Source organism: Pleurodeles waltl, chromosome 4_1 (genome assembly GCF_031143425.1).
Source record: "Pleurodeles waltl isolate 20211129_DDA chromosome 4_1, aPleWal1.hap1.20221129, whole genome shotgun sequence".
Lineage (NCBI taxonomy): Eukaryota > Metazoa > Chordata > Amphibia > Caudata > Salamandridae > Pleurodeles > Pleurodeles waltl.
The window spans coordinates 117,047,814-117,119,902 of record NC_090442.1 but is presented as its reverse complement, the minus strand read 5'-3'; the positions used below and the strand labels follow the sequence as shown (position 1 = coordinate 117,119,902).

Here is a 72,089-nt window from a genome sequence, read left to right as displayed (position 1 = left end):
TGGTTGTGCCATGCACCACAACACATACACAACCTGGACATACGTCAATCACCAGGGTTATATACCAACATGCACATATGCAGCACATAGGATGGAAGGCATGTCTAATTACTGTGCCTGTGGCTGTGTCATCATAACACCTCTTGAAGACAGTCAAACCTACCCTTCCCATATAACTGAGACATCAGAGACTGGGAATTCAGTCAATAGCATTCATGGGGTAACGTTATGGTGGTGTCTCTTGCATAAACACTTCGCAACTGCCATGTCCCATTGCCAAAACACATGTGCTGCATCTTACAGCATACATTAAAATGGCACCTTAGCTAACATTACTCAGACATGCACAGGATGCAACACCACCCCGCACATAAACAACACATCCTCATAAGTCAGCCACTTCTCCATCATGCAGCAAGAATGCCTGCCTGGGTGCAGGGAAAACTAATCTGTGCAGCTGCTGGGGGAATTGCAGGGTGGTCCCATATCACTAGAAACAGGGCACTACCCTGAGTAACTAACCTGGTGCAGTGTGGAGCCACACATATTAACGCTGATCTGAACTGTGCCACTAGAGAACATATGCACTACATATTGCAATCTGAAAAAAACAACACATACAGGCTGAGCCCACAACAACTCTGACATAACCATATGAGCAACATAGGAATGGGGAAACAATCACTCAAACACAACATATGGTGTATGTATGTGAATATCACGTTTCACAATATCACATTGACGGGTGGGGGAGGTGCATGGGCAAGTCTGGCGTTGGTAAGACTGCTAGTGCAGTTTACCCTCTGCGGTTGGCAGTATGTATTACACACTGGGATGGCGGGTGGAAATCTGTCTCCCTATGTTAGCTCTGTGGGGCAGTTACCACAACATTGTTGCTGGATCAAAAAGAGCCAGCGCCAATCTTGGGGTGCACTGGGTGTGACAGTGCATGTTGCACTTGTCACTACAAATCAGGCAGTGGAAAGCACAAAGGGTCTGGCAATAGGGCTCCCTGCACTGCCCATGGCAGGTGCATGGGATATGCAGGGGAACCCAGGGGCACACCATACCACATTACCACCAACCTTTGCATGTGGGATGGAACGCCATGCAAAGGCTGGCGGAAAAGCTGTAAAATACCTGGAGGGTAGCTGTCAGAGTCACCAGATCCTCAGGGTCTGTGCACGTTCCCAACACATCCACCACTGAACAGCTCCAAGACTCTGATAGATAAATCACAGAGACTGAGAGAGTTCAAGAGGGGAAGAGGGGATTAGGAAGGGAACAGCTGGGAAGGAGAACTGTAGTAAGAAAAAGGTTAGAACACACAACATGAAAATTATATCTTCTGAAATCAATACTAGACTAAGATTCTAAGCCTAGTCACTCTGAAAACATGAACAATCTAAGAGTTAAGTTTAAAATGACTAAGTTTCAAGATGGCCGGATACTTGTAGGGTAATCAAGATGAATTAAATGAAAACTTTTGTATTCAAGTACTTTTTTTTACATGAGAATCAGAAAAAAACATTCTGACTAAATTTTAAACCAGTCATATAAATCCTGTTTTGAGAATGTATACTAGGACCATACAATATTGCATCTAAAACTCTGGCCTTCTGTGTACTCTCAAAATGTTTCAACACAAATTGCGCATATTGCAGATATTTAAACACCTTTCTGCACCAAACCATCAGAGGTGCTAGTCTCGATACGCACGCCACCGCGTATTACATCAACTCATTTCTCCCGCACTTGCGAAGAAAGACAGCACTGCACGAACACAGCAAGTTAATTATTTAATCGCCAACAGGGACGCGTTTCGGCGCTGCCGCCTTCTTCAACTTGTCGATCGCCATATTGGCTCAGTTTAAATACTCTCATGATGATGTTTTCGACCAACCAACGTGCGTTTTGAATAAAAATACATATATATGGTAAACACCATAAAAGGATTGTGCACCATGAATAACAAAATATGGATTCAGGAAACAAATCACATAACTTGTCAACTCGAATATTGCATAATAAATATCTTAGAATAGTAGCATACAATAAACAACATGAATTAAACTCGAGGAGAGAATCGTGCGTCTTGCCAATTCGAGTGTTACCATGTAAAATACCAAGAAATGGTAGCACGCAATGAATATCTAAGTCAAATCATCATTATTAGAATCGAGCGTCTTGCCGATTTGTAAAACACAAGGTAAATGTCAAGGAATAACAGCTCACAATAAATACCAAGATCAAAGTACGATGAAACGAATTGCGCTTCTTTTGCCGATTCTTAAGCCACCATGTAAAATGTCAAGAAATGGTAGCGCACAATGAACAACAAAGTTAAATGCTCATGAAACGAGTTGTGCGTCTTGCCAATTCGTAGAACATCATGTAAATGTCAAGAAATAATAGCGCGCAATGGACAACAATGTTTAAACACCATAAAACGAATTGCGCGTCTTGACGATTCTTAATCCACCATGTCAAGAAATGGTAGCGCGCAATGAATAACAAAGTCAAACCTTTATGAAATAAATTGCGCATCTTGCCTATTTGTAAACTACCATATAAATGTCAAGAAATGGTAGCGCGTAAGTAATCTGTTACTCATTTAAGAATTTAAACCAAGAATATGAAAATTCTAAATAACGGTGTCGGGACAGTCCAACCACCGTCTTACCGCCTGGAACAATGATCACCAATGAAGGATTAGGGCAGAAGACTGGAAGATCCAAATAGGCCGCCGGGACCGGAGCTCAGGAAGAAGCTGCTGCTCTGCACCGGGACCTCTGAATAGTGAGCACTGGGAGTTGGGCTGGCTCTCTTTTATAGAGTCTTGGCCCAGCCCAGAAACACACCCAGGCATGTTGCAGGGAAAGTCTTTGGAAGGCCATGGAAAGGGGCCACACCCTAACACACTCTGAAAACCTGCAGTAATACATTGCAAAGGAACAGTATTTGTAAACATATTAAAAATACGTTTTCAGGATTGAACTCTGCAATGCATAAGGTTAAATCACAACATATCAGCACAATGCATAAATTACTTTGTTTTGAGAGTGCTGGGTTTTTGCATTTTTGTCGCCAATAGAGCGCGTACTGCTCTGGTGTTGACAGTAATCCCCTCTCCCAGACGCGCTCTAGGGCCTGGTTTGCTTGGATTAAGACGATGAAAGCGTCTCACAAGTACTGGAGCATGAACATCAGATGCGGAAACCCATGAATTACTTTCAGGGCCATAACCTTTCCATGAGATTAAGTACCATAGATTACACCCTCTCAGTTTAGAATCCAACACTTTCTTGACTTCGTATTCTTCTTCCCCTTGTACTAGAACAGGAGCGGGATGAGGGTGGACCTTTTGGACTGCCTTTTTCAAGAGGGAAGTGTGGAACACTGGATGAATCCATAAGGATCTGGGCAATTGTAGTTTATAGGTCACCGGATTGATTTGCTGAAGGACAGTATAAGGACCTATGAATTTAGGGTTAAACATGTGCTTCTTCTTGAAGTCTATATGTTTTGTGGAAAGCCACACTTTGTCACCTGGTTGATATTGCGGTCTCTCACAATGTTTCTTGTCATCATGCCTTTTATATTTTTGTTTGGCTTTTTCTAAATGCTGTTGAATCAGTTTCTGGGTTTGATGTAAATGCTGAATGGTTTCTGACACAGCTGGAGTAAGAGAACTTTCTTGAGGAATTGTGATGTGCAAGGTGTCAGGATGATAGCCAAATAAACCAAAAAAGGGTGTAACGCCAATAGAAGTGTGGAATGAGTTATTGTAAGCTAACTCAGCTAACCAGAGCTTAGATGTCCAAGAATGAAGTGCCTTTTCAGCGTAGGCACGTAGGTATTGTTTTAAAGTCTGATTTAGTCTCTCCGTTTGACCATCTGTTTGAGGATGGTGACTAGTAGATAGCGTAAATGTCACTTGGAGTGTTTTACACCATGTCTTCCAGAAATTGGAGGAAAATTGTGACCCCCGATCGGAGAGGATAACCTTTGGCAGTCCATGATAACGAACCACTCTGTTCAGTAAAATAGTTGCCAATTCACTAGAAGTGGGCAATTTTTTACAGGCGATGAAATGTCCATATTTCGTGAGACTATCCACTACCACCAGAATTACTGAATGATGTTGACCCACTGGCAGAACGGTAATAAAGTCTAAAGAAATGTGCTCCCATGGACGACTTGGGGTTGGAAGTGGATGTAACAACCCTTTTGGTTTTGAATTACTTTTTTTAATGCGAGCACAAGCTTCACAGTTGTTTAGCATTGCTTTTACATCTTTTTTTAGGGTAGGCCACCAAAAATAGCGTTGGATCAGTTCAAGAGTTTTAGGAGTACCTGGGTGACCTGCCGTAGGTATAACATGCAACCAATGAAACACTATCTTGCGAAGTTTGGTAGTGGGTATGAACAAACGAGCGTCATGAAAGGGTAAACCTTGCTTGATTGACCTTTTGGGATCTGGTGGGCCCATGTTTGCCATTTTTCAACAGTGAAAGAATTGCGAATTTCTTCAAAGAAATCTTCAGTTTTTATGATACATAGAACCTTGTCAGGAGCAATGATAGCTCTGGAGGCTTGAAATGCAGGCAATGTGGTAGACTCTTGATGGGACAAGGCATCAGCCTTGCGATTATCTTTACCAGGCCGGAAGGTTACTACAAAATCAAATTCGGCAAAAAAAAGCATCCAGCGTAATTGCTGAGGGGTCAAAAGTCGGGCGGAACTCATGAATTGAAGATTGCGATGATCAGTATATACTGAAACAGTGTATTTGGCACCCAACAAATAATGCCTCCGTTCTTTAAAGGCGTCACGAATCGCCAGAAGCTCTTTTTCAGCAATGACATAGTTCTGTTCGGCTTCGTTCAACTTCCGAGACATATAAGCTACAGGATGAATTTGACCAGTGTCTTTATTTCGTTGTGATAAGACGGCTCCTATTGCTACATCTGAAGCGTCAGCTTCCACTATGAAAGGTTGATTCGCATCAGTATGAGTCAAGACTGGGGCAGTGTAGAAAGCTTCCTTCAAAGTCGAGAAGGCTTGATCAGCTTCTGGGGACCATACAAACTTATCTTTTTTCCTTAGTAGCTTAGTGATTGGAGCCACTGTCTGGGAGAAATGATTTATGAACCTCAGATAAAAATTTGCAAACCCCAAGAAACATTGTACATCACGAACAGTCCTTGGGGTGGGCCAATCAGCTACGGCTTTTACTTTCTTTTCTGCCATCACCATACCTTGAGGGGTAAGAATAACCCCTAAAAACTCAACTGTGGTAACATGAAACTCACACTTGGTTAGTTTGCAATATAAATGGTGTTTTCAAAGGGCTGCAAGAATTTTCTTGACATGTTGGACATGTTCATTTTCATTGTCTGAGTAGATCAAAATGTCATCGATGTATACTATGGCAAATATGTCGAGGTACCCTCTAAGAACGTCATTCAAGAAAAATTGAAATGCTGCTGGAGCATTACACAGACCAAAAGGCATGACGGTGTATTCAAAAAGGCCATATCTTGTCTTGAACGCTGTTTTCCAATCGTCACCCTCTCTCATTCTGACCAAATGATAAGCACCTCGAAGGTCAAGCTTCGTGTAGATTTTTGCTTTCTTTATTTGTTCCAATAAGACCGGAATTAGGGGCAAAGGATATTTTTTCTTGATGGTAACTTTGTTCAAACCCCTAAAGTCAATGCAAGTTCGAAGTACTCCATTAGCTTTTGGAACAAAAAACAAAGGCGAAGCTGCAGGAGATTTAGAGGGGCGAATGAAGCCATTCTCCAAAAACTGATCTAGGTATTTTCGTAAATGTTGATTTTCATGTTCTGACAAGGCATATACACGACAGTTGGGAAGTATCGCACCTGGGGCTAGATCAATTTGACAGTCATAAGATCTATGAGGAGGTAGAGTCTCTGCTCCTTTCTCATCAAATCCATCTTTGTAAGGTGAATACTGTTTGGGCAGCTGAATTTCTTTCTCCGCAGCAGTAGCTATGTAAGAGTTGCAAACTTTTGGTACTTGAATCTTTTGGAGACATTGTTCGTTACATAGCACAGATGAGAACACGATTTTTCGTTCTGCCCAATTGATCTCCGGATTGTGATGAGTTAACCATGGCAAGCCGAGGATAATCCCATATTAGGGAGCATGGATCACGTCAAAGATGATTTTCTTTTTATGTTTCTTTCTTTGAATCTTATCTTCACAAATCATCGACAAGGGGATAGTCTGAAGAGTTACCGGACCTCCAGTCAAGAGTTTTCCATCGACTGCCTAGATGATTTCTGGGGTCTTCTTTTCAATACATGGGATCCCCCATGCACGAACCAATTGGACATCAACAAAATTCCCAGTAGCCCCAAAATCGACTAGAGCTTTTTTGAAATAGCTCTTTTTCTTGACATGAACTCTTATTTCCAGTTTAAGATGTCTAGATTGTGAAGGGTACACAGTGACACCCAAGAGCAACCCTTCTCTGCATCGCAGGTGTTTTAGTTTTCCAACTCGACTGGTGCATTGGCTGCGACCTTCTGAACTGGACCTTGCTTGTTCTTTGGTTTGATTGGACAATCTTTGGCAAAATTACCTTTTCGCCCACAATAAAGACACTGTCCATTTTTTCTGCGGAGGTCCTTTTCATCTTTGGTCAAAGTTCTTCTGATGGTTCCAATATCCATCGGTTCTGGCGTTCTTTCTTTCGGAGTTCTTGAGTCTCTGTTATCATGAATGCGCCATGAATATTTTTCAATCTTTTTGCGTGTTCCTTTACGTTCTGCTAAACAATGATCAAGTCTCAAGACAAGATTTATTAATTCTTGACAGTCTGTAGGTTGTGGATAAATTTGCGCTAAGATATCTTTTAATTCCTCTTTGAGTCCCTTGTAAAACAAGAACGCTTGTTTTTCTTCAGGCCAGGATGTCTCGGCAACCAGCCAGTTAAAGTTGGCTAAATACGACACTAGGGGGGTCATTACGACCTCGGCGGTCTATTTGCAAGACCGCCGAGGGACCGCCGTGCGGAAGACCTGTTGGCTGTTCTCCATCGTTATTCCGACGGAGAGCCGCCAACAGCCATACTTGCGGGCGGCGGGGAAGTGGAGGTTGCTCCACCTCCACCGCCACGCCAGCAGAACACCGCCCAGTGAATCACGTCCTGTGATTCGCCGTGGCGGTGTTCTGTTGGCGTGGCGGTGTCGGCGGAGCTGCCCCCATGGCTCCCGTCCCCTCCCGGAGGATCGACGGAACAGGTAAGTCGGTCGTCCGTTAGGGGAGGGGGTTGTTGTGTGTTGTGTGCGTGCATGGGGGCGTGCGTGCGTGTGTGTATGTAGAGGGGGTGTGTGAGTGCGTGTATGCTTGCGAGGGTGTTGTTTGTATGGGAACTAGTGCGTGTATGGCTGTGGGTATGTCTGTATGGATGTGTTCGTGTATGTTTGAATGTGGGTGTGTGTGGCTGTGGGCATGTATGTCGGGGTGTGTGTGTGTGTGTGTTGGTGGTGCCTGCATGCGTGTCGGGTGTGTGTGAGTAATGTTATGTTAGAGGTCAGGGTGGGGAGGGTGGCCCTGCCACCTTCGGGGGCTGGCAGGGGTGGTGGGTGTAGGGGAGGGAGTCGGGTGGGAGCAGGGGGTGGGGGAGACCCCTATCAGTGCCAGGGAAGGAATTCACTGGCACTGATAGTGCTTACCGCCATGGATTTCATGGCGGTTCAAACCGCTGGAAATCCACAGCGGTAAGCCGGATCCAAATACCGCCAGCGGTATACTGACGGCCGCAGGGCTGGAGACCCAGGTCTCCATCCCAGCGGTCGTTTCATGGCGGGTGGGACAGAGAACCGGCGGAGAACTTGCGGATGACCATGGCGGTAGCCTCCAATAGCAAATCAATGATGTCAACTGCCACAACATAGAAAGACTGATTTTACACCATCTCATTTCAGAGGATGATGGCTGTCCTGCTGATCTACCTGTCCTGGAGTTCTCCGATAACCTGGATGACCAGATGACAACCATCAGCCAACAGACTCTCCAGGATGTCCTGGTATCCCTCCAGACACTACCTCCAGTTGTAAGGAGGACAACAAATGTAGCAGCCATCCCAGATGACCCACACAACACCCAAAGTTTACAACCTGCCAGAACAGACACAGCTCAGGACTCCAAGGACCCAGGGACAATCTTCCAGAGGACAGTGGTAGGAGTCCAGTGGTAGCTGGCCAAGCAGGTGCGGGTAGGGATGGAGACCGTGGCAGCCAGCCTATGGGGAATGAGCACCTGCCTCATGACAGCTAATAAACACACAGCTGCCTACAAGGCACACACCTCCCACTGTGTGGAGTCCACCAGTGTCTGAAGGACATAGCTGCTTTCATGAGGGAGATGCTACAATAACTGCCCTCCCAAACTGACAGCAGCATGATAGAGAACAAGATGGAATCCATTTAGTGTGAAGTGGCCTTCCTCAGGGAAGACACAGCTGCCTACCACCAGGATGTTGCTGCTATCCTGAAAAAAACTGCAGTTTCTCCTTGCTGCAGTGATGCCATATGTTATACCACAAATGGCAGCTGCCGGGAATTGGGACTCCACATCTTCAACTACTGAAGTGTTTGTGGCCCCCACTACCTCCCCACCACCACCACCAATGGCACAGGAGACACCACACACATCGGAGGATGAAGATGTGGAACAGATCACCTTTACTCGGAAGAGTACCCGTTAGCACCAGTCTATGCCACATGGGCAGTGTTCTCCTTAGTTCTGTGCTAAAGATCATGCCAGTGTTGAAACAGTAGGATATATGCACTCTTCACCCACCTACTGTTGATATGTCTGCTATGGACAGTCACTGGCTCCATTTATCAATTGGCAAATTTTGTTCCTCCACACTTATCAACAGTACTCTGAAGCATATCTCAAGACATATCCCTCATCCCTTGACTCTGATTGTGTCACAAAACTGTTATTCACCAATGGTGTTTCACATCAGGACATTGTTGAAATATAATGTAAACATTTTCACCTGTCTGTAAACACTTTGTACATATTTCCGATGTCAACAATTTCTGTGACCCATCTACTCAGCAAAATAAGAGTATTGTGTTGAATCCATGTCATTGGCTTCAGAAGATCAGTACATGAGTGCTAAACTGTGGGGCCACAAAGCTACACACAGGGATCCAAACATGACAATTGTGTATGAAGTAGGCTTCTCATGAACTGATGGATACATATTGACTTTGGTCAAGATATACAGCAGGTCAGGCAGAAAACCAAGTAAAAGGCAATGTAGCCAGCTGGGAGTACCAGAATAACTCCTTGGTGTGGTATAGAGGTAGCTTACCTCATTAGTGATGGCCACCGGTCAGTCTTGCAGGATAAAGTGCCAATTGTGGCTGTTGTCAGATGTGTCATAATTCCCTACATTCCTACTACAGGACCCCAGCACTGACAGCTGAAGTACACATAGGGCCTCATTATGACCCTGGCGGAGGCCGCCCGCCAGGATCCCGCCCTCCAAATTACCGCGCCGCGGTCAAAAGACCGCGGCGGGTATTACGAGTTTTCCCCTGGGCTGGCGGGCGGTTCCAGTTAAACCGCCCGCCAGCCCAGGGGAAAACGACCTTCCCACGAGGATGCCGGCTCGTAATCGAGCCGGCGGAGTGGGAAGGTGCGACGGGTGCTACTGCAACGCAGACAGTGAAATACATTTTGGGGCCCTCTTACGGGGGCCCCTGCCGTGCCCATGCCATTGGCATGGGCACGGCAGGGGCCCCCAGGGGCCCCGCGACCCCCCCTACCGCCATCCTGTTCATGGCGGCTTTCCCGCCATGAACTGGATGGCGGTAGGGGGGGTCAGAATCCCCATGGCTGCGGAGCGCGCTCCGCAGCCATGGAGGATTCCAATGAGCAGCGGAAAGTCAGCGGGAGACCGCTGACTTTCCGCTTCTGACCGCGGCTGAACCGCCGCGGTCAGAATGCTCATTGGAGCACCGCCAGCCTGTCGGCGGTGCTCCCGTGGTCGGTGGCCCTGGCGGCCACCGGCCGCCAGGGTCAGAATGACCCTCATAGTGTACATAGTCATCATGAGTGGTAGGTACCATGGATGGCAGATGCATGGACTAGTAGATGTGATGTTGCAGTCAATGTGACTTTTGTAGGCAGGACGGATTCCCTATGCCATTTCCCTAACTTGGAGGTAGCCCATCATAGTCCAGGTTCATTTCCATGACTTTCCATTTTGTTCTTTATAGGCTTGAGGAGTTTGCGGTCCTCTGCCAGAGCCTTCTCCAACTTGTCCAGTCACTAGAGTATTAGGTTGATTTCCCCAATTTGGCCAGTACCCTCATGGGGAGAATCCTGAGACTCACACTAATTATACAAACTGTTTGCAATGATAAACAGATAGTTATTATTAAAATGATCTACTCAAAAACAACTAAAACCTAAACTAACCTATACTAATTATACTTATCATACAACTAAATCTATCTAACCTATGCTAAACTTCACCTACACATAAAACACCACACTCTAAACATTGCCCCCAACCCCCCTTAAGAAACAAGAAACAAGTAGGACAACAATTACTATAATTACATATATACTAACTAATCCTATGGCCTAAACAAATATGTATTGTTTTGTATTTGTATTTTTGTATTTTTTTATGTTTCAGAAAAACACTTATAAACCCCAACATGACCCCCCCACCCAACAACCCACCAATAAAAACCTAAGAATAGAAACCCACCCCCCAACTACAGTTATCCTAACTAATGGCTACACTACGCTAATCTACCACTAACTACATAAACCCAAACTAAAATATGGCACAACTTTAACAGGGGGGGGGAACTTGGAGGTAGTCCATCACAGTCCCAGTTCATTTCTATGACTTTGCACTTTCTTCTTTATAGGCTTGAGGAGTTTGCAGTCCTCTGCCAGAGCCTCCTCCAACTTGTCCAGTCACTAGAGTATTAGGTTGATGCCCCAACGGGTCCTGTTAAAATTGTGATTGCCCAGCGACTGGTGGTGTCAACACTGGTGCAGGGATGGAGAGTGGTGCTGTAGATGTGGATGGGGTGGGTGCAGCTGGAAGCCCCTGCATCGTTGATGTTCCTGCTCCATCCTTTGGCTTGGGTAGGGGAGTGGGTTCCCCGATGTGGGAATGCATGCCATACCCCAGATGCTTTTTCGGAACAGAAACGGTGTGCTATGTGGCGGTAATCAGTGTGCATCCCCAGGATGTGGTGGTAGTGCTCGGACCCCGGTTGAACTGGCACCTTTCATCATTGGTCATGTTGGCAGCTGCAAAATGAGGACAAGCAACCATCAGTTTCAGCATTGGGTGGAGTATGTACAGATTTCTATCTTGCACTGCTACAGCAGATTACACATACAGGCCCATATTTATACTTTTTTTGCACCGCATTTGCAAAAGCGGTGCAAACGTACAAAACATAATTGTATTTTTTAAGTTAGCCCCGCATTTGCATTAAAAAACTACGCAAATTCAGAGCAAAAAAAGTATAAATATGGGTCACAGTCCTACACACATGCCTCAAAAAATGTAATTGCACCTCATCTGCTTCTATATCCAACCATACATCACCAGTATCCTGTGCATGTCAGTGAGATGACATCAATCCATTGTAAACCAAGATAGGCCACAGCTGATAGGAACTAACAATGGACCACTCAACATCACTCACATCTACAATTTGAGCATCATGTGTCTCAACTAGTTTTCATTTCCTGTCTTCCTGAGGAAAATGGGGGGTTGGGCATGCAATCCATCAGCTCAACACCCCTCAGCACTCATCATGGAGTGTAGGAGTAGGCCCATTGTTAGGGGGCTGACAACTAGAAAGCTGGTATTCTATCCTGTAGCATATATATATATATATATATATATATATATATATATATATATATATATATATATATATATATATTCATGTGTCCCGGTGTAAAATCTGGCCCGGAGCCTACATTACTGGGGTCTAGCTGCATTTCCCCTGCTTTGGCCACATGCACAACTGATGCTACCTTGAAATGAGAAAGGTTGGGCAAAACCTGACACTCACGCCACTGTTGTCAAGACATATCAACACTGGAGTATGGATGCCCTGAAGGCCACAGCAATTGTGTCACAGCGTTGTGCACTGCAACTGTATCCGGCATCATCAGCAGATGCATGTCAGATATCCTCACAGCATGAGCAACACACACAACATTGCCTTCTTATGCATCTGTCATGTGACCTACATCAGTCACGATGAACATACTGGCTGCACCACATTGGTCACACTGCTGACATCTGGTGTTAGGAGATCAATAGACTTTGACCTGAAACATCTTGAGTGGAGTTGTCCACACATTGTGTACACTGATTACTGTAGTTCAGGACATTATGGCTCCTTGATGTACCACTATCTCATCATCTCTGGAGGGTACTGTGGCACCTGGGGTGTGTGTATGTCTCCTACAAAATCCCCCTAGAGAGTAATGCAGTTGGAACCCTACATCCGTGCCATCTTGTCATTAAGTGTGCTCTATGTGTGGCACACATTGCTGATTATGGTGCTGTGACAAGGTTGATTACAACAGGCATGCGATGTACACATACAGCTGGCCTGTGACCTATGATGGCAGAAATCCATAAATAAGTGGTCATTACTATTCCTTACACACAATTCCATGCCAGCACATGTTGCCCCTAGACCAAACATGCAAGCCAATCCCATTGAACAACCCTACCACATACATGATGAGAATGTGATGGAGCACCATGCTGATGGGCAATTGGTAGCGCAGCACTCCGCCAAATTCAAAATGGAGGGATGTGCTGTGTTGAATAGGAGAGGGCACGTCACTGTGTGGTGTCATCTACGCCGACACTAATCTTGTTTCCAGTACTTGACCCAGCCACCCTTACCCCATGGTACTTAGTTGGTTGCATTGAAGGGAAGATAGTCATTGTGCATGGAGGAACACCTTCCTACTCAAACCAAATCTCCAAAGGGTCTTTGCACTTTCGACATGTGCTGCCAAAGGCAGCACCCATTGAAAGAGCAAAGTATGGAAGGCACAACAACATTTATGTTAGCTCGTTGTGGCGTGCTAAAGCCACACCTTGGTGTGTTTTCAGGATTTGCTACAGCCTCTAACGTAAGAAAATGTGTAGATCTCGGACACCTTCTAATTGCTATGAGTGTTGCTATGGCACAGCTACTGCAAGACCCATTGCACGCTCCTTCCACGCAAAGTACTGCTTGTATACAAGGTACAGGGCATGTTATCCCCGGAGCCTCTCAAATATAGAAGCTCCGGTGGTGATTGGCCCTCTTACATATGCCCCATGATGTCACCATCCATCGTCCTATGATTTCTGATCACTCTTCTGACTGACGCACACCAAACCTGGAGTAGCTAACAGGATCCCCAATTTGACACTTACTGGATGCATTCGGGTCTTCAAATCTCGCCACCTCTCCGATGGTGTAAGGGTCATGTCCACCTGTAAGACATGAATGTAGAACATTGCTTAGTGTAAATACTAGTTCATGGAAATGGACAACATATTTCAGTATTTAGTTGTTAGGCTGTGTGAGGAAGTCATCTTGATGGAAGATCAGTGAATCGACAGACAACTATGTTCACTCAACCACACATACTCTCTGATGATGTAGATCCACACAACTACAAACCATCGCTGTCCATGAAACTCCGGTGGTGCATTTCACAGCACTATGTCTACATGGCATTGTCAGGAGGCTGTTTGTTAGCACAACACCTCCATTACCTTTTGGGACAGCTCAGATATGTATATCCCACCTGAGGGCCATGCTATGTTTGGTGCAGTGGATGCCCCATTATCACACACATAGCATGTCAGCCTGCATCAGATGTAGTACAGCTCTATGTCAGGATGATTGCAAACTGATGAACTGCTACCCTGGGGTTGTGTGGGTTTTCCAAGGTGTTGAGGATTGAGTGACATCACAAGGCAGTTACACAATGAAAATTGAAATGTGAGTGGACTCATGTGAAAACAGTTGTAACTACCTGCACATTGACTCATCCGAAATATGAATGTATTGCCAATGGTGTGTGCCCTGCCATTGTTGCCTTGGTATACCATTGTTGAACCAGTGAGAGAGGAGTACATTAGCATAGGAATATGGCTCAACACAGACACACTTGCTCAGTGGTCAGAGGATGCATCTGGTGTTGCAGGTTAGTGAGTGATGTGCCAATGATGGACCTGAAGTAGTGCAGCCCCATACCGTCAGTGAGAAGCATTCATACTTTGGAACATTTGTTGTCACACTGAAGTCTGGATTTTGGCCTCCCTAACTCATTTTACACACCCTTTCATGCCTGTTTTATGGCACAGGTGTCATTCCTAACTGTATAATTAGAAAGTTAAACTGTGCATGCATCACTACACTGGGGGCCATATATATGGAAGTGATGCAGCACCTGGTGCTGGGGCTGTTGAAGTACAAGCCCTAGTCCACTCCTGATACCACCATGGTGCGCCATCTCCAATAGACTGCTCACCATGGTGGTAGTTAGGGGGAGTAGGGTCAAAATTGTTTGGCAGCGGTCTGGCGCTTTGCAGGATTAGCATCAACATTTTGCTAAGCACCCAGGGGCCCATTGATCATGATGGGAGCTTATTTTTAACACCTGCAAAGAGCATAAATAAGGTGCAGCAGTCTCATTGGCTTCTTTTTTGCTAATGTGGAGGACCCCTTTGTGCCACAACGGCCCCCTTGCATATATTGTGGCTGGCACAGCCATGATGTGTGTCAAGCCTTGCCAAACTGGTGCAATGGATGCATTGCGCCACTTTGTAAAGACTATGGTCCTCATAATGACATTGGCGGTAAGTGCCGCTTACCGCCACGCTGACTGCCGCCAAAATACCATGACCGCAGCGGAATACCGCTACGCCTATTATGACACACATAGAAATCTGCCACTATACAGACACACACACACACAAGTCCGCCACACCAAAGGTCAGTGACAAAATGGCGGTACCAAAACCCACACTGTTACGCCAACGGAAATATATCCACAGTATTATGACCCACGAATCACTGTGGCGGACATTCAACCGCGGTAAACCATTGGCGGTACATAACGCCGCACTCAAAATAAACACAACCTAACAAAACACCACTACATTGATCAATTTAAATAACACACACCTGACACCCATACACACACCAAACCCAACACCCACACCACTATAAAAAACACTCCCACATTACCCACAACCCTTTACCACTACAAACAATTTACAACAGAGAGAGAGAGACACGCCAGGAGCAGCCACACAACCAGAGCCACAGAACACCATCACCCATATACCATCCACACACCTCACAGTGCACAAACCAACACATCCCCCACACACATTCACACACACCACACACACTACACCCATGGCACCACAAAGACACCCCGGATTCTCAGAGGAGGAGCTAAGGGTCATGGTGGAGGAAATCATCTGGGTAGAGCCACAACTATTCAGATCACAGATGCCACAGACACCCATTGCAAGGAAGCTAGAGCTATGGGGGAGAGTCGTGGACAATTTAACGCCGTGTGACGGCACCCCAGAACAAGGGATGACATCAGGAAGTGGTGGAACGACCTACGGGGGATGGTGCGTTCCGTGTTTAAAAGACACCAGATAGCAGCACAGAGGACTGGCGGTGGACCCCCACCTCCTCTCCCACAACTAACAACATGGGAGGAGCAAGTCTTGGCAATCATGCATCCATAGGGCCTGGCAGGAGTAGCAGGAGGACTGGTTTTGGTAAGTCAAATCTTTACTACTTTCACCCCCCCTATCTGCATGCCATCACATACCCCCACCTGACCCTCTCCCCCATCACCCCAACACCTCACACACACCCCACCATCACATCCCACCAATCCCAGTACCCAGCACTGCATGCAACACCAATACATGGACACCATTCACAGCCCTGCATGGACACCCATCACCACAGCATGCACAGTAGTGACAATCACTTAACCAAACAAATTAAACTTCACACAAGCCAAAGCGGCCTTGGTAATAACAACCATAGAGGGAAACATACCCATACACAAGATGTCACACGCAGTAACAATAACACTGCATTTACATCCCCACAGAACCCCCACACAACGTCACCAGAGAGGAGGTGCCAGCAACATCCAGTCCCCTCCCCGGGAGTGGCCCACAGTGATGACAGCACCTCTGCACGCCTGGATCAGGATGTCCAACCTGGCCCATCAGGACCTCTGGACAGTCGGTTACCCAGGCACAGTCCCATACCACCACAGAGCCTCCTCACTCAGGAAACACCACCACAGCACCCACTCAGCAGGCCCATACCACTGTCCCCAGGACACGTCAATCAGCAGTATGTCCACCACTACAGGGACCCCAGGCAACCGCAGAAGCTCAGGACGCTCAGGGACCTGGGGTCAGTGGGCACACAGTTCAGGGGACAGAGGCACAGGACAACAGGGAAGCTGGGAGGACTGCTGTGCAACTGGTGGAGGACAGGCCCAGGGAACCGACTCTCCATTAGGCACCCACCAACATCCTGGGAGCATACCACCATTCCCAGGAGACCATGGGCCAGATACTGGCCAAGTTGCAGGAGAACCAGCGGCTGCAAGAGGGACAGTACCTGGGGAGCATGGAGGAACTGAAGGACATCCACACCACCCTGGTCACCATTGCAGGGGTGCTAACATACATGGCCAACAACATGAGAGAGGCAGTGGCACACCAACGGGCCCCTGACACTAGCCACACCGATGAACAGCCTTCCACCTTCGCTGACGCTAGTGGACAGGAGGTCCCGCCACAGAAACAACAGGCTACCAGCACCCCACCCCCTGCAGAAGGAGAACCACCCTGCAAACAGTCCCTGCGATCCAGGCAGAAGCCAGGTAACATTGCCAAGACCCCTGCCAGGAAATGAAACTTACCTGATTGTCACCCTTGTGTCCCACTCTGTCACCCTGTCCACCTTGAACTGACGTTGATCCCCTTCCTATACCCCCTTGAACAATGCACCTGTGATACCAATAGACTGGACCCTATCCTGGACTTTCCCCCACCATAACCCCAGCCCATTGCACATCACCATTTACTTCTCAGCACTGAAATAAACACCCTTGGAAAAAACAAGTATAGAGTATGTCAAATGATTTAAGGATGTAGTTGTTTAACAATCTGCAAATAGACTGTATAGAGATGGCCTCCCAACGAGGAAGGGGTGCCCGTCGTACTCTGACCCCACTGATGTTCCGCATCCTGGCGATGGCCTATCCAGAGTTGGATGGGCCCTTGAAGGCATCACAGCAGCCACAAGGGAGTGAGTACAGTTTCTAAATCAGAAAATTGCACTTGTTGAGGTGTAATCTGGGCGGTGGATGTGGGTCTGTGGGTGCTCCTAGGCCAGGGCGAACATGGCTGGGTAGGTTCCATGGTGGGCAACGTCTGATGCACTCCAACCCCAAAAATGCTAGTGGGCATCTACTACTGGGCAGGGTCTTGTGGGTTTCAGGTGTGCTGCTATTGGCATTAGGCATTGTACTCCATGTCCTGGTGACTAGCATTGTAACTCATAGTGCATCGCCTAGTGCATAGGGTTATTCCCTGTGTGTTGTGTACGCCAACGGTAGTGTTGTTGCTGGCATTGACCAAGTATATCCTCTGTCTCTTCCGCCCCTTTTTGTTTTCTCACCCTGTCCTTGGGTGCATTGGCCTCATCTGGTGGAGGAGCAGAGGCACCGGCGATGGAGGGAGCTGCATCCCACATGGCCTATGAGGCCGAATCCACCGACGGTGAGGGCACCAGTGGGATGGAGGACAAGGGGAGCAACACGGCAGAGACTGGAGTAGACAGTTCTGACAGCGACACCTGCTCCAATGGAAGCTCTTTGGTGGTGGTGGACAGCTCTGTGGCCACCCCAAGTACAGGCACAGCAACCACCACCCCGTACCAGCACCACCCTCCCAGCAGCCCCTCAGCTTGCTTCCCATGCCCGCTCACCCAGGAGGGTGGGCATCTCCTTCGCTCCAGGCCCTGCCCCAGTCAGTTCTGCTGCCCTCAGTGAGGAGTCTATTGACTTCCTGTGATCCATCTCTGTTGAGCAGTCAACCATAGTGAATGCCATCCAAGCTCTGGCAGGGCATTTGCAACAAACAAATGCATTCCTGGAGGGCATTCATTCTGGTGTGGTGGCCCAACAGAGATCACTCCAGGCTCTGGCCAACTCCCTGATGACAGCCTTTGTCCCTGCCTCTAGCCTCCCCCCTCCAACTTCCTTGACCCAGACCCATTCCCCTTAACCCCAGCCTATCCCAAGCACACCTTCAGACCAGCATGCACCCAAATCAACACACAGAAGTGGTTCAGGCAAACACAAGCACCACACTTCATCCCACAGGCACTCACACAAGCACCATCCAGATGCAGATAGACCAACATCCACTGCCTCCATTGTGTTCCCTTCCTTCTTCTCGTCTATCTCCCTCCCCGTAGTGTCTCCACTCACACCTGCATGCACTACATCCTCATCCACTACCTCCATCACCATCACCCCTATCACTACATGCCCCGCACTGGCAGTCACACCCCCACATCCATGTACACGTCCTATATGTCCTCTCCCACTGTGTCTGTGACCCCTCGTCCCAAAGTACACAAAAGCAAGCACTCAGATACCCAACAGTCATCCACCTCACGACAGCATCCAGCCCATGCACCTGCACCCAAACAAAGCAGACAGACATCTCCTACCACCACTCCCCCTTCCTCTACTCCCCTTCATCCACTCCCAAACCTTCACCCTCTTCCAGCCCCAGTGTCCCTAAAAAGCTTTTCACCTCCACCCTTGACCTATTCACTGCCCATCACCCCTGACCTTCACTGTGGGCCAGGGTGGTCAGGACCCAGGCTAGCACCTCAGCCACCCAGTCCACGGCCAGCCACCCAGTCCACAGCCATTGTCGTTTCTGCAGCCACTGCAGTTGTGAGAGGCTCCATGAAGACACCCGTCCACACAGCCAGTGTGCCTGCACCAGCTGCCAATGGTAAAAAGGGAGCACCAGCTGGCAAATCCAAAAAGGGAGCGCCAGCTGGCAGAAGCAAGGAGGCACCACCAGCTGGCAGAAGCAAGGAGGCACCACCAGCTGCCAAATGCAAGGAGGCACCACCAGCTGGCAGAATCAAGGAGGCACCACTAGCTGGCAGAAGCAAGGAGGCACCATCAGCTGCCAAGGGCAGGAAGGGAACACCAGCTGCCAAGGGCAATGACAGACGCAAAGATGCCGCAGGCAGGATGGATATGGGGCCTGGTGCTGGAGCAGCATCTGAGCAAACAACACCAGCCATGGCACTTCAGCCGTCCGAGGCTGCAAGGGATGGGCTGGAGACTTCCCCCACCACTGGCAGCACTGTCACCTGCATAGCCACCTGCACCACTGCCAGCACCACTGTCAGCAGCAGCAGCCCCAGTGGGCAGCCATTTGAGGCTGCAGGGGAAGGGCTGGAGCCTACCCCCACCACGGGTACCACAGCCGCCAGCACTGCCACTGCCACCAATGAGCAGCCGTCACTGCCGGCGGGCAGTGTGTAGTCGTGCCTCCATGGGCTGCAGTGCATCCTGGCCCCTACAAAAACTGTAGGTGTGACACCCAGGTGAGAGACTGTGACCTTGCACCCTCCAAGAACTGTATCACTGGGCATAAGGCCCCCTCCAGAAGCAGTGGAAGAAGGCTTCCACTCACCCCCTCCTTGCCAGGAGGAAGCACACTGGGCACAATGCCCCTTCCAGAACCAGTGGAAGAAGGCATCAACTCACCCCCTTCTTGCCAGGATGAAGCACACTGGGCGCAAGGCCCCCTCAAGAACAAGTGGAGAAGCCATCCACTAGAGAGACTGTGGCTTTGCACTTCCCAGGACCAAGCAGTGGGCAGACCACACACTGGAGAGACGGAGGCTTTGCACTCCCCAGGACCAAGCAGTGGGCAGACCACCCAATAGAGAGACTGTGGCTTTGCACTCCTCAGGACCAAGCAGTGGGCAGATCACCCACTTGAGAGACTGTGGCTTTGCACTCCCCAGGAAAGAGTGCTGGGCATGTGGCCCCCTCCAGGGGAAGTGGCATTGTACAATCTTCCGGCTGAAGTGCTCCACCTTCCCCCTGAGGTACCTGTGTATTTCCGACCTGATGCCCTAGCAGTGTTCTCTCCGTATTGAGGCAGAAGTAAGATGTGGCCTTGGCCTATGTGATATGGCCCTGTGGGCCACGGACATTTTGGACTGGGCAGTTTCCCTCAATTTGTATATATTGTAGATACTGTTTTGTGCTTTGAGGATGTATTTATTGAAATGTATATTATTACACTGACTTCACTCACTTCCTTTTGTCCTAGCATTATTCCCTAGGGGTACAGGTGTATATGTAATGTTGTTGCATCTGTTTGTGTGTATGGTGTTGAGGGTGGGAGTGGGGGTGTTGCGTGTTGTGTGTGTGTGTCACTCTCTTTTCCCCCCCTCCCTTGTGTGCTTGGTGCGGAGGTCACCGTGGTCGTCTTCACCACCATTTGTGTTCCTGGTGTAGGAGGAGGTAAACCAGCATAGGTAACACCTGTAGTTTAGGCTCCATGGCGTTGTGGTTCTTCCTTCAGTGTCTAGGGTTGAGTCGTTTCCCTTTAGTGTACTGTTTCCGCCATGCTTTTGATGGCCTTGGTACACCCCGGAAAAGCTGGCGGATTTGCTTGTTGTAATAGGGTGGGCGGTACATTGTCTTCCACCTGGCTGATGGCGGTTGGAACCACTGTGCTTGTTGCTACCGCCTTGGTGGTCGGTGTGTTAAGTTGGCTGTCTGTGTGAGCGGTTTCTGGGGGGATCTCGGTGGCAGCAGTGGCACGAGGTTGTAAGTCCGAGTTCTTACTTATTGACAATTAGTAATATAGTCACTATAAGGGTGTACTAGTGTTGTTGACTTGCTCATCAACACCATGCTTTAGCAGAGGTAGTGGAAGTTAAGTAAGTAATAATGGCCTCTTCTATCTGCAACTCAGCAGACTAAGGTTCATAAAATGAACTACGATGTATTTTGGAAAATTGAAAGAAAACTGTAAGGAAAATGGATGGGTGAATTATAATATGAGAGAAAGGATGTGTGAATGAAAGGGTGCATAATGATCATATAGGTGGGTGATGAGGAGGATGATAGGATGCATGGGTGGGTGAAGGATGGATGAAAGGGTATACGGGTGAAAGGATGCCAGCCTGGTTGGGTGAAAGGGTATGGGTGAAAGGATTTCATGCCTGGATGGATAAAGTGACCTCTTGGGTGGGTTAGATCTTTTGAATTGGTGAATGGGTGAAAGGATGCATGGGTGGTTATTGGGTAAATGGATGTTGGTGAAAGGTTAGTGGAGAGCCATGTTTGGAATTTGAATGGTTTTAAATGGCAAAGGAATGGATGAGAGAATGTAAAGCTTAACTTAACTAGCATGTATCAAAGCCAAGGGTGAAGAAAAAGAGTAATAGAAGAACACAATTGCAAAGATGAATAGATGAATGCTTAAAATAAAGAAGCAAGGGAAATCTTTTAGATGGGGACATTCTTCTCACCTACTTTAGTTGCTTGGAATGGTTTGATTCAAAGGGTTGGGTGGTATTTCAGAATATTCCCTTGACTTACAGCGTTTTTCAGTGAGGCAGTTAATATGTATCCCAGCATCCATTTACCATCGCTATGGCCTTTCACCCGTGCACCCATGACAACCTAACTGCTGCATGGTTCAATTCGGCAGGATCAGCACTGCAATGTTAGCTGTGCAATCTGCGTCTGTTAGTTAATGTGTCAAACACTTTTCATTGTATGGCAATGCAAAAACAAGGTGTGTTTCCCTTTCCTCCCAGTGCCCACTGGGTCAGTCACTTCCGAGTAATTCACTCCTTTAATCTGTCTTACGTTCTGTACCAGACTTCTGAATAATTTGAAAAAGCCCATCTTTGCTTGTGCCACATTTTTCAAGACAAGTGATAAATATAATTCATTATGGCTTCCATAACAAATTTACTTCTGTTCAAATTTTTCCCTTTCATCATTTGCCAACCACAGGGAGTCACATTACTGGCCAGACCTTAAGCGAATGGTGATGAGGAATTGATTGATCAGTAAAGTCTGATATCTACCTACCCATCCTAATCCCTTCTACCTTACCCTGCAGTTGATTACATTAAGACGATTCCTTTCCTTACTGCAAAGCAATTTGTTTTGTGGAATAAAGTAGTTCTTACAAAGTGTGATGGAGGAGGGGCCTGAGGACAGTGAGTAAAGTGGTCCTTAATGAAGTCCTTGATTTTCCTGAATGGGATGGTCTGTGATAATGCAAAGGCACCAAATACAACCTCTATATATATCCTATTCCTTAATCCTTTCCCTGTGCTACAGTGGATCACTTTTCCCACTGCCTACTTATGGCAGGCAGGCAGTCTGTGTGATTGATTATATTGTACTACATGCAGTGTTTCATTCTTAGTATTCATTGTCCTTGTAGTCCAGGTATAAAGAAGAGCAGGGCCATTGGAATAAGATAGTTTCTAGTACAGCTGACCCAGCTGCGGACAGTAATGAGTACAACAAGGGCACCAGCTGAGCTAGCAATGCCACCATTAATTTAGTACAACAGTAGAGAGAAGAATACTAGTATTCCATAGTGCATATTATGGCTATGACAGTTATCACCTTAAAACTGAATGGTTTGAGGTGACCACCAAATCTATTGCTACTGTGCCTCTACACTACATGATTTTAAGTAAGCGTTTTGCTCAGAGCATTGTTTGCAATTTTTCTTTTTTCTTTCTTGAAATAGCTATTCCTGCTAGTCCACTGCGGGAAATAGCAGCCCGGCTATGGCGGCAGATGCTGGGGCCATACAGGCCAAGTACCAGTGACTATTTATTATCGAGGAAGAGGAGGATGAGACGGCAGGAGGAGCTCCTCAGAAGAATCCTAACCTGCCTTTAGTGCCATCCTCTGCCCCTTTTTCAACCTTTTCTTTTGGTGGGTGTGACTTGTTTTGGGTGGAGAGGGTGGTAATGGGTTCTTCCATGAATCTTCTATTTATCTGATGATGAATCTTTATTATCACACTGGACGCATAGACAGATTTTTTGGAATATTGGTTGGGGAAAGGGACATTTGTTTGGGGATAGCTGTGAGCCAGTTGTGGGTGGAAGAGGTGCATATTTATTCTGTTTCTTAGGGACGAGGGAAAAAACTAGTTATTTACAGTTCTTTATGCCTAAAATCTTTTTGGGGTGTTTTACTTCGCACTGCTGCCTTTACACAGCATGTTTTTCAAATCTGCTGATAGTGTATTTCTTTTCATGCTGCATGTTTTAAAGTCTGCTGATAGTGTATAACAATTATGTATGTGGTTAGGTAACTGCTAGAAACTGAGTCTCTAGTTGGCAGAGGTATACACCCTGTCCAAGTAGGGACCACACTCCTAGTCAAGGTAAGTCACACACAATCCAAATTATCCTGTGCCCACCCTCTGGTAGCATGGCACTGAGCAGTCAGGCTTAGCTTATAAGGCAATGTGTAAAGTATTTGTGCATTAAATCATACAATAACGCCGTGAAAACACCACAAAAATATACCTCACAGGTTTGGAAAAATATATTATATTTATCTGTTTCAAATAAGGTAAAAACAATAAAGATTAAATAATCACAAGTTGAGAATAAAAAGAGTCTTACATCTTAGAAATCAACTGTTGTCTCTTGTTTATACAAAGTAGTTGGTTTGCACCAAAAATAACATGCACGGAAACCGCAGATGAGGAGATGTGTGGAAAAATAGGGTGGTTGTTGGATTTTCTGATGCGGCCCAGATGACGCGTTGTTTCTTTCCATGCTGCAAGGGGCTTTGCGTTGTTTTACGGCACAAAGTCTTGGTTCCTAACTGCTATGCAGGGATCTTTTGACACCCAGGGATGATGCAGGAAAATCCTGGGCATGCGGAAAGATACCACAGGCATTGTGTCTGACTGGTGTGGGGATGCGTTGAATTTTCTGTTGCACAGCAGACGCTGCATCAATTTTCCACTCAGGGAATCAGCTAATTTGTTCTGGTTCAGCTATGCGTCAATCCAGTAGGGCTATGTGTCAAATTTCCGGTCACAGGGCAGGCATTGTATCGAACCTTCACCTCGGTAGTCAGGCTGCGTCATTCCGTCTCAGCTATGTGTCAATTTTCCAGTCACAAAACATCTGTGTGTCAGTTCCGGCAGGCTGTGCATTGATTTTTGGCGCACAACGAGTTTCCAGAAGGGATGAAGTCTTTTTGGCCCTGAGACTTCACAAAACACAAGGCAAGCTCAATCCAAGCTCTTGGAGAGTACTTCTCAGCAAAGTCAGAGGGCAGCAGTACAACAGCAGGGCAGCAGTCTTTCTCAGCAAAGCAGTACAGATGCGTCCTTTAGGCAGCCATGCAGTTCGTCTTCACAAGTTGCAGGTTCAGGTCCAGAAGTGTCTAAGTTGGTGGGGTCAGAGACCCAGTTTCCATACCCAAGAATGCCTTTGAATTGAGGGAGACTTCAAGGAGTGGTTTTGAAGTGCACAAGTTCCCCTTTCAGTACAGGTCTGTCTGCCAGGGTCCCAGTAGGGGTGTTGACAATCCATTGTGTGAGATCAGGCCACTAGCCTTTGAAGTGTAAGTGTCAGACCCTCCTCCCTTCCAGCCCAGAAAGACCCATCAGTATGCAGATGAGTGGAGGTGTGCCTGAGTGTCCTGTGTTTGTGGTTGTCTGGGTGAAATGCACAAGGAAGCTGTCAACCAGCTCCAGCCCAGACGTTGATTTGAGACAGGCTGTAAGGCACAGATGGATTTTAAGTGCACACAAATGCTCACTTTTTAAGTGGCTTTTTGAAAATAGTAATATCAAATCCAACCTCACCAATGAGCACGATTTTCTATTTCCAATCTGGCCATACAAAATATGACCTGGCTTCCCCTTTCTGATCAGAACCTACCACTCAAACAGTATATGGGGGTAGTCCTAATGCTGTTCTGTGAAAGGAGAAGGCCTCACAGTAGTGGAAAACGACTTTAGGGGTTTTCCACTACCAGGACATATAAAACACACATGTGCCTTTTACCTACATAGCACCCTGCCCTATGGGTCACCTAGGGCCTACCGTAGGGGTGACTTAATTGTGGAGAAAGTGGCGTTTAAGGCTAGTCAAGTAGTTTTGAATGCCAAGTCAAAGAGACAGTGAAACTGCACATACAGGCCTTGCAATGACAGGCCTGAAACGTGGTTAAGGGGCTACTTATGCATGTGGCTCAACCAATGCTGCAGGCCCAGTAGTAGCATTCAACTTATAGGCCCTGTGCACATGTAGTGCACTTTTCTAGGGACTTGCAAGTAAATCAAATATGCCAATTGGGAATGAACCAATGTTACCATGTTTAGGGGCAAGAGCATATGCACTTTAGCACCGGTTAGCAGTTGCAAAGTGCACAGAGTCCAAAAACCAGCAAAAACAGTGTCGGAAAAGTGGAGGGAGGCAGACAAAAAGTTGGGGGATGACTACCGTCAGGCTTTCAGGTCTAACAGTAACCTTGTCCTAATACTCTCCTAGTCGCTGCAGTGCATTCTGCAAAATCTGACCCATAGGAGTAAGGCAGAGAGATTTGCCATTGCCAATTATATTTCCAAAACTAAAAGTACAGCAATGCTCCGAAATACTCTTACCTGAATGGATGAAGTGAGGGATGCATGGTTTCTCAAGGTACCTTGGTATTGTAGTAGTAGCATGCTAGCGTATTAACACTGAAGGCATTGGAAGCGAGGCCCCACTCCACCTAGGTGAACTCCAATGAAGATCCTGCACATTGAGTTGAGGTTGCTTCTACCACATCCGCCCCACTAAGTCTGTGATTTATCACCTCAATAAATCACACCGCCCAGGGGAAGATGGTTAGGGATTACATGAATGGATGGGAAAGGGATTTTGGGAAAGGTTTGACAAAAAGGCAAACACTACACAAACACAATATTCATCTGGGAGATGATCAACAGTCTGTTGTGGGAAGAATAAAAAAACATGAATATGTATGGCCCAGATAACTGTACATTCTGTCAGCCCCAGTGAGACCCACGTTGTTATAATATATATCTAAAATTGCTTGGTCGCCTACATTTGCAAAATATTGCAGATAATTAATCTTGGGGTAAAGCTAACACACACAATTCTAAAAAAAGATTATTGAAAGAAAAATGATACTAGTCTGAATTGCCAAATTGGGTGGTGCATCTGAAACCTTTTTGGATTGCCCCATCAATCTTCTTATGTGCCTGCCTGAAGTGGTCCGATAAGGTAAGTATGAGTGTTATGATGCAGAAGAAGAGAAGGCCTGCAGCTTGTAAAACAGAAATTATATTGTAGAATAAAGAAGGATGGAATGGAAGGTAAGCTGTGTGAGGAGTAGTGTACCAAGAAGACTCAGAGGTAGAAGAGCAAGAGCAAAGACCTTTGCGATCATTCATTTTATGACTGATCAATTAAGTGAGAGCAATTACAACAACCAACAATCACAGACAACTGTCAGCATGTATCGGGATGATCAAACTTGTAACTGTCATGATCATCATAACACTTAGCCTAGAGCACATGCATTATATGACATCCACCACGTCTGTCTCTTACAGTTTCGAACAAAAGGCCCCCCCACCCAACCACATAGTTTCAAGTTTGAGCCAGCAAGTACACACAGCAGCAGCATTGCATTTCCCAAATCAAGTAATCAATGCACCTCTCACCACCAGTCCACAGATTGGAGTAGGCCTCATAGACTCATACTCATATCATCCATGTTGATTTCCATGAAGTTGATAAGTTCCTTCTTCTGGCAGTTGTTTAAGTTGTGAAATCACGCTCTGGTTCCTTACATCATCCTCCAGACTACAGATTGTTACCCAACTCCATACTAACTGCTCCCGATAGTCACAGTCTTCCGACCCAATTAAGATAGAGCGACCTCTAGCGCATAGCTGTGTTTACCAACAAGCGAAACATTGAATTATTTTTTTCTGGACTAGAATTTCGTTTATCTAAATGGACTTGTCGAGTCATCTTTTACATATGTGAACCAGAAAACAAAGCACTAGAAAACAAAGCAGCGTGAAAACATTGGCAAACAAATTTTGCTATGTTCCAAAGGGGAAGGAATAAAATTATCTTCAGGAAAAAATATCTCACATTATTATTATGCCACCGACATTGTAAATCAATCATGAGAAAAACACAAGCCAGCATAATAATATAGTTAAGCAATATAAACACCCACTCTCACTCTGCCACCACTAGATATGAGTCACACGAACTATCTCAACATTGAAACAAGTATTCCTCATATCAATCGTTGAGGCATATAGCACTGCTTACCTGTTCCAATCAAGCACAGTGACACATTGTTGATCCTCTTTGATTCGGGAAATGAAACACACATTGTACAGTAAGTTATAAATCAAATATCTGGGGCAGTCCGTCTTGGGTACAGATTGGAAGGATAGGCACATAATGGAGGCATGCATTGTCTCTCAAATCTCCTTGAAGTCTTGAAGTGATTTTGGTGGGTGTGGGGGCTTCTTCAATGCACCCTGGTCCAACTCCAATTCGGCATTCATGTTCCTAAAACTGCTGCAGTTCATTAGTCATTAGATAGAAACAAACATTATAAAAAAAGACAGTTCCTCCAACTAGATATTTTTTTTTGTCAAAGAAATTCTTCAATAAATGAAAAGTAGAAAGTTCTATGGTGCCCCAGGTCTAGTCAGGGAAGCAGAGTTTGTCCTCCAACTCTGCTGGTTTGCCCAGAAGTTGGCCAGCTAACACACTACTATGACCTGAGTCTGACCAATCACCCTCATCCACCTCCTGTTGTACTTCAGGTATGGTGTAATTTGGTGGTATGAAGTTCTGATTCATTTTGATCATGGTCAATCTCTCGTTTTGGGGCAAGAGACTGGTCCTCCTCACTGTGACAACCACACCAGCGACACTGAACACACACTCCGCAGACACACTGGCTACAGGGTAAGCCAATACTTTATTGCCAGCCTGCTAAGTACTGGCCATTAGCGCCTCTTCCCATACCAAGCCACCAATGAGTTTTGATCCAGATAGACCTCCATTGAGTCATCCAGGTAGGCCTGGACCATACGTTCCATCGTCTTTGGTGCTCCACCTTGATCAAGCTATTTTGCCTTCATCTTGGCAGTGGATTTAAGCCCTGCCTTTAGAAAACAATCAAATGCAGATTATGGGGCTGCTGCTCCTGTTCCTGTTGTTGTTACTGGTGTTGATTTTGGCTGCTGTGAACCAACAGCACTGTCGACAGGCTCTATGGAATTTGTAGGCTGCACCCCAAAACGTCTGCCTCTAATTTCCAGCCATTCCTTTTCTGGATTTCTGGCTTGCTCAGAAATCCATCTCTTGTAGGTTGTAACATCCCTGTCTGAACATTAGAATGAAAGTGCCAGTAATTGTTTGTACCATGAGTCAGGAATTGTTGCACAGATGTAATGTTTGGATGACACAATGTCTCTTTGCAGTCTTGTACTAACAGATAAGCAAAGGATTAAGCTCTCCGCCAATCTGTTTTTTCATCCATACCTGAGTATGTTTCAGATACCTCATTTAGCTGTATATGTAGCATATCCACCAATGGGATATCTTGGGCCATGGTACAGTTCTCCTAGCTGACTTCCCGTGTGAAAATTTCAAAGGGAAGCAGCATCTCTGTCAGGCATTTGACCAGTCCTCATTAGTCCATCTCAATGACCATGACTTTTACAGTTGCATCTCCTCTTTGCATGTCTTATTCATTGATCCATCTTTACTGCTCAGTCAGACATTGAAACTTGTAATAAGTAGAATTCCATTGTGTTGGCACCTCCTGTATGAGGGCTTTAACTGGCATTCTATAATCAAGCTGGGTATTTTTCAACAGCTTGAAGTCTTTAAAATAATGGCTAAATGAGTGCAGATTCTTCTGCATGTGGACTGTAAATTGCTGACTTTGGGTTCTTTTTTGAAGAAGTCTTGTACAATGATGTTTATGCTGTGTGCCAAACACAGGTGCCTGAAATTGCCAGCAACTAACATGGCCTTAACTATATGAACCTCAGATCTGTGACTGGGGTGAATGTTTGATGGGTTCCACATTCCATCCATCATTTGTATTTGTTTGCTTTTTTTTCCCCAAGTGCACCGGGTATGCCCATATGTTGGTCCCAGGCTCACTCTGCCAGTGAATTCAAGCTAGCCTGGCTGATCAAGGGTGATACCCTGAGAATAGTCCCAGGCAGTCGAAATAATGTGGCGGTAGTAACCACCACATTATGACATTAGCAGGTTGGTACCACACCGACCGCCATGGCGGCAGCAGCCGCCGGGCTGGAGATAACTATCTCCAGCCCAGTGGGGGCTATTGTGCTGCCAGCGATATCATGACCCTGCCTACCACCATGGTTTCTGTGGCATTCGTAAAACCACAAAAACCATGGCGGTAGGCCCTATCAGTGACAGAGAATTCCTTCCCTATCACTAATAGGAGACCCTCTCCCCCCAACACTCCCCAGACAGCCCTCACCCCCCTTCATCTACAGTCCCCTTCACTTCCAACCTCCCCTAGACACACACACACAGACATACACTCATTCACACAGACATACACGCATTCATACACGTATGCATTCATTCATTCATGCACACATCCACACTCACACGCAGACACACATTCTCATTTCCATTCATACATGCACTCACACACATGCATACACACACACCAGCAACACTAAACACACACTTGCATTCACACACACTTTCACACATACATGCACACACCCCCACACACATACACAACACCCCACAACCCCTTACCCTGTTGGACACCTGACTTACCTGTATCGATGGGGTCTTCCGGCAGGAGACGTGATGGGGTGCTGCTACTGCCAGCAGCGCCCGCTAGCAGAACACCAGCAGGCCGTATTATTTTTCATAACACTGCTGGCAGCGGTCTACTGTCATGGCACTGCTGGTGGTAGCACCTCCATTATGGCCACAGCCGGATTTCCACCCTTCTGTGGCAGAAATCCAGCTGTGGTCATAATTTGGCGAACGGATGGTAGCTGCGGCGGCGTTCTTTTGGCAGCGGTCGCTGCGGCGGTAGGTAGCATTTACCACCAATTTTAAAATGAGGGCCTAAGTTACATAAGGCTGGGTCCAATGTGGGGTGGCATGGGGAGCAAAAGAGTTGATGTTTTAAACCCAGATCTATGACTGGGGGTGAATGTTTGATTGGTTTGGCATTCCATCCATCATTTGTGTTTGTTTGCTTTTTTCACCTTAAGTGCCCAGACGTGGGTCCCAGGCTCACTATGCCACTGGATTCAAGCTAGCTTAGCTGATGAAGGGTGATACACTGAAACTGGTCCCAGGATGCTTGCTTCCTGTCCAGAGAGGCCCTGGCCTGGCAGTTCAGGCAGGACTGTTCCCATGCCTATGGGGAACAGGGTCAAGACTGATTTACATCTGGCTGGGTGCAAACTTGGGTGGCATGGTGGGAAAAATAATTGATGGGTTAAACCCAAATCTGCGACAATGGGTGAATGTTTGATTGGTTCTTCATTCCTTCCATCATTTGTGTTTATTTGCTCAACTATATTACTGCAATTGAATTTGGCAACAAATCCAATGCTAAGCCCTCTGGGGCACAGCCATTCAAAGCCCTTGTTATTAAAGTCTTCCATGATGTTTGCAGCTATATGGGATTTCTTCATGGCGAACATAGCTACTGTTGCATGCTTCAGAGCACCGTTATAAATTATAAATATTCTTCCTCTAACCACCACAAAAGAGATCCAGTGTGCAGTGATGCACATGTAACCGTGGATTGGCAACTGGCCCATATGTATGTTTTTAGGTAGATTGTGTAGACAGCACTCTGCTGCAAAGCTTGTCCAACCAATTCCAGCACATCGTGATGTATCGCTGGAACAGCAACTCTGACGGGAAAGGTCAGTCTGGGAGCCTTCCATTTTGGGCAAATAGACACCACAAATTCTAAGAAACACACACCTTCCACAAAAGAAAAAGCCAGCTTCCTGTTGTACAAACATGCTGTTGGGTGGTTGCGTTCGTATTGGCACCTCCTGCCTAAAAATGGCAGTAATAGTAGCCTAAACTTTTTCTTTGCTGATGCCTCTAATGCAGGTGACTTAGAAAGTGGTGGTAGGCTCAATGTGCTTCTCAGGGGTGCAGCCACTGTATGTTCTTGTGTTGGTGCTTCAACCTGACTCTTAGTCTTCCTGTGCCATTGCGATGTTGCTGATGAGTTCAACAATACTACTGAAATTCTGGGGACAGGGCTGATTTGTGTAAGGAAAATGTCACCCTCTTTTTCACCTTCACCTTCCACCATGACGGGTCAGATTACCTGCTTTCAACACCTTCTCTAACACCACCAGGTTTTTGGCTGTTAAGGTGCGCCTCCCAGCGGATTGCATGATGTTTTCTCAAATGGGTTGTTTGGCCTCCATTGCATAGTTTGGATCAAGCTTATACCAACTAAAACTTGCTTGGCAAATGGAACATATGGCAATGTTTGACTCCTTTTCACTAACTATAAAGAAGTCCCAAACCGGGAAGTCAACTTTCTAATACTGGGGCTACTGCTAAAGTCTGAAGAAGTGGTGGTAGGTGGACATTGAGATGCTTGCCTCTCTGCAGTGCCATTTACTGCTGCTGAGGTGGCTGTGGATGTAGGTCGCACCCGAGGCTTTGTAAATATGGAAGCTGGTAGACGTGGGGGTGCCACATCCCTCGGAGCAGGTTGAGAAGATGGGGTAATGTTTGACTCTACTGGGGCTGGGCTAACATCCACAATGGCTGGCTTGTCATCAGACTAGCTATACTCCTCTTCTTCATCAATAATTCCAAGACTTTCAGAAACCTTCTTTTCGTTTCCAGCAACAATTAAGGGCTACTTTGAGAAAGAGATAAGTCCAATTCAACATCACTGTTTGTCGGCATTCCTGTGATTAGGGAGGCTGCCTCTGTGCCAGACATGGTCTTGGGCCTAGTTTGGAATGGGGCAGCTGATGCAGGGGTACTCCTCCCAGATTGCTCCCCAGAGGCTGTTGCGGCAGGCACACGTTTCTGCCAAAAAAGGTCTGGGGCGACATACCAGTGGTGGGAAGCTTCCTCTTATCACTGGCACCTTTCTTGGTAGCAGCTTTCTCTGGAACCATCTTGAAGCTGTCAATTGGCAGGAGCACTTAGCTTCACAAGCTGAAGAGATGTCTGTGTGGTCGAGAGTGTAGTCACTTGTCACGTCATGCGCATGCCTTCTGTCTGGCAGTATTGTAGGTGATGCCTCTTTATCTTTGTGGACCTAAAATCAAACAAGCAAGAAGGATCAGTGAAACGTGGCATTGTTGCAGTTGCATTAGTAGGAGAAACAATGTAATTTAATGTTTACTTAACTAAACTTATAATTATGAAATACAGAGCATCCATTCATAAAACCACACCAACATTAACTTTCTTTTTCATGTACACTTATGAAGGATAAGAAAGAGCAACAACTACAACATATAGAATGTAACTGTTAGCTTTACCTGTCTGTATCAAGTTGCCATGTGGCACTCAGGGAGGTGCTGGTGACAAATGGAATAATAATCCTTGAATAATGTAGTGCACACCTATGGCAGACATGGGACTAATGGGGAAAATGGGAAAAAATGCAAAAAAAAATCTAAGAAAAAAAATAAAACATCTTAAAACATTATTATTATACTGTTAGTATAAAACTAAATAACATTTGTGAAACAAATAAAAAAAGGGAATATAATCTTTTAAAAATAAATTTCAATTGCTTCAATTACTAGGGGACGGGGACTACCATGAAAACCCACAGGGTTTTGGGAGGTGAAAAATGCAAATAAAAGTATATAATAAAATATAAAAAAACTGCTCATACAATATCTTAGGTAATAAGCATTGAACTACTAGGCCTGAATAACACACAAAATGGCTGCCAGCCACATGGTCAAACAAAAACCAGCAAGGAGGCATTGACACCACAACAAAGAAGAATGCATGCAGGCCTAAAATTACACTGGCTGCCTACACAAAATGGCAACCAGCCACATGGTCAAATAACAACCAGCAAGGAGCCATGGCCACCACAGCAAAGAAGACTACATCCAGGACTACTGGCTGCCTACACAAAATGGCCACCAGCCATATGGTCAAACAACAAGCAGGATGAATAAAAAACAAAAAACACATATAGGTATAGCATTATAATTGACTATACAAAAGGGCCTCTGGCCACATGGCATAAGGAAGAAAGACAAATGGTGGACTATGACAAACACTCTCACGCACTGGCCAGACAAAGACAGCATTGGTACAGGAGAAAAAAAAACAGCATTAAGTCAGTATTTCCAAAAACTAAAATTAAAGGGCTAAACATTTTACTACAATACACATCACACAAAGACATCAAGTACTATAACCCTACCATACAGTGTTTGCTGAAAACATATGTCAAATACCGCCAAACAACAATTTGTTATCTTTAATCCAATGCTATCCATGGTTTTTCAGTTCCACAGACACCACAAACAATTGTTTCATCATGCACCCATAACTAGTACTGGGCCTACACCTGGAAGGCCTATCCCAGTAGCAGGCTAGGCCACTTTACATTAACATAGTGAATTAAATGAATATTGCAAATTAAAAAAAAAAAAAGATGGAGAAAATGTAGTGAACCGTAAAACATTTTTCCTTTACAGAACAAAAATAACAAGTAAAACTGTAACCCAAATGTAGGCCACCAACCACAATACATTGAAAAAATTGACTAAAAGTATGGATACATCCTGGTGCATGCCCTCTAACAAACAAGTTGTACAGTACCCTTCTACAAGTGTTTTTTAATATAGTTGCGAAATCTCAAATTTTAAATCCAATGATATATCCAGGAGACAAAAAAGTGCTACTTCCAGCTCAAAATCCAAGTGTAAAGTGACCAGGAGATGGGCAAAGCAGTGGGAGAAGCCTGCTGGACAGGAAGTAGGAGTCTCTGGGGTACTTCATGTTGTTGGAAAAAAAATTGAAAAGTACTCCTCACACAACAATATCAACATGAATGAATTCAATTAGATAAGATTTTTCACTCGAAGTTGTAGGTTTGAGCTGCTTCATCTTCTCCAGGTTGCAGCAGCAGTCGATCACACTCATTCATGCTTGCATATGACACAAAAGATGTGCAGGAAGTCGCTGGTGCAGCGCTAACTCTCACAAGCGTGCAAAAAATCTTGTTTGTGCTCACAAGAGACCAGTAGTCTCTCGTCTTATTTCTTGCGTGGGCGAAACGACTGTAAGCATGCGTTAAAGGGGAAAAAATGTAAAACAAACTCTGCTACATTGTGCAGTATGTAGTCTATTGGTAACTCTGCCTTCTCCGCCTTGCTTGACTGCCCTTAAGTGCTCCATTATTCTTTCACTTAGGGGACTAATGGTACTGTCCACGTATATTTGCAAATCAATACATATACAACAAATTTGGTGGCACAATTTATATTGTTGTTAATCCTATATGTGCAACTCCCATTTTAACTGAACATCAAGGTTTTGTCTATTATTATTCTACATATCCCGCATTGGCCACTTTTGTAGAAACCATTAGTCCTGCTCGACCATCATGCTTCTTTTGTCTGGACAACTGGAGTAACTGGGACTCTCTAAATTCCTAATGGTCTGACCCCTGCAGACAGTCAAATAGGGCCTAGTGTGTACAAATGGCCTAAGAGTTTCATCATCGTATAATAAGTTCCAGTGTCTCTTAATTACTTTACACAATCTGTCCACGTCGTTACCATAAGCAATAACTGGTCTTATTTCTGTGACAAAGGTAGATGTTCTAGTCTTTCCCTCCTTGAGAGTGTACCTTCTTTCCAAATTCAAGGTTCTTCTACTAGCATTCAATACTGACCCTCTGTTATAGCCTCTTATTAAAAACTGTTGTGTTATGTCAGGCATCAAGAGGAGAAGGGGACCACTTGGAAACATACCTAACAGGTAGACTTAAAGGTAGGTCCTGGGGGTTCCCTTGGAAGGTGGAGGTTGCAAGGGGTAAGGACCCCTGGAGCACAGCTGGTTGGTCGATGAAGGAACCAGAGAGGCTGGTTGCAGCGCAGATAGGTCATCCAAGGTAATGGGTCATGAAGTCCTTGGAGTCAGGAGCAGGCATCTTTGAGGGTAATTTGCAGGTTAGCAGGGCCACTCTGGGGGGTAGTTCTTGGCAGTCTGAAGTATCAGGTCTGGTACTTGCGATAGGAGTTTTGCGAGTCCTGAGTGGACTTTGCTTCTGGGTGTCCGATGTTTGGGGTCTTGTATCATAGGCATTAGTCCACCACAGCCCTGGAGAGTCGCAATTCCACCAAATGTGCCATGGTGAAAAGTCTTGTCCGTAGGTCTGGATGTGGAGTTTGGTTAGTCTGCTAGGTCCGGTTCATTGGTCAGCAGCTGGTCACTTTACTAGATTTGTGAGGTTCCTTGCCTGCGGGTTGTAGGGAGTGGTACCTTCACTTAGAGGGAGGTTCCTGGCAATGTTTAGAAAGCTGGAGGTCTCCTGTGGGGTTTGAAGAGTCGCTCCGGTTTCCAGTGGCATTGGTCGAGTCCTTGGAGCAGCAGGCAGGGTTTGCAGCCTTTTTCTTTGTGCAGCAGGACTTCAGTTATCTTGCCTTGGGTCTTCTTTGTTCCTGGTCTTCTTGTATCCATTGCATCTGAGGTTGTGGTCTAAGCATGCCACCTGAATCTGTATTTAAGGGGCATTAGGGGGAGTAACTGGTAGTGGCCAATGGATCACTTACCTTAGGGTGGCTATACCCCCTAAGTGACCACTTCCTGTGGGAAGGGGTCACATCCGTAACACTGATTGGCTATTTTCCTAACATCCACGATGGAGGACAATAAAATGAAGTGGTCAACTCACCTGCCACACCTGGGGGGTGGTGCAGGCAGAAGATGGCCACTCCTCCTATGCTTGCTAGGTTTTCCTGCCGGTTTTCCTCCTTAAAGTGGGAAAAAATCATTGGGTGGCCATCTGCTGCTAGCAGCAGAGGCGAGGGTCACATTTTAAAGGTGGCAAAGCCTTTGAAGCTAACCGCTGGTGCCTGCCTGTATGAGGAGGTGTGAGACCTCTGCCCAGGAAAGGCTTTGTGTTCTGGCTCCTGAGAGCACAGGCTCTCACCCCAGGAGTCCAGAATCATGTTTGGTGGTGGCAGGCTGGTTAGGACCAGTCAGCAACCATGCCAGGGCTGTTAGGTTTTTCAGGAGGCACATCTAGGGTGCCCTTTGGGAACATTATATAATAGACCCAACACTGGCGTCAGTGTGGGTTTTGTTTTCTTGAGTTGTTTGATACCAAACAATTTAGGGTTAAGAGAGATCATCGTGTAGCTGGGTAACTCGTAAGGACAGGTGTCCAGCACATGCATTTGCTATGGCTTCCCTGTACACTTAGGGGCATATTTATACTCTGTTTGCGCCGATTGTGCATCAAAAATTTTGACGCACAATCAGCGCAAACGTTGCCCCGTATTTAAACTGGCGCCCGAGCCCGCGGATGACAAAATTCCGCAGTGTGCGTCATTTTTTGGATGCGGCAACCCGCCCTGCGTTAATGATATGCAAGGTAGGGGCAAACACACCTCTATTTAATCAGAACAGACAGAACAAACAGCAGAGCAGCAACAGGGAGCCATGGAGGTCATTCTAATCCAGCGTGCACGCAGACGCAGAGCCCAGCAGCAACAACAGCAGCTACAACAACACCAGCAGGGGCCCCCAAGGCTGTGCAGAAGGCAGGAGAGGATATTCCACCCAAGAACAACACTTCAGGGCCTCAGGGAACACGACATCATACAGACGTACCGGTTGAACTGGCAGGCCATTCAGCAGCTTCTGCGAAATATCGAGCAGCAGTTGGCCCCCACTTAGGTGACACCCCACACCATACCAACAGAAACAAAGCTGCTTGCCGTACTTCACATGCTGGCAAGTGGCTCATTTCAAACAACTGGTGCCCTGGTAGGCGAAATATCACAACCATCATTCTCCGCATTTCTGCCCAAAGTACTGGATGCCATCATTCGCCTGACACCCCGCCACATCTGCTTCCCTAACACACTGCAGAAGCAGCAGGAAACTAAACAGGGTTTCTACACAATCAGTGGCTTCCCACACGTCCTTGGTGCAATCGACTGCACACATGTACGCCTTGTGCCACTTGCTGAACACCTCTGCCGCAACAGGAAGCACACACATTCAATCAACGTGCAGGCCATAGTCGATCACTAAGGAATGTTCACCAACATCGTGGCTAAATATCCTGGGAGTGTACATGACTCATTCATCTTCCGTCACTGCACCATCAACCAACACTTCCAGGATGGGCGGTATGGCAATGGACTACTTGTTGGTAAGTACAAAAACCTACTTATAGATACACTGCACAGCAACACTCTAGGACACACAACACATACACCACAACAGCAACATCTAGACAGGAACACACTGAGGTCCTTACATCACTAGCCATGTTTCTTAAGTCACCATTGAACCTGTCACACATCGAAATTTACTGTACAGCCTAATGTGAAGACATTAATGAGTGTGGTTGCCGAAATGTCACCTTGCAAATTGTAAGTGTCCCAATGACCTTTACATTAATACATTGCATAAGTCTAAATGTGTGGGATGTCCAGGGTACGTTGATATGAATGTGTTAACAACACTTTCAATTTAAACTCAACATGGAATTATCATCTCACCCCAAGTGAAGACACAAGGACACCTGTATCACAATGCTAGGGAGGGCACACTGTACTGAAAATCCCAAAACATACTGATGACAAACGGTTAGCAGACAAACACTTGCTCAGCCAAGGAAACAACACAATGCAGATGGTATAGCCTACAAGTATAGGATGTCACATCAGTACACAAAAGAGTCACAGACAACACAAGACAACAACTGCCATTAAAGGTCTTTTCAATAGTGCCAGCTACATCAACATGATCCCATTCTTTTTCTCTTTCAGCTGATCAGGGGTATGGCATCCAGCCCTGGATAATGACACCATTTGGCAACCCAAGTACTGCTGCAGAGCGTGCATACAACGAGGCCCATAAGAGGACACGCAGCATTGTCGAGTGGACCTTCGGCATCCTCAAGTCAAGGTTCCGCTGCCTCGACATCACAGGTGGTAGCCTACTATATTCCCCGAGATGGTCTGTTAGATCATACTAACATGTTCCATCCTGCACAACATTTGCATCAAAAGGAACATTCCCCTCCTGGAACCAGACCCATACATGTTTGAAGACGAGGAACAGGAGAATGCTGCCCTGCAACATGAGGGGGAACAACCAAACACATCTGCTGGAGTGTGTAGGCGCCAACACATTGTGAACAATTTTTTTAAATATTATCACCATCACGACTTAATGAACTATTGTAAATAAACACTGATAAGATACACCACATCATGGTCTGGCTTTTCATTTCTGCACACCTTTAGGTCTAAATATCAGAAGAAGAGTGTCGCCTCGTGGAGCATTGATGATATAACAATCAGGACACAGAAAATACCACTAAAAATGTGATGTCACACCCCACCTGTCTGAAGAGGTCCCTGGAATACTAATATGTGTACCCTGATATTCCCTCATCTACACACACACACTCACAAGAGTCATCCAGTGTGCCACACCCTTTCCTATGGTATACCATTGTCATAGTACTATCTCACTGCATGGAAGTCAGCTCAAATAATACACTGGCTTGGAGTTTTTAAGGCCTGGTATCACCTGCAGATTGCTTCCCGTGTCAAAGGTACTGTAGGCCATTTGAAAGCAAATCTCATCCAACAGGACTTGTGAGACACTGATGGAGGCCACAACAGTGATCACCTCCATGCACACCACCCAAATTTACATGCACCGTCCCTGCTGATGCCTCCTACAGCATAGATGTTGTCATTTTGGCAATTACACCGTTAAGCATTGCTACTAATGTTGCCGTGTAACACTGTATCTGGGTTCATGTGTCACCTTCAAAACAACACAGGACATACACAGTGTGACATGTCAACTGTCTACTGCTCCCTCTGACCAGTCTTAGTCAGACCACTGATCATGTCAATTGTTAAAGAGCTGGATCCTGATTGACCCAGCATCCTGTCAACCTGACTGGCACATGTCCGTGGGTCACCCTAAAGATACCCGGTGGCCACATATGGACCACACTTGCTGTTCAAAACCTCTCTTTCCTCAGAGGCTAATTTGTCAGTTGCCTCATCAATGTATACTCAAATACATTGTATTGCATCATCTGACTTTTATTTGTATCATATTTGTTACAGTGCCCTTGAATGGCAAAATCATGGCCCATCCGTTGTCTGGGCCTCATTAATGTCTAAACTACAAAGTGTGACAGTGTACCTGGGCCATAGCCTTTGATGGTGGTCGTGGCCTCCAGCAGAAACAGCAACCTCAGATAATGTCCATGAAAAGTCGACACATATGAGGACCCTGACAGTTCAAACGCTGCGTAACATTGTTCAAATAATAGAGATGGCTCGTGTGTGGTGAATACCAGCCATATTATTCTGCACAGAGGCTATGATTTTCCCAGATGCATTTCCATCCACAGAGGCCAACTTGAGTACAAATCTTGCAATGACACATGCCGGATCCAGACACCTGAGACATTCTCTCACTCAGCACACCAAGGTTTCCCATTTGAAAGTATCATTACACGTCTTCAGTGACAGGGTGGGACCATCCACGTGTAGGTTACCATGTCCTCAATGACTTTACTCACATTTAGCTCCAAAGGATACTCATTACATTAGATACACGATTAGCTGCCACTAACTCATGATGAGACCTGGACGTAACAGTGACAACAAACACCTTAACAGTTGATACAGGATCAACATTGGACCACACACATGTACATGTACCATCCAATCAACAAAGTGGTTGCAAGCAGCCTATCACAGTAGTGTCCCAATTATAACCCAGCATGAAGATTGAAACATGCCACTGAACCAGGAAATGCATAAAGGGCCACATACATCAAAACCTATTTGCAATTATGACATAAGGAACTTTGAGAATTTGCTATTAAATCAATGCCAAATGGTATGTCAGAATCCTCTAAAGAAGTAATAGTGCAAACTTCAAATGGGCAAATGGTATTACAGATTTGCAAAAAGAGAATCATACTCAATTTGCATCTATGGGCCTGCTGCCAATGGTTTAGCATAACTGAAATTGGGAAAACCGTTGATTAATTTGCAAGTCAGGAACAGCAAATCCCAGGGTGCTGGGGGCCTAAGTCTCCCTCTGCTGCACCCCAATTAAACACTTTTTACGGACACATGAAGCACACACATGCTTAAGGGGCATGTGTGCCCTACATGTCTATAGTGAAACATATTTTAGCTACATTAACTTGTAATTAGCACATGGTTACCCCCAAAAATTGTTTAGGCGACAATTGCATTACCTAAATGGTCATTTTGCTATTTGGAATAGCTTGATACATGTGCTCACAAATTAGCTAATAAAGACATCCTGTTAGCTCTTTCATATTTGGAAAGTCGCAATCAGCAATTACCTACATGTGAGCGCAATTATGAGTAATATCCATGTTGGCCAATCATTACTATTGCACTGTGAATACCTTCCATACATCCTGTAAGGCACATTTGCTTTCGCTAACCCCAGTATTTATCATTTAGCACCGTTTGGTAATGGAAAATTCCATGACTCATTTGGACATATGAAATACATATTTGTCATTATGCGTCATATTTTCACGCATACAGCTTGTGCGTCTTATTTTCTGATGCACAGGAGTACAAATAATGCTGAGGTAAATTATTTTTAATAATTGGTAAATAATATTTGGATGCAGCTTAATTTTCACCTCTGGAAGTGTAAATTATGCCGCAAACAAATATTATTTACCAATTATTAAAAATATTTTGATTCAGCATTATTTGCATGCCTGTGCGTCAAAAAATATGACGCACAAGCTGTATGCGTGAAAATATGACATATAATGAAAAAAAACGGCGGCCATGTTATGCAGGATGTGATGTAATAGGATATCCTGTGTACAGATTCTGTACAGTGGGTGTACTTTCACTTTTACTTTGCAGTCTCTGATTATTCTAGACTGTGTGGCTGTGTGCAAAGTGTTGTCCTGTGAATTTGTTCTTTTGTGTCCAGAGTGCCATCTTACTTGCTGTTTTGTCATTAATATATTGTTGTAGAATACTGTCTGAGTGTGTGTTGTTTAAATTTGTCCAGTCCAGTGTTGTATTTATTGTCTGTGGGAGTCTGTTGTGGGTACTGTTATATAGGGGATAGTTGGGCTCTTCTATTTGTTAAGTTTACTTTGTATTTCCTCACTCCAACTTTCCCCATTTTCCCCTTTCTTCTTTTTTTACCACTACATTTTCCCCTTTTCTGTGCATAAACGTCTGGTAGGCCACGTCTTTCCAGGATGGGTGAGGAGGAATTGGGCGCGTTCATTTGGCTGGTGTGTCATTTCCTCTGATGCTGGAGGCTGGGGGTAGGGTGATACAGGAATATCACACTGAGACCCGAAAAGTCCGGTGGGGGAAGGTGCGCCATCACTTGGCGCGCCTGTATGGGAGACAATGCAATGAGCATTAACTGAAGCACCGCTGGGCTGACCTGATCTCCAGGGAGCAAGATCTGCTGGACCACCTGGGAATCATGACTGGTGGCCATGTTGGTGAGTACAGATCATGTAAATGTGCACAATTAAAAGCTGTGTAGTGACATGAGATGATTGGTACACAATCTGCCAGATAAGTAGCTGACTGTGTGTAATGCTGAGGAAACATACAGGGTAATTGATGCACTATGTGAAGGATGACAAATGCTAGCAGTCATGCAGTCATGCAGCTCATGTTTTGCACACTTACAGGTTGCTTGTTGCTGAATGTAATTTAGTGCCACCTTTGTGTCAGACAAGCGAAACATTAATGAGGCAATCAGGACAGGTCACAATTGCCAGTGAAGTATGGATGTACTAACATCATACCTACATATGTTGACGCTATAGCTAGACTGACATTGGAAACCCTACATGATGCAGAAAATGAGTGCTGCCTTCACGTCAATTGATGATATCAATGTGGCCCAGACTTATGTCTCATGTGTGTCTGGTGAGTGTGTAAGGAAAGTGTTCACGGAAGTGCTATGCCTGTTTGGGATTAATGTGCTCCTTCATATTTTATTGATACATGCCAGATCTGAACATGAACCATATTTGGAAAGGAGTCAGGTGCCCTCAGCTAACATCTTAGAGAGGTATTTTTTGTTTCTTGTGCCAAAATCCGATTAGGGATGGCAGTCCAAAGGTATAGACTAGGGTACAAACATCTATGTTTGTTGCCAATCACCATTGTTGGGACACATCAATATATGAAACTTTTACAAGATGAGGTATTGCCAAAGTCCCTGCCCCTCTGTACCATGTACCTATCTGTCACAAATGTGTCATGACCACATAGGCTGTTTGACAGGTCATGCAGTCCTCAAGTAACCAGCCTTTGCATGTCTCTCTTGGATGCACATGATGAGATGAATACACACCTATATTGTTGCTGCACACTAATGGAGGTGCATGTTTGGCACCACATGACAGTCAGGGCCACTGCATGTGTGTAGAAGTGTGTGTAACTGTATCAGGAGACCCATCCTATGTAAATGTTGCCCAGGAATTATTCCATGCAGTATGAGCATGTCTGAAAGTGTTTCATTATCCATGTCAGCTTACACATTGTATTTTTATTTGAAATTGTTTGTCACAGCACTGATTCTGAGCATATTCTTCCTTCCATGCTTTACATGTGGACCTGCACCGTACACAGTGGGAGGGGTGGCTCGTTTTGAGGACCCCGACACCTACAGTGAGTGTTGACATGTGTGTTATGTTTTGTGTTTGCTGGTGATGTGTGATGGACTCCTGTGTGTTTAACACATTGCAAGGTGTGATGCGCTGCCCAATCATTAGTCTTGTTCCATTAGTGGGATTTCAGTTATTAGAATATTTTGAGTTGACCAATGCTTATCCATTTGTCTGATCTTGGGTTTGTAGGCCATTCCTGGAGGGCCCGCTATGAGAACTGGGGTGAGTCATGTGGAATACATTAGTTACAATAAGAGTTGCACTGGGACTCGTCTCGGACTGAGTCTGCATGTCAGACTGACATTCTCCCAGATAGCTTCTGCAAATGGCTTTTCTGAAGACTGCTGCTTCCCTATTAACCGATGTACTGAGTACACTGTAGGTTGAACCTTCTGGGAGCATGTACTTCCACAAGTTGTACTAGAAGTGTGTGGAACTAGAGTGCAAAGGCCTAGGTGTGCATGCTATTCATGATCATGGGTGTTCTTTGCTCCTCTGTGTCTGTTGAAAAATTATGCCACACTGGAAGTATGTGATGTTGACCTAGGTCAGTACATTTTGACATGTGTGGGCCTTGGATAGGGCAAGGTTTAGTTGACTTCAATTTGTTGATATCCCTGGTGGTGTGTGTGTGGAGCCAAAAACATGTTGAGCTTTCTATACACTCCTGGGTGTGCATGTATTTTGGAATTGTTTGTTGTTCTTCTCCCCCCCTTAAACACAGGCATGGGGTTGTGAATAGGGTACCTAGGACTGAAGCAACCAGTATGTTACACATACTTGTGACTATTTGAAAAATTGTTTTCAACCTAGTATACACACTCAGGTATGGCACATGAGTACTATACTAGCAAATCCCATTACAAATCGCAGACCTTGAAGTTTGTGATTGTTATCACATACACTGACATATGTAGTCCAGGCAATAGGCGGAGGAGGTGCAGCATGATTGTTAGCTGCAACTGTCAGTACTTTGATGACAAGTTATTGCCAGTTGTTACCCATCATGTACATTTTGTATGTGCTATGTGTGAGATGACCTTTGTAGGCAGGCTTTCCATGTACTTCCTCTGAGACTTTCAATGATCTGTATGGTGATATGAGCTGTTACAAGTACAGTAGATGTATTGTCAGATTGACCACTTGTGCTATTCCACACAATGCAGTTCCTATGGTAAATAGTTGCCCTTTGTCTTCACAGCTGTAAACATGACACCCGCCCAGAAGCATGAATTTGAGAGGCGGGCCATGAGGTACAGACACATCCTGAAGGTGCAGTCGGGGTTCCGAAGGATGGCCCGTACATACCAGTCTGATCGGGCCTCCGGAGCATGGTGGGCTTCACCACAGGGTGGCCCAAGGTTGCCCACTACATCCACCACCACCACAACCACCTGTTCTCCCCAGGTGGCCCCAGCCACAGCGGGGACAGTTGTCCCTACATCTGCAGCACACCCAGGCCCCAACAGTGTGACAGCTGCAGGACAGTCCAGTGGGCTAGGCTCCACATGCCCACAGAGCACCTCGGCCGGAACACAAACGGCACTAGCACCACCAATCGACCCTGCGGCATTCCTGGCTTTGGAACGTAAGATGGACAGAGTTCTAAGGAAGGTGAACAATCTTAGCCAGGATGTCAGCTACATCAAGAAGCGAGTCAAATCTATCAGGCGGACCCTCCGGAGGGCCAACCTCTAGGAATAACTTTTTTCTATGGACATAATTCCCTCCCCTCCCTCCTCTTTCCTTGTTATCATGATTAGTGGGCTTGGGGGATTAGTGTTAGGTTAGTATAGGTTGTTAGTTTAGTTAGTGTTAGGGAGGTGGGTGGGGGTTTCCTGATTCTTTCTACTTTTCCTTATTAAGTGTGTGGGTGGGTGGGTGACGGTTAATGTTGGGGTTCCTGTGTGTTTAAAAAAAAATATATATATAAAAAATAACAAAAAAATATGTGATTGTTTAGGATAGTATAGTATGTGTGTAGGTTAGTATGTGTTGTCCTCCATGTGTCCTGTCTCATAATGGTGGGTGGGGGGTTGATGTTTAGATCGATTCGTTATATGTGAAGAATAAGTTTAGCTTAGGTTAGTTAGGGACAGTTGTGGGTAATGAATAGTCAGGTTAGATTAGGGTAGGTGTTACTTTTCCCTTAGTTGCCTCTGGTGTGATTAGTTTTGAATAAATATATAGATAACCCTTTACATTATGTGTTAAGTGCTACTTGATCATGGCCTTGGCATCAGTGTAGATGATTGTTGTTCTATGACATTTGTGTCCTATGCTACAAACAAATACCAATTGAGGTGTAAAATGGCAGCTACCCCAGTGCTACCTTGGTAAGAATCCACCATTTGTTAGAACCACCAATCTGAGTTGACATAGATCACAAAGGATTTTTGTCGATGAGTATGTTTTCTACGTCACAAAGTGTGCTTCCAGACTTGGTATTGTGGGGACAGTTTTAGGTCGGACTGCAGTGTGATGTTCAGGGACATCTTCGAAGATGAGGTCTTGTTAACACTCTTGTCTTCTTGTCTTCATAACTGACATAGATCATTTGTGTCAATATTCAGCATGATTACCTATTTGGATGTTAACTCAGAAAGATTGATTCATGCTGTGTGTTGTAGTGTTTGCTTAGATTAGACTGCACAGTTCAATGTGTTAGTATTGCATGGTGACAAAATTTATCAGCCACTATTGGTTGACTTTGATATCTCTTGAGGAAGCATTATTCTGTCCAACACAGCATGATGGTGTGTGGTTTCTCACTTCATCAGTTATTCTCCTCAGGATGGGCAGGCTATGATGCAATCCTGGCCACTGTGCAGATGGATCTGACTACATGATGTCAGGACAGTTGTATTGACAAGCTACATGATTGTCACACAGGCACATTTGTGTTATCTACTGCACAGTTGATGTGTCAAATTACACAGAGACATATTTGGTGTGCAAATGCTATTGATTGATAGGTGCTGTAGTGCAATATGTACATTGCCCATGTTTGCTGAGTCCGTTCTAGTGAAATCTTACATGGTGATCCTACAGAAGGGGTGTAGATAATGCTACTGACATGCTGGGGTGATGTTACAGACAGTGCAGAGGGACAGGATTTGCTGATTAGTAAGAGAGAGACATTAACTGGGCATGCTGACAAGTTATACAGTGGTTAGCAGAACAGTCATTAAGTATAGTTGTTGTAAGACTGGCATTTGACAAAACTTAAGACTTTGCTCAAAGTAGGCCATAGTGCAGGAACTAGTGCTTTCGGGTACTCTTCCGTTTGAATGGGATCTGTTCCATGTCTTCTTCTTCTGATGTGTGTGTTGCCTGCTTTGTCCTTGTTGTTGTTGGTTGTGAAGGGGCGACACACACCTCAGTGTTAGAAGACGTGGAGTCAGACATCCCGGTTGCTGCTCCCTGTGAAGGTCTTAAGGGCAGTACTGCAGCAAGGAGGGTCTGCTGGTTTTTGAGAATAGCAGCCACATCACGATGGTAGGCAGCCAGGTCGGCCCTGAGGGAGTCATAATTGCATTCGTGCATGCAGTGGAATGTTTGGGGTGCGAGGTGTTGTGGCAACTCCCTTACTGCAGTTGTGAATTCCTTGACAGTTTCTTGTAGTCCTTGCAGTATGGACGTTAGGGCTTGCATAGCTGCTGCCTGATCTGCAGATGACATCATGCACGAATGCACCCCCTCAAGGCTGGCTGCCATAGTTTGCATCCCCACCCGCACCTCCTTGGCCAGCTCCCGCTGTACTCCAACTACAGTTCTCTCAAAGCTGGTGCCAGTGTCGTCTGAGTCCTCAGCTGTATTGGAGCTGGCAGGTCTTGCAATTGGGGTGGTGGGTGGATCCTCTGCGATGGCTGCTTGTTCTGTGCTCCTCCTTGTGACTGAAGGTGGGGTCTGGAGGGTTTCAAGGACCTTTTGGATGGTCTCCTGGGGAATGTTTATGGGGTCGTCATCCATGTCATCAGGGAAATCTGGGACAGGCATATCGGCAGGAGATCCATCTTCCTCTGCAATGAAACAGGGTACAATTAGTGTGTCTGTGTTGTGACAATTTTGACGTACCTGCCTTTTGATGAATTCACTTTGTAATCTTGTTTTGTATTAATATCTGCAGTCAATCAGATGGGCATTTTTTCAGGCCTATGGCCCACCTGTGTGTCACATGTATGTTATTGAGTTATCCAACTTGTCAGCCTCATCGCCTCAAGGTGTTGATTTATGCCAAATAGAGAATTGCCACCTTCTTGTCCTACTCGAACCTCCGTGTATATCCATTCTCATAGTGAGACCTGGCTGTGGGTGTTCTGATGGCCCTGGCAGCACACTTAACTATCAGGACCTGCCCCAATCCCTGATCGTTCACATCGACTTAATTGTAATTGACATGTAGCATATCCTATGCATGGCAATGTTATGATGTGATATGGATGTTGAAATTATTATTGTGTCATGCTGATGTTGGGTAATGTGTGTTACATTGGATTGCCCTGATAGTCGTATCAGTGTCCTATTTCGTCCTCTGACTGTGCAGGTGTATTTCAGTGACCAGTTCCGTGTGTCCCCTCCTCAATGCTGTTGTCTGAGCAGTATGACATTTGTGATGTTGCCTTGTTTCCCAGGCACAGGATGGACCCTGACATATGCAGCATGGGTGTGCCCTTAGTGCTGTGTCACTCCTATTGTTGTTTACATTGGCTGATGTTTGTGACACCTATGGGCATTGACATTTGAGTGTACTGGGGCCTATGTCTTGTTTCAGGAGATTGTTGCAGATGTCATCCTCACCCCCTAATTTAGGTATGTATGTTCCATGGGGAGGTTACTGCCATTGGCTACTGAAGCTGCACACAGATCAGAGGTGGTAGTGGCAACTGTTGTTGCAGTTACATTGCAGTTGTCGGTTTGGCTAGAGGATTGCTAATAGGGCCCTAGTTAATGTAGGAGATATGTTGGCTGACAAGTGCCAGGATGTAAGTTTGACGTAGTGGCCTTCCCTCCTGTCGAGGCTTTCCCTTTGCTCCATCGTTGGCATGACAGCATGCCCCCATGGGACTGTTGTTGGTGTAGTGTAATGTTGTGCCCCAGCTTATGTTTGTGCAGGCCATGCCCTCCTGCGGTGCTCCTTTACCCATGCCACTCCATGTATATGATGACTTACATGCAATGTGTAGTAGGTATTTCCCCCCCTGCTTACAGTCAACATTATTACATTATAATTCCCCATGCGACTTACCCTGCATGTGCATTGTCTCGTGGTAGTCTGCGCTGTCCTGTCCATGAATCCCTGTGACGATCTCCTCAGTGATGACGGCTGCGATCATCTTCTCCATGTGGTCCATGGCCTCCTGGTGTGCTGGACTCCCCCCTCCAGTCTGCAGTGCTGCCTTCCTGTTCCTGGCCATCTTTTCCTTGGTCCTGCGTTTGCAGTCATGCCAGCGTTTCTTACACTCGGTGACTGCTCTGCGTACTTCCTCCACACTGTTAATCTTGTCAACAATTTGTTGCCATATGGCCTCTCTCCTACTGATTGGCAACTTTGAGGTGATAAACAGGTGGTGCTGTTGTTCCGTCACCTCTTTAACCAGGATTTCCTGCTCCTCTGCACTGAAGCAACACTTTCTTTTCTTTCTATAAGTGTCCTGGCTCTTGTATGGATCGTCCTGGCTGGTTCCTGGTCTGCTGTCATCTTCCTGGGGTCTGTAGTGGCATCTGGGATCCATTTTGGCTCTCCTCTGGTGCACTTGCAGTGTTCGCATTTTTTTTTTTTACGCTATTGCGTGAAAAAATGGCGCATATCCGGGTTGCGGTGTTGTAAATCGACCCACAGTCATTTCCGCTGCGTTAACGTTGTTTTCCTTTATGACTTGAAGCCACGGTGTGTGTCAAAAATAATGACTCCCATCTGTTGATTGCGCCGCCATGCATCAAAGTATAAATATGACGCCCGCACGGCGCTATGAAATGGCGTTAGCCAGCGGTAAATTATTTGACGCAAAACTGCGCTGGCACAGTTTTGCGTTAAAAAGTATAAATATGGCCCTAAATAACTCTGGCAGGAAGGTTGCCGTGTTGGCGCCAGCCACCCTGTTGGGAGTTTGGCGGACATAGTTTTCCATCCTTCTAACTCAAAATTACACCCTTGGTATGCACAAACTGGGATCACTGAATGCTCTTTAAAATATTTTTTTTAACATTGTCAAAGAGGAAAAGATGCAAAGAGCGAATTTAGAAATGTGAAACCATTAAAACCCTATGATCCTATTTCTCATGAATATTTACTATTGATGTTAGTAAATATGGACTAGGTGCTATTTTTACACAGAAAACAGGAAGTGGAGAATTTACCATTTGTTATGGTTCTGGGGTCCTAAAAGAACCAGAGTTGCACTATTCAGTCATTAAGAAGATACTTTTGTCTTGCTTCTGGACATTCTAAAAATGTTGATGCTACATGTTGGGCAGGGGATTTACCCTACAAACAAATCACAAGCCTCTTGTTTTTGTACTTAATGGGGAAAATATAAAGAATTCTACACCACACATTTCTAGACTCACCATAAAATGGCTGCTTTACAGTTTTTAAATATATACCAGGTAATGGAAATAATAGGGCTGAATTTCTTTCCAAGTGTAAGAAATAGGGTTACTGGTTGGGGGTGAAACCCTACTTAAACAGCAATAATAATTCTTTGTCAGAGTGAGGTCACAAGCAAACCACGGATTGAAACTCTGCCCAACCATTTGGTAGCTTTTGCACAGAGCAGGCAGGTTTAATTTAGAGCCAATGTGCAAATAATGTAATGTAATATATGCAGCAATTCAAGAATAAAGTGAAACTCAACACAAAAAGAATCCCACATCAATATAGACAAATAGAGTAAAATGTAATACATAATTTAACACTAAAACACCAACAATCTGATAAATACAACTGAAGATATGTAATTTTAAAGATTTAAGTGAAAATTGTGCCAAAACAGCAAACAATAACTGTGTTAATCTGGTCTTGACGGAGAGGGACAAAGTCACAATTTCATGTTGACCACACTGGAATGTGGGCCGGCTATAGGGACCCAGTTAGGCTACCTGAAAAAGAGTACCTCGGTTGCCAAGTGTTTCAAGGTCCCACGTTGATGATGTGTCACACAGCCATGGTGATGAGAGATCATGGTGTGGAGATGCATCGCAAATAGTTTGATCTGGGGAACTGGGGAGCTGCAGCGCGAGGTCCTGTGTCGTTGTCCTACATCGAAGAATCTTTGCACATTGGCTGGTTCCAAAGAAGGTGCTGGGCTAGCGAAGCAGAGTTCTCCATTATTGTCAAAGCTGCCGTCAACAAGGGGCTTGCGGGTTATGATAAGGCTGCAATGTGAAGTCCTACGTTGGAGTTATGGTACACAGCTGTTCTCACAAGGAGTTTCTGGGAGGCAATGCAGCACACAGTGGCTTTGATGCAGAGTTTCTTGGAGGTGATGCATTACTTAGTGTAGGTTCTGCTGGTACCACAGTTGGGGTGGCAGAGCACTTTTAGATCTGCTTCCAAGTGTCTAGGACTGTGATGTTACCACTTTGTTAACATGACTCACAGCAGACTGAGTCATACTGCTGGGTGCAAGATGGTTGAAGCCTGTTTTGCGCCTGAGGTTTCTGACCAGGAGGCCAGCCCACTATCCATGTCACTTCGGTGGTCCTGGGTTCAAGATACAGGTGAGTCCTTCTTACTTAGACAGAAGGGCAACAGGGTGGCAGTTCTTCTTGCAGAAAGGTAGCCCCGAAGTGCTTCTTCCAAGTCTTCCACATGCCCAGATGTATACTGAGTAGTTGAGTCTTAGGGTCCAATGTTTATAACACGTTCCCCCTAGGAGCAGGAGAAGCTTTTGGAGGTTTCCTCTCCCCCATGGTGTTTAGAATAGTCTGAATCCCCCCCGGCCGTGGATTGTCTGGAGTTACAACAGGCTAGTATTAAATCCTCTGTGAGTGTGCTCAGGCAGAGCCTTTGTGATGGGCAAGTGTTGTAGGTGACAGCTTCTCATCAAGTCAGAGATGGCCCATCCTGCTACCACGTATTCCCATTTATCCAACTGTCTGACAGCACTACACAAAAGCCAACTCCTAGCTGCACCTCGTCATGTGACAACAGAACCCATGCTGCAGGCACCAAATGGTTAAGACAAAAACATATCAACTTTCTAAGTGGCATTTTCAGAATTATATCTTAAAATCTGATTTTGCTATTAACAAGGAGGTTTAATTACAATTCTTTAGACACCAAGCTTGAAAGGTCGACCTGCTCCCGAATGAAAATTGCCACTTATTAAATGTAATTAGTAAACCAATTGTTAGCCTATGGGCTTTGCAGTAGTGAAAAACACATTTAAGGACATGTAAAATTTAAAAGTGCATGTCCAACATTTTAAATTCACTTAACCATGCCCTACGGACTATTTAGAACCTGCCCTAGGGGTGCCAGAATCATTAAATAGGTAGATTTGGTGTGGCAAAAGGTTTATTTGGCAGAGTCAAAATGGTAGTTTGAAACTGCACACACAGGCTGCATTGGCAGGCTGAGACATGTTTTACAAGGCCACAGAAGTAGGGGGCACAATGAGTGCTGCATGTATGCTAGTAGTATTTAATTTACAGTTGCCGGGTAGAGGGAATACCACTTTTCTACGGACATATGAGTAAATTAAATGTTTGAATTAGGTACAAGCCAATTTCACTATTTTTAGGGGAAGACACCAATCACTTTAGCACAGTTAGCAGAGGCCTAAGGCTATCAAAAACCATCAGCAGAAAACACAAGTGTTATCAGCAACTGCCACTGGTAATCTGCCCATTTGTGTTATTACCAAGTGCTCACTGTAACATTTTGCTACAAATGGGGCATAATTATGTGATGTGGTGAAATGTATTTTTGGAAATTATGTGTAACAAGTGTAATGGGAAATTCCCCAAATTATGATTAATTTCATTTTGGCTGGTCTTAGTAGAAGTCTTTCTTTTTACATTTCTTTTTGAAGTTGTTGAGTCTGAAGCTTCCGAGGATTGTGGAGTGGTGATGTTGGATAGAGTTATGAGATTTATTTTCACTAATATGATGACAATTTGCCTTGACAGTATTTATATTTTGCATTTTGTACAATCGTTTATATGTCCTTTTAATAGTTATCTTTGCTTGGACTGTATACTTTGATCATTGATGATCCCTTACCTGTCACAGGCCTTGATTCTAGCCCAATTTCTCTTAACTGTGCTTCCCACTTTCATCACTGTTACCTTTCATTGCCTTCATAGAGAATGCTAAAGCTAGAATGCAGTGAGCAATCAAAGCAAGGGTGACAGTCTTCCAAAGGGTAAGGTCAATTGGTGGTTCTCCCCCAGAAAATGTTTTTCCTTGGTGCTTATCTTTTTTATGTGTGTAATTCCTTCATACATTTCGACAAAAAATCATAGTTAAAATTAACAAATATGTGACCATTAGTCTACAAACTCTACACTGAGGCATATAGAATAAAAATATGCATTGTGTAATGACTAGTGCAGTCAGTAACTCACAATACCTTCAGCCTCAGTGCCAGAGTTCACAGTTGTGCAGACATTCAATCCGCTTCCTGAACTATCGCTGACACTTATAGGTAAACCAGTTTGCAGTGGGTCCTAAACAAGATTGATATGAAAAGCAGAATGGTAGAAATATACCTGAGAAAAGAAAATTCTCTTACAAAATAGTGACATATATACCTTGCACCATGAAGAGAAAACGTGTGGAATTTAATAGTAAAGGTATAACTAACAGCTCTTGCCCAGATTGTCAGAAAGTTATCATTGTGTTTGCTAGCACTTGAAAGATTTATTTCAAAATCTGTTTTTAAAGGTCGCTAGTACTGAACCACCTGAATCACAAGCATGGATGTGTGTGCATGCATGCACATGCACACACATACACACACACACACACGCACTCACAAACACATACACATAAACACACACATATACACCTGTCTTTCTGTCATTTTCTCTCAGGATATAAGCAGAACAGCATCAGTTTTGCACTGTTTACACACATAACGGTCTGTTAAGAAAAAACCCATCCATTAAAATGAGAGTCAGTGGGGCCCCTTATTATGCACCGCACAATTTAACAACTGGTTGCGTGGGTATCTGGTGACTTATGAATGTTATTCCTCCATTCCTTGAACGTGAATGCATCCCACTTAATGAATGCTTCAACAAATACCACTGTGTTTGGGGTGGAACATAAATATATATGGGTGTCATCATTACTATTGCATATTAATTTAGGAATATAGCATGTGTAACTTTATTTAGAGCACTAGATGGCAAGAAAGCCCTATATTCACTGGAATTGTGTGCAACCTCTTCTGTTGAGAAGCAAAGCAAACTTTTCATACAGCTTAGTATAGTCAAAGGTTAGTGAAAGAAAAGTAATGTGGCTGGGGAGTATAAGATTTTACTAATGGCTTCAGCTCCGCTCCTGTAGTGGCATCTGGGATCCATTTTGGCTCTCCTCTGGTGCACTTGCAGTGTTCGCATTTTTTTTTTTTACGCTATTGCGTGAAAAAATGGCGCATATCCGGGTTGCGGTGTTGTAAATCGACCCACAGTCATTTCCGCTGCGTTAACGTTGTTTTCCTTTATGACTTGAAGCCACGGTGTGTGTCAAAAATAATGACTCCCATCTGTTGATTGCGCCGCCATGCATCAAAGTATAAATATGACGCCCGCACGGCGCTATGAAATGGCGTTAGCCAGCGGTAAATTATTTGACGCAAAACTGCGCTGGCACAGTTTTGCGTTAAAAAGTATAAATATGGCCCTAAATAACTCTGGCAGGAAGGTTGCCGTGTTGGCGCCAGCCACCCTGTTGGGAGTTTGGCGGACATAGTTTTCCATCCTTCTAACTCAAAATTACACCCTTGGTATGCACAAACTGGGATCACTGAATGCTCTTTAAAATATTTTTTTTAACATTGTCAAAGAGGAAAAGATGCAAAGAGCGAATTTAGAAATGTGAAACCATTAAAACCCTATGATCCTATTTCTCATGAATATTTACTATTGATGTTAGTAAATATGGACTAGGTGCTATTTTTACACAGAAAACAGGAAGTGGAGAATTTACCATTTGTTATGGTTCTGGGGTCCTAAAAGAACCAGAGTTGCACTATTCAGTCATTAAGAAGATACTTTTGTCTTGCTTCTGGACATTCTAAAAATGTTGATGCTACATGTTGGGCAGGGGATTTACCCTACAAACAAATCACAAGCCTCTTGTTTTTGTACTTAATGGGGAAAATATAAAGAATTCTACACCACACATTTCTAGACTCACCATAAAATGGCTGCTTTACAGTTTTTAAATATATACCAGGTAATGGAAATAATAGGGCTGAATTTCTTTCCAAGTGTAAGAAATAGGGTTACTGGTTGGGGGTGAAACCCTACTTAAACAGCAATAATAATTCTTTGTCAGAGTGAGGTCACAAGCAAACCACGGATTGAAACTCTGCCCAACCATTTGGTAGCTTTTGCACAGAGCAGGCAGGTTTAATTTAGAGCCAATGTGCAAATAATGTAATGTAATATATGCAGCAATTCAAGAATAAAGTGAAACTCAACACAAAAAGAATCCCACATCAATATAGACAAATAGAGTAAAATGTAATACATAATTTAACACTAAAACACCAACAATCTGATAAATACAACTGAAGATATGTAATTTTAAAGATTTAAGTGAAAATTGTGCCAAAACAGCAAACAATAACTGTGTTAATCTGGTCTTGACGGAGAGGGACAAAGTCACAATTTCATGTTGACCACACTGGAATGTGGGCCGGCTATAGGGACCCAGTTAGGCTACCTGAAAAAGAGTACCTCGGTTGCCAAGTGTTTCAAGGTCCCACGTTGATGATGTGTCACACAGCCATGGTGATGAGAGATCATGGTGTGGAGATGCATCGCAAATAGTTTGATCTGGGGAACTGGGGAGCTGCAGCGCGAGGTCCTGTGTCGTTGTCCTACATCGAAGAATCTTTGCACATTGGCTGGTTCCAAAGAAGGTGCTGGGCTAGCGAAGCAGAGTTCTCCATTATTGTCAAAGCTGCCGTCAACAAGGGGCTTGCGGGTTATGATAAGGCTGCAATGTGAAGTCCTACGTTGGAGTTATGGTACACAGCTGTTCTCACAAGGAGTTTCTGGGAGGCAATGCAGCACACAGTGGCTTTGATGCAGAGTTTCTTGGAGGTGATGCATTACTTAGTGTAGGTTCTGCTGGTACCACAGTTGGGGTGGCAGAGCACTTTTAGATCTGCTTCCAAGTGTCTAGGACTGTGATGTTACCACTTTGTTAACATGACTCACAGCAGACTGAGTCATACTGCTGGGTGCAAGATGGTTGAAGCCTGTTTTGCGCCTGAGGTTTCTGACCAGGAGGCCAGCCCACTATCCATGTCACTTCGGTGGTCCTGGGTTCAAGATACAGGTGAGTCCTTCTTACTTAGACAGAAGGGCAACAGGGTGGCAGTTCTTCTTGCAGAAAGGTAGCCCCGAAGTGCTTCTTCCAAGTCTTCCACATGCCCAGATGTATACTGAGTAGTTGAGTCTTAGGGTCCAATGTTTATAACACGTTCCCCCTAGGAGCAGGAGAAGCTTTTGGAGGTTTCCTCTCCCCCATGGTGTTTAGAATAGTCTGAATCCCCCCCGGCCGTGGATTGTCTGGAGTTACAACAGGCTAGTATTAAATCCTCTGTGAGTGTGCTCAGGCAGAGCCTTTGTGATGGGCAAGTGTTGTAGGTGACAGCTTCTCATCAAGTCAGAGATGGCCCATCCTGCTACCACGTATTCCCATTTATCCAACTGTCTGACAGCACTACACAAAAGCCAACTCCTAGCTGCACCTCGTCATGTGACAACAGAACCCATGCTGCAGGCACCAAATGGTTAAGACAAAAACATATCAACTTTCTAAGTGGCATTTTCAGAATTATATCTTAAAATCTGATTTTGCTATTAACAAGGAGGTTTAATTACAATTCTTTAGACACCAAGCTTGAAAGGTCGACCTGCTCCCGAATGAAAATTGCCACTTATTAAATGTAATTAGTAAACCAATTGTTAGCCTATGGGCTTTGCAGTAGTGAAAAACACATTTAAGGACATGTAAAATTTAAAAGTGCATGTCCAACATTTTAAATTCACTTAACCATGCCCTACGGACTATTTAGAACCTGCCCTAGGGGTGCCAGAATCATTAAATAGGTAGATTTGGTGTGGCAAAAGGTTTATTTGGCAGAGTCAAAATGGTAGTTTGAAACTGCACACACAGGCTGCATTGGCAGGCTGAGACATGTTTTACAAGGCCACAGAAGTAGGGGGCACAATGAGTGCTGCATGTATGCTAGTAGTATTTAATTTACAGTTGCCGGGTAGAGGGAATACCACTTTTCTACGGACATATGAGTAAATTAAATGTTTGAATTAGGTACAAGCCAATTTCACTATTTTTAGGGGAAGACACCAATCACTTTAGCACAGTTAGCAGAGGCCTAAGGCTATCAAAAACCATCAGCAGAAAACACAAGTGTTATCAGCAACTGCCACTGGTAATCTGCCCATTTGTGTTATTACCAAGTGCTCACTGTAACATTTTGCTACAAATGGGGCATAATTATGTGATGTGGTGAAATGTATTTTTGGAAATTATGTGTAACAAGTGTAATGGGAAATTCCCCAAATTATGATTAATTTCATTTTGGCTGGTCTTAGTAGAAGTCTTTCTTTTTACATTTCTTTTTGAAGTTGTTGAGTCTGAAGCTTCCGAGGATTGTGGAGTGGTGATGTTGGATAGAGTTATGAGATTTATTTTCACTAATATGATGACAATTTGCCTTGACAGTATTTATATTTTGCATTTTGTACAATCGTTTATATGTCCTTTTAATAGTTATCTTTGCTTGGACTGTATACTTTGATCATTGATGATCCCTTACCTGTCACAGGCCTTGATTCTAGCCCAATTTCTCTTAACTGTGCTTCCCACTTTCATCACTGTTACCTTTCATTGCCTTCATAGAGAATGCTAAAGCTAGAATGCAGTGAGCAATCAAAGCAAGGGTGACAGTCTTCCAAAGGGTAAGGTCAATTGGTGGTTCTCCCCCAGAAAATGTTTTTCCTTGGTGCTTATCTTTTTTATGTGTGTAATTCCTTCATACATTTCGACAAAAAATCATAGTTAAAATTAACAAATATGTGACCATTAGTCTACAAACTCTACACTGAGGCATATAGAATAAAAATATGCATTGTGTAATGACTAGTGCAGTCAGTAACTCACAATACCTTCAGCCTCAGTGCCAGAGTTCACAGTTGTGCAGACATTCAATCCGCTTCCTGAACTATCGCTGACACTTATAGGTAAACCAGTTTGCAGTGGGTCCTAAACAAGATTGATATGAAAAGCAGAATGGTAGAAATATACCTGAGAAAAGAAAATTCTCTTACAAAATAGTGACATATATACCTTGCACCATGAAGAGAAAACGTGTGGAATTTAATAGTAAAGGTATAACTAACAGCTCTTGCCCAGATTGTCAGAAAGTTATCATTGTGTTTGCTAGCACTTGAAAGATTTATTTCAAAATCTGTTTTTAAAGGTCGCTAGTACTGAACCACCTGAATCACAAGCATGGATGTGTGTGCATGCATGCACATGCACACACATACACACACACACACACGCACTCACAAACACATACACATAAACACACACATATACACCTGTCTTTCTGTCATTTTCTCTCAGGATATAAGCAGAACAGCATCAGTTTTGCACTGTTTACACACATAACGGTCTGTTAAGAAAAAACCCATCCATTAAAATGAGAGTCAGTGGGGCCCCTTATTATGCACCGCACAATTTAACAACTGGTTGCGTGGGTATCTGGTGACTTATGAATGTTATTCCTCCATTCCTTGAACGTGAATGCATCCCACTTAATGAATGCTTCAACAAATACCACTGTGTTTGGGGTGGAACATAAATATATATGGGTGTCATCATTACTATTGCATATTAATTTAGGAATATAGCATGTGTAACTTTATTTAGAGCACTAGATGGCAAGAAAGCCCTATATTCACTGGAATTGTGTGCAACCTCTTCTGTTGAGAAGCAAAGCAAACTTTTCATACAGCTTAGTATAGTCAAAGGTTAGTGAAAGAAAAGTAATGTGGCTGGGGAGTATAAGATTTTACTAATGGCTTCAGCTCCGCTTAGCTGACTGCCAAAATGTATAGTTTTATAGTTATATTTCCTTACTCTTCTGGGTGTGGCACAACCCTTTTTGGTACTTCCAATTATGGATCAGTTTCACAGGCAGCAGAGATTCAATTGACTTTTGTGCTGCTTCTGCAATGGATCCTGAAAATATCAATAAATTGGTGAATTACCTCAAACACTACCTCACCGGGTCTGGACCCATACTCATTGTGAATCATGCCTTTATCCTCTTGATGGTGTCCACCCATCTTCACCACTCCTTCTTCATGCTTCCTTCTATTTTAGGATAGGGTCCAAAACACGTTGGCCCTCATTATGACATTGGTGGTAAGTGCCTCTTACCGCGATGCTGACTGCCGCCAGCATACCGTTACCGCGGTGGTATACCGCTACCCATATTATGACCCACACATAGAAATCCGCCACTATGCAGACACACACACAAGTCCGCCAGCCCAAAGGTCAGTGATAAACTGACGGTATCAAAACCCACAAGTTATGCCAACAGCAATACGCCCACAGCATCATGACCCATGAATCACTGTGGCGGTTATTCAACCGCGGTAAACCATTGGCAGTACAGACCGCCACACTCAAAATACACACACACATACAAAACAACGCCACATTGGACAATTCAAAATACACATACCTGACACACATATACACACCACACCCGCACACCCACATCAATATAAAACACACACCCACACTACCCACAACCCTTTACGACCCAAAGATTTTGCCAAGTGAGAGAGATACAAGCCAGGAGCACCCACTGGATGTGAGCCACAAAACACCATCACACATACACCATCCATGCACCTCACAGGACACACCCCAACACATCACCCCACACACCCTCACACACACCACTCACACTACGCCCATGGCACCACAAAGACACCCCAGGTTCGCTGAGGAGGAGCTACGGGTCATGGTGGAGGAAATCATCTGGGTAGATACAAAGCTATTTGGATCACAGGTGCAGCAGAGATCTATTGCATGGAAGATGTAGCTATGGCAGAGAGTCGTGGACAGGGTCAAAGCCGTGGGACAGCACCCCAGAACAAGGGATAACATCAGGAAGAGGTAGAAAAACCTACGGGGGAAGGTATGTTCCGTGGTTGCAAGATACCAGATAGCTGTACAGAGGACTGGCGATGGACCCCCACCTCCTCCCCCACAACTAACAACATGGGAGGAGCAAGTATTTGCAATACTGCATCCTGAGGGCCTGGCAGGAGTAGCAGGAGGACTGGACTCTGGTAAGTCAAGTCCACTATCAGCCCACTACCTGCATGCCATCACATACCCCCACCCTCACCCTCACTCCCATCACTCCACCACCTCCCACACATCCCACCATCACAACCCACCCATCCCAATACCCAGCACTGCATTCAACAATAAAGCATGGACACCACTCACAGCCCTGCATGGACACCCATCACCACAGCATGCACACTAGAGAGAGTCGCCTAGCCCACAAAACAACTACTCACACAAGGCAAAGTTGACAAGGCAGTCACAACCATACAGGCCAACACACCCATGCACAAGATGGCACACGCAGAAACAATAACATTGCATTTACATCCCCACAGGTCCCACACCCAACGTCACTGAAGAGGAGGTGCCAGCAACAACCAGTCCCCCAGAAGAGGTCCACAGTGAGGCCAGCAGCTCTGCTTGCCTGGATCTGGATGACCAACATGGCCGATCAGGGACCTCCAGACAGTTGTATACCCAGGCACAGTCCCATACCACGACTGAGCCCTCCCCCTCAGGAAACACCACCACAGCACTCACCTAGTGGGCCCATCCCTCTGTCCCCAGGACACATCAATCAGCAGTGTGTCCACCACCACAGGGACCCCAGGACACCCCACAAACACAGGACGATCAGGGACCTGGGGTCAGTGGCAGTGGGCACATGGTTCAGGGGACAGAGACACAGGACAACAGGGAAACTTGGAGGACTGCTCTGCAACAGGGGGAGGACAGGCCCAGGGAACCGACTCTCTACAAGGCACTCACCAACATCCTGGGAGCATACCACCATTCCCAGGAGACGATGGGCCAGATACTGACCAAGTTGCAGGAGACCCAGTGGCTGCAGGAGGGACAGTACTTAGGGATCAGGAGGACCTGAGGGACATCCACACCACCCTGGTCACCATTGCAGGGGTGCTGGCAGATATGGCCAACACCATGAGGGAGGCATTGGCACACCAATGGGCCCCTGACACTAGCCACACCGAAGAACAGCCCTCCACTTCCACCGATGCTAGTGTACAGGAGGCCATGCCACAGGAACAACAGGCCACAACTACCCCACCCCCTGCAGAAGGAGAACCACCCTGCAAACGGTCCCTGCGATCCAGGCAGAAGCCAGAGAACATTGCCAAGACCCCTGCCAGGAAATAAGACTCACCTAATTGTCGCCCTTGTATCCCACTCTGTCACCCTGTCCACCTTGAACTGCGATTGCTTCACTTCCAATGCCCCCTTGGACAATGCACCTGTGATACAAATAGACTGATCTCTATCCTGGACTTTCCTCCATCATCAACCCAGCCCATTGCACATCTCCATTTACTTTTCAGCACTGAAATAAACACCATTGAAATTATTACAAGTATGGAGTCTGTCAATTGTTTGAAATATGTATTAGTTTAACAAACTGTAAACATTGCAATTCAAATGTACTGCAATATTTACATAGGTATGACATGTAGTGGGCAGCAGTAAACACACCAGGAGCACGAGTGGGGCACAGAGATCTGAAAGTAGAGATGCCAAAGGGTACAGTAAGTGGCCACAGAAATAGGGAAAGCAGGCTGCCATGTACAATGTCCAACACAAAACTGTAATGGAAGGTGAAGTTACAGGCCCTCATTACAACTTTGACGGGCGGCGGAGGCCGCCCGCCAAAGTTGCGCCGCAGGAATACCGCACCGCGGTCTGAAGACCGCGGCCGGCATTCTGAGTTTCCCGCTGGGCAGGCGGGCGGCCGCCTTAAGGCCGCCCGCCAGCCCAGCGGGAAACAACCTTCCCACGAGGACGCCGGCTCGGAATCGAGCCGGCGGAGTGGGAAGGTGCGACGGGTGCTACTGCACCCGTCGCGTATTTCACTGTCTGCTATGCAGACAGTGAAATACAAGCGGGGCCCTCTTACGGGGGCCCCTGCAGTGCCCATGCCATTGGCATGGGCACTGCAGGGGCCCCCAGGGGCCCCGCGACACCCCCTACCGCCATCCTGTTCCTGGCGGGCGAACCGCCAGGAACAGGATGGCGGTAGGGGGTGTCAGAATCCCCAAGGCGGCGCAGCATGCTGCGCCGCCTTGGAGGATTCTGACGGGCAGCGGAAAACCGGCGGGAGACCGCCGGTTTTCCTGCACTGACCGCGGCCAAAGCGCCGCGGTCAGAATGCCCTAAGGGGCACCGCCAGGCTGTCGGCGGTGCTCCCGCCAACCGCGAGCCTGGCGGTCACAGACCGCCAGGCTCGTAATGAGGGCCACAGTGTCTTACCTGTGTGTTACTGGAGGTACTTTTGAATTAGTGTAATTCTGTTGTCCACATTCCTCTGCCTCCTCTTCGTCACTGTCCAAAAGCTCCACTACTGCCACACGACTATCCCCAGGCTCATCCTCCTGCAGAAAAGGCATTTGGTGTCTCAAGGCCAGGTTGTGCAACATGCAATATGGAACAATGATCTGGCACACCTTCTTGGGTGAGTAGTACAGGGATCCACCTGTCAGATGGAGGCACCAGAATCTGGCCTTCAGGAGGCCAATGGTTCGCTCAATGATCCTCCTTGCGCACCCAGGTGCCTCATTGTAACGTTCCTCTGCCCTTGTCCTGGCTTTTCTCACTGGGGTCAGTAGCCATGAGAGGTTGGGCTAACCACACCCATATACCTACATCAACTGTGTGGGGAACATGGGCTCCCCTATTAGCCACACCCTGTGCCTCTGGAGTTGAGACATCACATATGGGATGCTGCTATTCCTCAAGATAAAGACATCATGCACAAAGCCAGGATACTTTGCATTGACATGGGAGATGTACTGGTCTGCCAAACACACCATCTGCACATTCAGAGAGTGAAAGCTTTTTCGATTTCTGAACACCTGTACATTTCTCTGGGCAGGAACAAATGCAATATGTGTACCATCAATGGTACCAATGATGTTGGGGGTATGTCCCATTGCATAGAAGTCAGCCTTCACTGTGGCCAAGTCCTCCACCTGGGGGATAACAATGTAGCTGTGCATGTGTTTCATCAGGGCAGATAACACTCTGGGCAGCATGTTGAGAACATAGGCTGTGACATCCCTGATGCCATGGCCACTGTCGCTTGGAAGGAACCACTTGCCAGGAAATGGAGCACTGACAGGACCTGCACTAAAGGGGGGATACCTGTGGGGTGGCGGATAGCTGAAATCAGGTCTGGCTCCAATTGGGCACACAGTTCTTGGATTGTGGCCCTATCAAGTCTGTAGGTCAGGATAATGTGCCTGCCCTCCATTGTCGCCAGGTTCACCAGGGGTCTGTACATGGGGGGATGTCTCCATCTCCTATTCATTCTCAGTGGTTGAACTCTAGGGTGAAAAACAGTGAGAAGAAGGTCATATTCATACATACTCTCAGATTAATATGCAATTTTTGCTTCACAGAAAAAGTATGTGAACTCGTAAGTCATTTGATGTGCCAATGTCTGCTGTGAGGCAGTTAGGTGCCATGGCCTGTGCCCCCCTGAAATGCCGGCTGCCTGACCTGTGAGGAGGGACAAGTGGAAATGATGTAATTTCACTGGCCTTGTGCGCCATTGTGGTCGGCGGTCGACGACCTCCGTGCAACACCACATTTGTTATCATTGGGGCCTATGGGTTCCAGAAGCCAATGGCGATGTACGGCAGTGGTGATGGTACGCACAGCCATGGACATGACCGCATTTTCTATCTGTTCACTCACTTACTACCTGACTTTCAACAGGAGAGGGCCTACACTGCAAGTGCTGCTGTGTCTGGAAGCAACAATGGCTCCAGTCTCTGGGGAAAGGGCTCCTGCCTTCACTTCAGAGGAGTTGGAGAGACTGGTGGATAGGGTCCTACCCCAGTACCCTTTACTCTATTGTCCTCCTGACAAACAGGTGAGTACACTGTGAGCATGATGCATGGGGCATGAATGTATGGATTGCTGTGTGTGTAAGCCTCATGTGGGGTGGTCTGAGGGGTCCTGGGCAGAGTGTTGTATGTATGGTGTTCAATGTATGTGCGTAAGGGGATGAGGGGGATATGGTGGGCCAGGTGTACAACACTCCGGACAGTATGACTAATACCTTTCCTGCTGTATTTTTTCTGCAGTGCCATCGCCAAGGAGGTGCAGACCCTGGGGGTCTTTGATGGGCAGAGTACCCACTGCTGCAAATGTTGGGAGGACCTGCACCGCTGGGCAAGGAAGACGGCAGAGCCCAGCTGGGGCTGGCCTCCCAACGGGGAAGGGGTGCCCGTCGGACTCTGACCGCTCTGATGTTCCGCATTCTGGCAGTGGCCTATCCGGAGTTGGATCACAGAAGCCACAAGGGGGTGAGTACAGATTCAGAAACATGACTTTGTGCGTGTTAAGGTGTTCCCTGGGTGGGGGATGTGGGCTGTGGGTACCCGTAGGCCAGGGTGAACATGGCAGGGTAGGTTCAATGATGGGCAACCTCAGATGCACTCCAATCCCAATAATGTTAGTGGGCATCTACTACTGTGCAGGGTCCTGTGGGTTTCAGGTGTGCAGCTAATGGTGTTAAGCATTGTACCCCATGGCCTGGTGACTTGCATTGTAACTGGTAGTGCATGGCCTAGTGCATAGGGCTGTTCTCTGTGAATTGTGTATGCCAAAGGTAGTTTTGTTGCTGGCATTAACCAAGTGTATCCACTGTCTCCCTCCCCCTTTTTGTTTTGTCACCCTGTCCATGTGTACAATAGCATCATCTGGCGGAGGAGCAGAGGCACCGGCGACGGAGGGCGCTGCATCCCACATGGGCCTGGAGGCCGAATCCACTGACGGTGAGGGCGCCAGTGGGACGGAGGGTGAGGAGAGCACCACGACGGACACAGGAGGACACAGTACCGTCAGCGACACCTCCTCCGATGGAAGCTCCCTGGCAGTGGCAGATACCTCTGTGCCCACCCCAGCCACATGTACAGCCGCCACCCCCGTACCAGCACCCTCTTCACAGCAGCCCCTCAGCGTGTTTCCCGTGCCCGCTCACCCAGGAGGGTGGACATCTCCTTTGCCCCAGGCACCTCAGGCCCTGCCCCAGTCATCCCTGCTGCTCTCAGTGAGGATGCTATTGACCTCCTGAGATCCCTCTCTGTTGGGCAGTCAACCATACTGAATGCCATCCAGGGTCTAGCAGGGCATTTGCAACCAACAAATGCATACCTGGAGGTATTCACTCCAGCATGGCGGCCCAACAGAGAGCATTCCAGGCTCTGGCCAACTCAAAGATGGCAGCCATTGTCCCTGTCTCCAGCCTTCCCCCTCCAACTTCCTCTACCCAGTCCCAATCCCTCAACCCCTGCCTATCCCAAGCACACCTTCAGACCAGCAATTACCCAAATCAACACACAGAAGTGGCTCAGGCAAAAACAAACACCACACTTCATCTCACAGGCACTCACACAAGCACCATCTACATGCAGATACAACAACATCCACTGTTCCACTGTGTCCCCTTCTCCTCCTCGTCCACCTCCCTCCTAGTAGCATCTCCACTCACACCTGCATGTACTACATCCTTATCCACTACCTCCATCACCAGCACGCCTATCACTACACGCCACTCACTGGCAGTCACCACCCCCACATCCATGCACACGTCTCCTGTGTCATCTCCCACTGTGTCTGTGACCCCCTCCTCCCAAAGTACACAAACGCAAGCACTGAGACACCCAACAGCCATCCACCTCACAACAGCATCCAGCTCCTGCACCTGCACCCAAACACAGCCACCTCCTACAACCACTCCCTCTTCCTCCACACCCAAACCTTTACCCTCTTCCTGCCCCAGTGTCCCTAAGAAGCTTTTCTTTGCCACCATTGACCTATTTCCTAACTCCTCCTTCCTTCACTTCAGGCCAGGGTGGCCAGAACCCAGCCCAGCACCTCAACCACCCAGTCCATGGCCACTGTGGTTTCTGAAGCTACTGCAGGTGTGAGAGGCTCCAAGGAGGCACCCGTCATCCCAGCCAGTGTGCCAGCACCACCTGCCAAGGCCAAGAAGGGTACGCCAGCCAGCAAGGGGAAGGAGGCACCACCAGCCAGCAAGGGCAAGAAAAAGACACCAGCTGGCAGAAGCAAGGAGACACCACCATCTGCCAGGGGCAGGAAGGGGCACACAACACCAGCCATGGCACTTCACCCGTCCAAGGCTACAGGTGAAGACCTGGAGGCTACCACCGCCACTGCCAGCACTGCTACCTGCACCGTGGCCAGCACCGCCACCTGCCCTGCCGCCAGCAGCACCACTGCAGCAGCAGCAGCTTTCGTGGGCAGCCGTCCGAGACTGCGGGTAAAGGCCTGGAGTCTACCACCACTGTGGCCAGTACTGCTACCTGCACTGCGGGCAGCACTGCCACCTGCACCGTGGCCAGCACCACCACCTGCCCTGCCACTAGCAGCACCACTGCCAGCAGCAGCCGCCCCAGTGGGCAGCCGTCTGAGGCTGCAGGTGAAGGCCTGGAGGCTACCACCACCACTGACAGCACCGCCACCTGCAGCGCAACTGACATCCACTGAGCAGCCATCACCGCCGGCGAGCAGTGTGTAGTAGTGACTACATGGGCTGCACTGCGTCCTAGCCCCTGCAGCACCCCAAGTGAGAGACTGTGACCTTACCCCATCCATCATGAAGCACACTGGGCACAAAGCCCCCTCCAGAACCAGTGGAAGAAGGCATCCACTCACCCCCTCCTGGCAGGATGAAGCACAGTGGGCACAAAGCCCCCTCCAGAACCAGTGGAAGAAGGCATCCACTCACCCCCTCCTTGGCAGGATGAAGCACACCGGGCACAAAGCCCCCTCCAGAACCAGTGGAAAAGTCATCCACTTGAGAGACTGTGGCTTTGCACTCCCCAGGACCAAGCAGTGTCAAACCACCCACTTGAGAGACAGTGGCTTTGCACTCCCCAGGACCAGGCAGTGGGCAAACCACCCACTTGAGAGGCTGTGGGTTTGCTCTCCCCACGACCAAGAAGTGGGCAAACCACCCACTTGAGAGACTGTGGCTTTGCACTCCCAGGACCAAGCAGTGGGCAAACCACCCACTTGAGAGACTGTGGCTTTGCACTCCCCAGGACCAGGCTGTGGGCAAACCACCCACTTGAGAGACTGTGGATTTGCACTCCCCAGGACCACACAGTGGGCAACCCACCCACTTGAGAGACTGTGGCTTTGCACCCACCAGGACCAAGCAGTGGGATTGTACAATCTTCCAGCTGAGGTGCCCCCCATTCCCCATCCCCCTGAGGTGCGTGTGTTTTTTTGACCTGATGCCCCTGCAGTGTTCTCTCCGTATTGAGGCAGGAGTCAAGTGTGGCCTTGGCCCATGTGTTATGGCCCCATGGACAACAGAAATTTTTTAGTGGGCATTGTCCCTCCTTTTGTATATATTGTATATATTGTACATACTGTTTATTGTTAAAGGACGCATATATCTGAAACTGTACTATTACAATCATTTTAATCTATTCCTTTTGTCCTTGCATTATTCCTGAGGGTTACAGGGTGTATATGTAATGTTGTAGCATTTGCTTGTGATGATGGGATGGGGGTGTAGGTGGGGGTGTTGCGTGTTGCATGTCTGTGTGTCACTCTCTTTTTCCTCCCCTCCACTTGTGTGCTAGGTGCAGTGCTCACCGTGGTCGTCTTTGCCGCCGTTAGTGTTTCTGGTGTATGAGAAGGTACACCAGGATTGGGAAACAGTGCAGCTCGGGCTCCATGGCGTTGTGGTTCTTCCTTGAGTGTCAAGAGTTGAGTCGTTTCCCTTCAGAGTACTGTTTCCGCCGTGCTTCTGATGCCGTTGGTACTGCCCCGGAAAAGCTGGCAGATAGGCCTGTTGTAATGCTGTGGGTGGTATATTGTCTTCTGCCTGGCTGTTGGTGGTTACCGCAGCGGTGTTTGTTGTTACCGCCATGACGGTCGGTGTGTTAAAGTGGCTGTCTGTTTTGGCGGTTTCTGCTGTGGTCATGATTCCCTTTTTTTTACCGCTGGCCTGTTGGCGGTGTTACTGCCACTTTATCACCGACCGCCAGGGTTGTAATCAGGGCCTTAATGTGACTCCTGCAAGTATCTGTTTTTTAAACCTCTGTATAGATCCTACAATATCACATCAAACAGCGTTTTGATCTCAAATAAATTCAAGTGACAACTAAACAGAGCTAAAGGCATAACATGGATGTCCAAATTAAGAACCAAGCAGACACATGGCTCTCTAACTGTGTTACTATGCGCTGCTTTTCTTAATGAAGTGGGGTGCCTAGTGAAATTTTTTGTATGAGGGTGAAGTATCACTCCTCCCCAGACCTGCACTTGCAAAAGAAATATTCTAGTGACAGTACGTGTTTTGCAGTCCACAATGTATGTTTAATGATCCACATTTTTCACCATATGCTCTTTATCTTTTCACTCATATTTTTCACTATTTTTTCATCTTCACGCCTTCACTTTCACTAGTATCAGAATGGGAAGTTGTCAAAAAACTACAGGACAACACCCATGTTAGATGTTGGTTATGTTCTCAATGCCATTGAACAGCACTGTTTACTGCTTTAAAATAATTATTTACAAAGCACAAAAATCTCTATCACAGTAAATAAAACATCATGAACATGTTTTATAGGCTGTGTAAGAGAACATTTCCTTCAATGAATTGTAATTGTGAAAAAGCAAATTATTAAGTAGTCCACTGAAAGTAATAAAACCATTGAACCTTTAGGTCCAGAGAAAGGTTTCAATAATTGAAATGTGGGCACAACTTTTGGTAGCTGTGGCACAAAGGAGAAAAGTTTATATCAAAGAAAATATGTTAAGCATTTAGACTTATCAAAACAGTTGAATGGTAAAAAATCAACCTACAAAAAATTCCACTCCAATTCAGAAATGGAAAACTGTAAAATTATAACAAAATGCCAAAAACCCTATAAAGGGAAACAGAGATAATAATTGTAATGAAAAGGCACCAAGAAAAGGTAAACTGGCAATAGAAACTACTGTTTGTGGGTAACTGGGACTTAGGGCCTGATTTAGAGTTTGGCAGAGGGGGCTACTCCATCACAAACATGATGGATATCCCATCCGCCATATTACAACTCCATTATAGCCTATGGAACTTGTAATACAGAGGATGGGATTCATCACGTGTGTGACAGAGTAACCCCTCCACCAAACTCTAAATCAGGCCCTAAGTCACTATTTCATATTGACTTCAATAGAATGTGGGCCAGAAATGCCAAGCAGGTTTGTCCTGATCAAAGTTTTACCTTTGGAATTAGTATCTGAATTGTAAGTTAGAGTCCTCCAGCAGGCTGTATCTGGTGACGTCTCTTCGCAGATAGATAGGCATTAAGCCAGGTCCCAATGAAACCATTGGTATTGGCAAGAGAGGCTAAAAGTGAGATAGATCACATTTTGTGACTTGGGCTATCCTCTTGAGTATGGATTCGTTTAGCACCTAGGACTCATCAAGATTTCTACCTTTGGACTTAGGTAATTTTTCAAAGCTCGCATTCCTCCAGTCGGGCAAGGACACTGGCTGCATTTGGTAAGGTTGGACCAAATTCAGATAAACCTGTTGCATAAGCCCACTGAACTAGATTTTGAGGCAGCACGATGCTCTGAGTGGGGCCATATTGATTTTTCTACTCAGTGAGGTTGCACCCTGGCTGGACCTCCAGCAGTTAGAAAGTGTGAAATTTTATAAAGTCAAGAATGTTTTCAGTTATCAGAATACCTTCTTATGGACACCACTAAGGCTGTATGCATTTGGGGGTCAGAAAATAACACCAGCAATTGCCACCACCAAGGTCCAGTCCTCTTCACGTTGCATGTGGTAACTGACTCGTCCAAAAAAAACACCTCTTTCATCGTTTGATGTCTCTCTAGCTACACAGGAGGTCAGTCAACTGCCTTTTGAAGTCTATTTTTTTTTTCCTGAGTACAAGCGGTGTAAGGTCCATCCATTCACTCTTACTCACGGGTTTCAGAAAGCAGATCCAATCCTCTTCCGCAAGTCCAGGACGTCTTCTGCTGAGTCGTGGCTGAGATTTCACTTTTGTATGATTATTTTTGTCATTGGTGGGGTGAATCCTAGATGCTTTCTAACCAGTGAGGAAAACGAACCCAGAGGCAACCCTTCCTACTTTTGCAGGACATCCTGTTTGCCCTATAGCAAACTATCCCACACTGAACAATTCTAATAGAAATCCTAGGCAGCATATCCCTTTCTTCTCATGAAGCAAGCCTGTGGGGCAGCCAGCGGTGTGTTTAGGAAAATAAGCACCCCAAGAATCATATTACATGCATAACTCAGGATGGATACATTAATTCCATTATGCAGTGGAATGCAATCTGTATTGAATACCAAGATAATGTATATGTGAATAAGAGAGCATGTCTACCTAATGTCACATTGACATACATGTACAAAAAAACATGTCTTACAAATACATAGATTACCAAGCATACCATTTATGACATCCCAAAAAATACCAGAAGCATTACATTTTCTTAGCAGAACTTAACATAAATTATATCACAATAAAATATTAGACTTGATTTGAAAATGTTATGAATATTGTTACATTCACTGTAATATGTATAATATCCATGTATATATGTTCATAGAGGTACACACACTTATAAAGACACAGATATGTGTGACTCCCTTGTATACAATCTAGTCTATTGCTAAATATTGTCCTCATTAATAAAATTGAGCAGGATATTGACCGTTTCACAATAATACATTTTGTGTCATGGGCGCTTTCTTAAGATGATGTTTTTTAGTGCCCCTATGATCTCCTGATTTCTAAGGGCATAAATCAGGGGATTTAACATGGGAATCACCACAGTATAGAACACTGAAGCCACTCTGTCCTGATCCATGGAGTAAACAGAGTTGGGTCTAAGATACATGAAGAAGACAGTCCCATAGAACAAGACAACTGAGAAAAAATGGGAAGAACATGTAGAAAATGCCCTGCTTCTCCCTTCAGATGAAAGAATCCTGAAGATAGCTGACATTATGTAAATGTAAGAAACAATAATAATGATAAAGCTAGAAATCAAGAAGCTGCCAGCCACAGAAACCAGTACTGATACATTTATTAAAGTGTCTGAGCAGGACAGTTTGAGCAGAGGAGGGACATCACAGTAGAAATGGGTGATCTTATTTGGTCCACAGAAAGACAACCTGAACATACAACTCGTGTGAACCACTGCATTCATGAAGGCAACTGAATATGCCCCACCTGAAAGGCATAGGCATGTATTTTTTGTCATAATAGCAACATAAAGCAAAGGATTACAGATTGCCACATAGCGGTCATAGGCCATTGCCGCTAGGAGAAAGACATCTGTACTTCCCATAAAAGAGAAGAAAAACAACTGCATCATGCAAGCATGTCGAGAAATAGCCTTAGTCTCTGAGAGGAAATTGACCAACATCTTGGGTGTGATAACTGAGACATAAGTTAAATCTACAAAAGCTAAATTGCTTAGAAGAAAATACATAGGGGTGTGAAGATGAGGACATATTGTGACCAATGCCACAATACTAATATTGCCCAGAAGCGTGAGGATATAAAATAGAAGGAACAGTATGAAGAGTGGAATTTGCAGTTTTGGTTCATCAGTGAGACCGAGGAGAATAAATTCTTTCACTGATGTCCAGTTTCGTTCTTTCATTGATCCAGAGATTAGGACCTGTTAAGAACATATATTTTATTATTATCATAGCATATCATATAGAAAAGTCAAAGAGCAAAGCAGATAGCAGTTCTCAAAATAGTTTTCACCTAAGCATTATTCACAAATGTATACACATTTTCCCATTTACCTAATAGGCACATGAAACAATCAGTTAATAATGCATTTAAATGTTGCATGCACATTACAGGTTGTATGGTGAACTCAGGATTTGAACTTGGCCAAATGGATTCTTGATGAGTCAATATCTTAAAAGAGTTTGCCAAAAGCTGCATTAAAATGTCTTTATTACCCTTACTTGCGCAAAAAATCAATGCCTTAAAAAAAACAGAATTATGATAACTTATCTCATTTTCTAAATCTGCCTCAGAAATGAATTTTATCAACCACAAATAATGTTACATGAATTATCCTTGTTACCTCCAGTCTGGAGAATAAGCCTATTTTGTTGAAAGTAAAACTACTCTTGTGATTGTTGGTCAGCCTCCTGTGACATTCTGCCACAACAAAACATTACTCAAGTTGAACTGATCCTTCTTAACCGAAACATTAATACCATGTAAGAAAATCTAACAAATCATTTCATTTGTTATCTCTC

General features: G+C 45.6%; 1 protein-coding gene across 1 annotated transcript; it reads right to left on the bottom strand.

Moving 5' to 3' along the window:
• Nucleotides 1-13,421: 13,421 nt before the first annotated feature.
• Nucleotides 13,422-71,470, bottom strand: LOC138287090 (olfactory receptor 5AP2-like). The gene is made up of 6 exons (XM_069227453.1): nucleotides 70,559-71,470; nucleotides 62,773-62,784; nucleotides 57,560-57,661; nucleotides 52,759-52,860; nucleotides 48,434-48,734; nucleotides 13,422-13,546 (listed from the first exon to the last, which is right to left on the bottom strand). The coding sequence occupies exons 1-6, from the start codon at nucleotides 71,468-71,470 to the stop codon at nucleotides 13,422-13,424; spliced, it is 1,554 nt and encodes a 517-aa protein (XP_069083554.1).
• Nucleotides 71,471-72,089: the final 619 nt, after the last annotated feature.

Coding starts and splice junctions, on each gene's coding strand:
- LOC138287090 (XM_069227453.1), bottom strand. CDS start 71,470: ATGAAAGAACGAAACTGGACATCAGTGAAAGAATTTATTCTCCTCGGT. Junction 48,735..52,758: donor GCACTGAGGCTGAAGGTATT/GTGAGTTACTGA, acceptor ATCACCTCAAAG/TTGCCAATCAGTAGGAGAGA. Junction 13,547..48,433: donor CGAGACAATGCACATGCAGG/GTAAGTCGCATG, acceptor CATGTCTTACAG/GTGGACATGACCCTTACACC.